General features: G+C 40.9%; 1 protein-coding gene across 1 annotated transcript; it reads right to left on the bottom strand.

The window, feature by feature from the left end:
- Positions 1 to 18,355: 18,355 nt before the first annotated feature.
- LOC126278830 (odorant receptor Or2-like) lies at positions 18,356 to 63,486 on the bottom strand. The gene is made up of 6 exons (XM_049979106.1): positions 63,160 to 63,486; positions 57,696 to 58,144; positions 36,327 to 36,426; positions 25,438 to 25,542; positions 24,533 to 24,694; positions 18,356 to 18,418 (listed from the first exon to the last, which is right to left on the bottom strand). The coding sequence occupies exons 1-6, from the start codon at positions 63,484 to 63,486 to the stop codon at positions 18,356 to 18,358; spliced, it is 1,206 nt and encodes a 401-aa protein (XP_049835063.1).
- Positions 63,487 to 72,089: the final 8,603 nt, after the last annotated feature.

The following is a 72,089-nucleotide window of genomic DNA, read 5'->3' as shown; positions in this document are numbered from 1 at the left end:
TTGCCACTTTTAGTCGGGTTCCACGACAGTACTAAACTGCTAGGAAAGTGACGGTAAAACACATCCAACATATGAATTATGTTCCAGTTCTCGTTAAGTTTGAGGACCACCTCTATCTTCCTACAGAATAATAAAACAATATTTTTATATAGGTTGTTATAGAAGAAATATGCGACATGGATGAATAAACCATTCGTCGGTTTCCTTGTAATAAATAGCAGTGACGATAGGAATTTGTAACGGAATACGTGAGCTGCACCTTGAGTGTCGCTCGCGAACTAATGGTGAGTCGTGTCGCTCAACAGTATCTATACGGCAGGACGGCTCTTATTTTTCCCTTTTCGAAGAGTTCAGTTCCATCACACTAATCTTGGTCGCGTTTACAAACAAGGTATCTGCATAAAATTTAAATTTAATCAAACAACTGTAAAGCAGTCCTCAATAGCATAGACGTTCTGAAATTTTTAGATGGCAAATATTTTATTTTTATTTTTTTCAAGGTTTCTCGTTGTTGCGGTCTTCGGTCCATGCTACTCGATCCTGTGCAAGCTACTTCATCTCCCAGTACCTACTGCAACCTACATCCTTCTGAATCTGTTTAGTGTATTCATGTCTTGGTAACCTATGCGATATTTACCATACACACTGCCCGACAATACTAAATTGGCGATCCCTTGATGCCGCAGAATATGCCCTACCAACCGAACCTTTCTTCTAGTTAAGTTGTGCCACAAATTTCTCTTCTCACCTATTGAATACCCCTTCATTTTCTATGTGACCTACCCATCTAACCATCAGAATTCTTCTATAGCACCGCATTTCGAAAGCTTCAATTCTCTTCTTGTCTAAACTATTTATCGTCCACGTTTCACTTCCATACATGGCTACACACTATACAAATACTTTCAGGGACGACTTCTTGACATTTAAATCTATACTCGATGTTAACAAATTTCTATTCTTCAGAAACGCGTTCCTTGCCATTGCCAGTCTACATTTTATATCCTCTCTGATTCGACCATCATCAGTTATTTTGCTCCTCAACTAGCAAAACTCGACTACATTCCATTATCCTCGTTTTGATTTTGCTGATGTTCATCTTTTGTCCTCGTTTCAAGACACTGTCCATTCCGTTCAACTTCACTTCCAGGCCCTTTGCTGTCCCTGACGGAATTATAATGTCATCGGCGAACTTCAAAGTTTTTATTTCTTTCTCATGGTTTTTAATTCCAACACCGAATTTTTCTTTCGTTTCCTTTACTGCATGCTCAATATACAGATTGTCTAACATCGGGGAGAGGCTACAACCCTGTCTTACTCCCTTCCCAACCACTCTCGACTCTTATGACTGCCATCTAGTTTCTGTAAATAGCCTTTTGCTCCCTGTATTTTACCCCTGCTACCTTCAGAATTTGAAAGAGAGTATTCCAATCAACATTGTCAAAAGCTTTCTCTTAGTCTACAAATGCTAGAAACGTAGGTTTGCACTTCCTTAATCTAGCTTCTAAGATAAGTCGTAGGGACAGTATTGCCTCACGTGTTCCAACTTTTCTACGAAATCCAAACTGATCTTCCCCGAGGTCAGCTTCTACTAGTTTTTCCATTCGTCTGTAAAGAATTCGCGTTAGTATTTTGCATCTGTGACTGATTAAACTGATAGTTCGGTAATTTTCACATCTGAAACACCTGCTTTCTTTGGGATTGGAATTATTATATTCTTCTTGAAGTCTGAGGGTATTTCGCCTGTCTCATACATCTTGCTCAGCAGATGGTAGAGTTTTGTCAGGACTGGTCTCCCAAGGCCGTCAGTAGTTCCAATGGAATGTTGTCTACTCTGGGCGACTTGTTTCGACTCATGTCTTTCAGTGCTCTGTCAAACTCTTCACGCAGTATCGTATCTCCCATTTCAACTTTATCTACATCCTCTTCCATTTCCATAATATTGTCCTCAAGTACATCGCCCTTGTATAGACCCTCTATATACTCCTTCCTCCTTTCCGCTTTCCCTTCTTGGCTTAGAACTGTGAGTCAATCTGAGCACTTAATAGTCATGCAAGTGGTTCTCTTTTCTCCAAAGGTCTCATTAATTTTCCTGCTGGCAGGATCTATCTTACCCCTAGAGAGATAAGTCTCTACATACTTTCATTTTTCCTCTAGCCATCCCTGATTAGCCATTTTGCACTTCCTGTCGATCTAATTTTTGAGACGTTAGTATTCCTTCTTGCCTGCTTCACTCACTGAATTTTTGTATTTTCTACTTTCATCAATTGTATTTAATATCTCTCCTGTTGCCCAAGGATTTCTATTAGCCCTCGTCTTCTTACCTACTTGGTCCTCTGCTACCTTCATTATTTCATCTCTCAAAACCACCCTTTCTTCTTCAACTGTATTCCTTTCACCCATTCTTGTCAGTCGTTCCCTAATGCTCTCCCTGAAGCTTTCTATAATCTCTGATTCAGTTTATCCAGGTCCCATCTCCTCAAATTCACACCCTTTGGCCGTTTCTCCAGTTTTAATCTACAGTTCATAGCCAATAGAATCTGGTCAGGCTCCACATCTGAACCTGGAAATCTCTTACAATTTAAAACGTGGTTCCTTAATCTCTGTCTTACCATGATGTAATCTATATGAGACCTTAATTTGAGGACGAAATTTCTGAGGATGTACCTCTGGAGTACAGCATTGTATGGTAGTGAAACATGGACTGTGAGAAAACCGGAACAGAAGAGAATTGAAGCATTTGAGATGTGGTGCTATAGATGAATGTTGAAGATTAGGTGGACTGATAAGGTAAGGAATGAGGAGGTTCTACGCAGAATCGGAGAGGAAAGGAATATGTGGAAAACACTGATAAGGAGAAGGGACAGGATGATAGGACAACCGCTAAGACATGAGGGAATGACTTCCTTGGTACTAGAGGGAGCTGTAGAGGACTAAAACTGTAGAGGAAGACAGAGATTGGAATACGTCAAGCAAATAATTGAGGACGTAGGTTGCAAGTGCTACTCTGAGATGAAGAGGTTATCACAGGAAAGGAATTCGTGACGGGGCGCATCAAACCAGTCAGTAGACTAATGACCAAAAAAAAAAAAAGTCCTTCCAGTGTCTCCAGGCTTCCTCCATGTATACAGTCTTGTTGCATTATTCTTGAACAAAGTGTTAGCTATGATTAAGTTATGCTCTGTGCAAAATTCTACCAGGGGGCTTCCTCTTACTTTCCTTACTCCCATTCCTTATTCACCTAATTCTTTTTCGTCTCTTCCTTTTCCTACTATCTAATTCCAGTCACCGATGAATATTAAATTTTCGTCTTCCTTCGCTATCTGATTAATTTCTCTTACCTCATCATACATTTATTCAATCTCTTTGTCATCTGCGGAGCTACTTGGTATATATACTTGTACTACTGTGGTAGGCGTAGGCTTCGTATCTATCTTGGTCTCAATAATGCGTTCACTATGCTCTTTGTAGCAGCTTACCCCCATTCCTATTTTTTAATTCATTATTAAACGTACTCCTGCATTACCCCTATTTGATTTTTTACTTATAAATCTAAATTCAACTGACCAGGAGTCTTCTTCCTCCTTCCACCGAACTTCACTATTTTTCATTATATATACATTTAACCTATCCATTTCCCTTTTTAAATTTTCTAACCTACCTGACGGATTAAGGGATCTGACATTCCACGCTCCGATCCGTAGAACGCCAGTTTTCTTTCTCCTGATAACGACGTCCTCCTGAGTAGTCCCCGCCCGGAGATCCGAATGGGGGACTATTTTACCTCCGGAATATTTTACCCAAGAAGACTTCAACATCATTTAACCATACAGTAAATCTGCATGCCCTCGGGAAAAATCAAAGCTGTAGTTTCCCCTTGCTTTCTGCCGTTCGCAGTAGCAGCACAGCAAGGCCATTTTGGTTAGTGTTACAAGGTCAGATCAGTCAATCATCCAGACTGTTGCCCCTTCAACTACTGGACAGGTTGCTCATTCACAATCCTAGACATCAGTTACGGAAATTATTGTAAGTAACCATTAATTTAATTAAATGTGATGTGCATTTCCAGTAGTATGTGGACTGATATTCTATGTGCACCCTCTTCAGAAAAAAGTTTTGCATCACCTTGGTTCCGATAGTTCCAGAACATGTACAGAAAATTGGAGTAGAGATCACCATAAACATCATTTCCGCCCTTTTTATTGCTCATGAAAACCACACATTCAATGTTGTACCAACGTAAAGCGGGGGACCTTCAGAGGTGTTGGTCCAGACTGCTGTACACACTTGTACCTCTCATACCCAGTAGCACGTCCTCTTGCGTTGTGCATGCATGTATTCGTCGTGGAAAACTTTATTCAATTCAGCAAGGAACTGTTGGTCCAGATTTTTCCACTCCTAAACGGCGATTCGGCGTAGATCCTTCAGACTGGTTGGTGGGTCACGTTGTCCACAAACAACCCTTTTCAGTTCATCCCATTCATCTTCGATAGGTTTCTTGTCTGGAGAACATGCTGGCCACTCTAGTCGATTGATGTCGTTATGCCGGCCGCGGTGGTATAGCGGTTCTAGGCGCTCAGTCCGGAACCGCGAAACTGCTACAGTCGCAGTTTCGAATCCTGCCTCGGGCATGGATGTGTGTGTTGTCCTTAGTTTAGTTAGGTTTAAGTAGTTCTAAGTTCTAGGTGACTGGTGACCACAGATGTTAAGTCCCATAGTGCTCGAAACCATTTCAATTTTGATGTCGTTATCCTGCAGAAAGTCATTTATGTTCACGATTGAGGTGCGAAATGTCGTCTATGAAGACGAATGCTTCAGCAATATGCTGCCGGTATGGTTGCACTATCTCTCGGAGGATGACATTCACGTATCGTACAGCCTTTGCGACGCCTTCCATGACCACCAGCGCCACTCCAAAATAGCAGGGAACCTTTACCCTGCTGCATTCACTGGACAGTGTGTCTGAGGCGTTCAGCTTGACCGGGCTGCCTCCAAATACGTCTCCAACAAATTGTGTGGTTGAAAGCACATGCTAAACTCATCGGTGATGAGAACCTTATGTCAATCCTGAGTGGTCCATTCGGCATGTTGTTGGCCCATCTGTACCGCGCTGCATGGTTAGTGGTTGCAAATATGGACCTCGGCATGGACGTCAGCAGTGAAGTTACGCATCATTCAATATACAGGTCACAGTTTGATTCGTAACACGACTTCCGGTGGCTGAAAAAAAAAAAAATAAAAAAAAAACATTACTCAACATAGTGGCGTCCGAACCACAATCAGTAGGTGGTTGTAATTCACTGCTTGGCCGCTCTGAGGGAGGCATGTCATCTATAATTCCTAATAATTCCTCCATGTCCGAACAACATCGCTTTGGGTCACTGCGAGACGCCTTAACACTTCCTTTGTTGACAGCCCTTCCTGGCGCAAAGTAACATACGGACGTGAATGAATCGCAGTATTGACCGTCTAGACATGAAAGAACTACAGACAAGCCTTGTACCTCCTTCCTAGTGGAATGACTGGACCTGAGCGGTTGTCGGACCCCCTCCGTCTAATAGGCACAGATCATGTACGATTGTTTACATCTTTCGGCAGATTTAATGACATCTATGAACAATCAAAGTGACTGTCTCTGTGATACAATATCCAATGTCAACGTCTATCTCCAGGAGTTCAGGGAACGGGGTTGATGGAAAACTTCTTTTGGTGTGTATATATGAAGCAAAACAGAAAATTTCTGATGTGGTTTTCCTGAAACATAAGATGTAATATCCGATCTAAAGAAACATCATAATCAATAAGTTATTGAAGATACAAGCATGAGCAAAATACTGTTGAAAGGCCCTAATTCTGGAGTCTTACATGGTTCCCGCTAGGTAGCAATTGTGTGCGCCCACTTCAGTTCTTGTAAAAATGGCTTCGGGACGCAGCGCTAATCAGTAATAACTGTTGAGCGTGGTTTACGTACTAGGACTCTCCTACAGCCCAAAGCATTAGACAATGGTGTGTACAATTCCGAGGAACAGGTTGTTTGTGTCCCAGAATGTCTGACACAAACTTCGAACGCATGCGGCATATTTTCACAAGAAGTCCGCAGAAATCCCCCCCCCCCCCCCCCCCCCCCCCCGATGCCCGATGTCGGTTAGGCGTATGTTTCGTCGACGTTTATACATGAAACCAAACAAAATTCAGCAACTGCAAGTTCTTAATGAAGCTGACAAACAATAACGTGTAGATTTCCATAATTTCGTTCTTGGGAAGATGTAGGATGACAGTTTCCTTCCATGCTTAGTATTTCGTGAAGAGACATTATTCCATTTAAACGGTAAGGTGAACCGATATACTGTGAGACTATGGGCTACAGAACAACCACATGACGTAGCACAACATGAGAAGGACTATCCCAAATTTCTATGTTATTGTGCAGTTTCACGGAAAAGTTGTATGGTCCATTTTCCTTTCCCTATAACACTGTTATAGGAAGCATATATGTCCACATGCTTGACAACTTTCTTTTCCCTCAGTTGGAGATCGATTCGAACGGACCTTCATCAACATAATGAGTCACTGCTACACTGGTAACTGGAGGTGTGGGAAGTTTTAAAGCAAAGAAATACTGAAGGATGGATTCATCGCACTGGACCAAAGGGTTCAGCCTCATTGACCTCCACGGTCACCGAACCTGACTGTCTGTGATGTTTGCTTGTGAGGGTTTATTGAAGACACTGTCTATGTGTCTCCGTTACCAACAACAATGAATGAACTGAGGCATCGCACAGCAGCAGCAGCGGTAGCTGTAACTCAAGACATGCTCGCTGCAGTGTGGGAACAATTTGAATACCATATTGACATATAAATGATAATTAACTGAAAGCCTCAGCTGCCGACAGGTGTTGTTGATATACCTCGATGGGGACAGCTGGAATATGCCGTGCATCTCTAGCGGGGACATGTTGAACACCTATAAAAAGGTACGAAAAATACTTTTTGAGTTTACCTTTTTCAGTTTTCAATTCACAAAGAAAAATTCCTTGTATATGTTTATTAGTTTCAGAAATGTAGACGTGCCAAATAGGGTGATTCTTTATGACGCACCCTGTATTATTTGGTAAACTTGCAAAGTAGCCTGTTCATTTGACAATTTCAAAAAGTGGTCCAAATGGCTCTGAGCTCTATGCGACTTAACTTCTGAGGTCGTCAGTCACGTAGAACTTAGTACTAATTAAACCTAACTAACCTAAGGACATCACACACATCCATGCCCGAGGCAGGATTCGAACCTGCGACTGTAGCGGTCGCTCGGTTCCAGATTGTAGCGCCTAGAACTGCGAGGCGACTCCGGCCGGCTGACAGTTTCATTACTCCCACTATATTTCTGCTTTTTATAAATCGCGACGTCATTTTTGCTATATTTCTCAGTTTCTTCTACACTCATCTCGATTGAAGGAAATCACTTCACTGCATTACGTCGTTGTATGTCCACTGAGGCATTTCCACATCTTTCAGATATCAGTTTGCTGATAAGCCAATGGGATGCTTTCGAATGTTTGAATCTACGAACTTTTCCTTGTTTGAATGAGCATTCTGGTGGTAGTACGTTTCATCGAGTGCAGTTCCATTTTGATAATGGGGAAGTATGGGTGAGCTCGGTGCCAGCTGCACCGCGTTTTCCACTACAAAAAATCGGATGAGATCAATTCAATTGCGCTCAATGGCGAATTGTAAGCGAATGATTAAATGATTTCTAAATTTCTGCCCAGTTCAATTCGTGATTACTGGGAGCTTGTGCTAGCAGGGATATTCTTCTGCTGGAGAAAATGGAACGTCATAGGTTCCTCATCATTGATTACATGGAAGATGATTATGAAAACTCTTCCGTTTTGTACATTGAAAGTTAAAATCCTCATATGAAACTTGACACAGTCGTTGCCTCGTTTAGAGTTGCTAATTGCAAACATATTCCTCCGATAACTTTTTTTTTTTTTTTTGGAAACTAGATCTTATATTTACTCCTTTGAGGACAAGCGTGGACTTGTAAATCAGCTGCGTTCGTTTTGTAACAATATATCCACTTCTTAATAAGTTACCTGTCTGCATTGTGTCCGTGTACACCAAGTCATTTCCAGGTGTTTTTTTGCATGACACAGAGGAACGCTTCCGGGCCGCTATAATGCTATAATCTATTTATCTGAACCTTGGAATTTAAACATTCTGATGTGCCAGAGACAACTCACTGGATTAAGAGTGAAATTGCAAAGTATTAGGATTAGCTATTCTTCCTTTGGGTGAAATTAGGTTTCAGTCGCAAAAACGTAAGTCAAGGGCTGTTGCTACGGATGACATCTGCTGTTTCAATATACTGCAGAATGATCTGGCAGTTCAGTGTAACATTAGGTGAAAGCAGCAGTGGTAACTTCTGTTCTGGTGTTAGTGGATCGAGTATAACTTCATACCTGGAATCAATGGTTAAATGTCTGAGGGTATATCCTTGTCAGTTCTACGGGAAGAAGCTATGAGATGAAAGTCAGGACATTACTTTTGGTCAATTTCTCAATGAATCAAATATCTATTAATGTTTGAACAGAAACTACGCAAAATGCCTAATCGTTGCGCTTAGATTCAGTATTTATGTGTGTGTGTGTGTGTGTGTGTGTGTGTGTGTGTGTGTGTGTGTGTGTGTGTGTGTGTGTCGTTATTTTTCCTGACAAATATAACAAGTCGGATTGAGTTTGGAAATTATTTTCTGCGTTATAGATTCATACTACTGCGTAGTTTAACATTTTCGGGGTTTACTGTCACTGCTCATGGGAATGTTCAGTTTCCAAACACAGCCTACAAATTATACTGCCATATTTATAATAATATGTATTATTATTACTATTAATTATATTATAGCACAAAAGGAGAATGCAAAAGTTAGTCCAGTTTGATACAATTGTCACCTGATCATGTCAGGACCCAGCAGGGTTACCGCTGTCTTTTTTTATAAAGGGAAAGCCAGTAAATTTAATAAATACACTCCTGGAAATTGAAATAAGAACACCGTGAATTCACTGTCCCAGGAAGGAGAAACTTTATTGACACATTCCTGGGGTCAGACACATCACATGTTCACACTGACAGAACCACAGGCACATAGACACAGGCAACAGAGCATGCACAATGTCGGCACTAGTACAGTGTATATCCACCTTTCGCAGCTATGCAGGCTGCTATTCTCCCATGGAGACGATCGTAGAGATGCTGGATGTAGTCCTGTGGAACGGCTTGCCATGCCATTTCCACCTGGCGCCTCAGTTGGACCAGCATTCGTGCTGGACGTGCAGACCGCGTGAGACGACGCTTCATCCAGTCCCAAACATGCTCAATGGGGGACGGATCCGGAGATCTTGCTGGCCAGGGTAGTTGACTTACACCTTCTAGAGCACGTTGGGTGGCACGGGACACATGCGGACGTGCATTGTCCTGTTGGAATAGCAAGTTCCCTTGCCGGTCTAGGAATGGTAGAACGATGGGTTCGATGACGGTTTGGATGTACCGTGCACTATTCAGTGTCCCCTCGACGATCACCAGAGGTGTACGGCCAGTGTAGGAGATCGCTCCCCACACCATGATGCCGGGTGTTGGCCCTGTGTGCCTCGGTCGTATGCAGTCATGATTGTGGCGCTCACCTGCACGGCGCCAAACACGCATACGACCATCATTGGCACCAAGGCAGAAGCGACTCTCATCGCTGAAGACGACACGTCTCCATTCGTCCCTCCATTCACGCCTGTCGCGACACCACTGGAGGCGGGCTGCACGATGTTGGGGCGTGAGCGGAAGACGGCCTAACGGTGTGAGGGACCGTAGCCCAGCTTCATGGAGACGGTTGCGAATGGTCCTGGTCGATACCCCAGGAGCAACAGTGTCCCTAATTTGCTGGGAAGTGGCGGTGCGGTCCCCTACGGCACTGCGTAGGATCCTACGACCTTGGCGTGCATCCGTGCGTCGCTGCGGTCCGGTCCCAGGTCGACGGGCACGTCCACCTTCCGCCGACCACTGGCGACAACATCGATGTACTGTGGAGACCTCACGCCCCACGTGTTGAGCAATTCGGCGGTACGTCCACCCGGCCTCCCGCATGCCCACTATACGCCCTCGCTCAAAGTCCGTCAACTGCACATACGGTTCACGTCCACGCTGTCGCGGCATGCTACCAGTGTTAAAGACTGCGATGGAGCTCCGTATGCCACGGCAAACTGGCTGACACTGACGGCGGCGGTGCACAAATGCTACGCAGCTAGCGCCATTCGACGGCCAACACCGCGGTTCCTGGTGTGTCCGCTGTGCCGTGCGTGTGATCATTGCTTGTACAGCCCTCTTGCAGTGTCCGGAGCAAGTATGGTGAGTCTGACACAACGGTGTCAATGTGTTCTTTTTTTCCATTTCCAGGAGTGTATATCAATTTCCCTCAGAGAACTGCACATACTTAAAAAGAATGACTTATAATAGCATCAGCAATACTGAGAAGAAAATCTGAAGAGAGAAGATATGCATGTGACAGACCTGTGAAGCAAATTACATACAAAACAGGTGACTGGGTTTTATTACAATGCCTACTATGTCCTTCAGCATCAACGAAGAAATACGTTCAGTCACTAATATAATGATTCATTATAATTTAAAAGATTGTGCACTCAAGTTTTGTTGAAATTAAGACAGTGATTCTGGAAAATATTATGGTCTACATCACATTGATAATATTAAATTATTTTAGTAGTGTCAGATCACTAAATTATACAATAGTCAAGAAAAGTTATAAGAACGTATGAATTAGTAAATAACAGTTTTCTTTCAGAGAGTGTGAGATTTACTATGAATTTAAAGATAATGGTTAGTAGCTACTGTGAACATAAACTAGTACACTTTAGTAGATAGCTGTTGTGAATTTTTAAGAGATGGCAGAAGGTACCTGTTATTACCTTAGGACAATATAGTTCAAGGGAATCTCCACCTGGAAATATAGAACTGTGTGCAGTCAATGTTTTGTTAGTCAGTCTCATACAGGCAGCCGAAGACAGAGGATGATGCACCCGCAGTGAGAATGTGTATCGCTCACAACACTGCTTCACTTTCTTTGTTGTATTTTCATGTTGGTGAGACGCTAGGCAGTATGCGGATCAAAGAAGACTGAGTCATCGCCTGCGTCTCGGCCTGCACTTAACACCAAACTAGTGGCACACAGGGATCAGCTCTTAAGACACTACCGTTGTACCAGACATCTCTAGCTCCAATACCCACAACAACGTATTTTTTAGTCCCTGTCAGCGTCAATGCTGCAGCCCACGAATCAGGAAATTTTATGATGCAATGTGTAGGCAGTGTATACAGTGGATTAAAAACATAGGTGTAAAACTACCTTAAGCTTCTGTAAACGACCATAACGACGGGTAGGCTACCGTAGCTCTCCTTGTTGCTTTGGACAGTTTAGATCATCCCACATTACCCATAAATTGAATGTGTTATATGTCATTGGGCATCACCTCATAACAATCACTTTCGTTATATATGTGATCAGTATGTTAGTGGATTCCAAGAATGGAAGCAGTGAACCGTCTACAGACAGAGTATAGGATACCTAAAGTGTTAGGTAACCTCCTGAACGTTTTAGTTCTACATAGCTATTCTCCTGCCTGTCACTTAAAAATAAACAGTATTTAAACCACAACTGAAATGTTTAATCCAGGTTTGACTCGAAAATTTGGATATAAAATTGTTGGTTGCGTTAATGAAGTTGTACAGTAAATAACAATATTTTTGCTACATGATTTGATATTTTACTTCAATAGGCTTGCAGATCATTCAAATATATATACCTTAATAGTATGTAAGCGATCATGACAATTTTCCAATTTTTTTAATTAATCACACACAAATTTAAGATATTTTCCACATGAATAGATACGTATATATTACTGACTCACAGTAGTTACTTGCTGAATGCTGAATAGTTCACTGTCAATGACTTATTATTATAATTTTAATGTGTCACTTCTTTAATGGCAGTTGATATATTATTAAGTATGACGTTGATAGCAATGGGTTTAAAGGGACTAATCATCTTGGCAATCACTGGAAACTCACATAAGACAATGTGTAATGGGAAAAGGAGAGTTTACATCTGCTGTGTTTATGACGTTGTCGTCTTGGTTGAACATTCCCTTGACAGTGGCTTCGGTCAGATGGTCAAAAGTGTCATAAACGCCAGACTCCTAACAACTATAGCTGGTCAATGAAGATACCCCAAGAAGGGACGTCCTCGTAAGTAGTACAAATATGGGTTGACAAAATGGAGGTTGTACAGACTAGAGTGTCAGCGTAAACTTTTGGACAAAAGAAACATATAAGGAAACATTAAAAAAATGCGTCACAGTACACAGGTAGACACTTGGAACATGCGCTACGTCACAATGAACATTTAAGTGCATTACATTGTATTACAAAATTCACCTTACTTGAGGAAATGTGTGACTTTATTAGTTGCTATCACATCGTCCCGTAAGTTTCCGAGGTAGGGACGTAGACATGTGCATGACTAGCGTGAGATCAGCCGGCAGGGCACACCCTGCTTGAATATGGGCTACCGTGAGATTCCTACCCTGGCTGCATTGAGGAAAGTAGTCTCGGCGCAAAAGGAACTCGAGGGTGGGTAGAGTGAGTAAGACGCAGTTGACATCTTTCCGAAACGCCTGGAGATAATTTGCATGCCTTGGTGTTCTCCTTGATTTTCCTTCGCTTCTTGAAGGCCTTGGGAGCCTGCCATTGCATATCCCAGTTTTCGGATGTTGTGTCACAGTTGCAGTCCGAGGTCTGTACCTGGTACTCCTAGTTCAAGTTGTATTACTTAGTTGCTTCTTTAGCTAATTTGTTACAGCCCGCATCTCGTGGTCGTGCGGTAGTGTTCTCGCTTCCTGCGCCCGGGTTCCCAGGTTCGATTCCCGGCGGGGTCAGGGGTTTTCTCTGCCTCGTGATGGCTGGGTGTTGTGTGTTGCCCTTAGGTTAGTTAGGTTTAAGTAGTTCTTAGTTCTAGGGGACTGATGACCATAGATGTTAAATCCCATAGTGCTCAGAGCCATTTGAACCATAATTTGTCACAAATTTTCCGATGTACCCACATGGCTTGGTGTCTAAATGAATGTCACTGTTGCTTCTGCAGGTCAACTAGTAGTTCTTAGATGTTTGCGACCAAAGCGTTTCTGGTGTAGCACTAAGATACCCCTAGGAACCAGCTCTGGTTTTTGCTACAAAGCAGGAAGTCCTTTGCAGCGAGAGGTTTCATGTAGTGCAGAGCCTGTGATACGGCGACCATCTGCGTTGTGTATACGCCGCATGCTCTTGACAGAGAATGGGTTTCATACCCCCTTCCGTGTGTAAAGGGCTTTTCAACATTATATGCGTCTAAGAATGGAGGGATCAGCTTTCCCTCGGAGACCACAAAAGAGATCAATCTGTATCATAGAGCAGGGCACACGCGACAAAGGGGCGCCACAGAGCGGAGTGGTACCAAGAGGATACTCTATGTACACAGACAAGATGGTAGAGTGGCAGGTCCTTGTACACAGCCTTTTATCGTCCTGCAGCTGGTTTTCCGGTTTTTTCCCGACTCGTAATCAATCTGAACTGTTGAATGTGGAACATAGTTAAGTGCTTCATTGGTTCACGGGCATCGCGTCGGATAATGTTGTGGAAGCTACACAATATTTCGACGAGGCAGCTGCTCATCATCTTCAGGTGTTTATTGACGAGTCGCTGCAGTGGCTAGTCAGTATAGACGCTGACTCGCTAGAAAAGCGCAGGCGCTAATGAGTGTTCCTGTAACGTCATCGTAGACGAATCATCGAGCACGGCGACATCGACTGTACCCTGTCGGAGAAACGGACAACGGCGTTCGCATTCGTGACGCGAGAAACGCGCGACCTCAAATAACGGCATAACGGCCCGGGGCGGCCGTGAGCAGAATGTTGCGGCCCAGTTTACGTCTGTGGACTCTGATTCTCCGCGTGTGTTGACTCTAATTCATTCGTCTGCTGCCCATGATACCGTATTACCGCCAATACTGGTTCCCATGCCTTGCTCTGTTGAAATTCCATGTCCCTATCAATCATGTCGTTACCTATAAGTATTTCGACGGCTTCTTTAATGATGGAGCCCCAGTACGTGGAAGGGGACGAGAGGATCTCTGTCTCTCCGTAATCCATGCTGCGTCCCGTGTCAAGACATTCAGCCACAGTAAAGTTTTCTGGCCGACCCAGTGTGACCTGACGTCTATGTTCAAAGCATCTATCTATAACAGTGTCAATGTATGCTTCCCTACACTGACATGGGATTTTATATATATCTCCTTTTTCTATAACCTAGATGGTCCTTAACTAAACGCAGCATACTTTGCAACTACGCTGGATAGTGTAAGACACATTTTATTTAGCGTTTCTCAGAACGTGCCTATCTTACAGGACACGCCACCAAAATATGGGGGAAAAATCATCCAGATCATTTCTTTACATGTAAGATAACTCTAGCTCTATGAAGGAGAGTGCACAATACGCCATAGAGCTTAGATCGGTGACGGCATCTCGTAGCTCGTAGATGTAGGTCAAGTGTGAGTTGGTTTACGAAACACACTTTGAACCAAAGGACCGTCTTTTTTTTCTGCAGACCAAGTCGTCAAAGAACGGGATGTCTCCGGTTTTCTCCACTTCCATGGTCAAGCAAATGCTCGGATGGAGCGAGTTAATGCGTTTCACAAATGCAGGAAGCGTAGATTCTCTATGTAGCCAAACTGTAAAAGTGTCGACTACGTATCTCCAGAAACATTTAGGGCTTTTTCGTCAAAGTCTTCCTAAAAAGCTCAACTTCTATGGAAGACAAAGTACTGCCCATTGAAACGCCGTCACTTTGCGAAAGATATTGCTCATTAAATAAAATATAATTCGAGGTAAGCACATGTCTAAATAGACGTAATATGTCCTCCTCCAGCCTAATTCCTATAACTCATTAATGTGTCAGCTGGTTCGAGACGTAAAGTCTTCTGTGGTTGTATCAAATCTTCAGAGTTTCGAATGTGCGTTCATATTTTCCAGGCAAAGAATTCACAAGGAAAACCAAATGTTTTGCTAGGCTCCTATATTGTTCGATATGGGCCGAAGTCGAATACCTTCCATATGGAGCTTAGGCTCCCCATAAAGTTGTGGCGGTTGTACTACTAAGCTCTTTTTAAGATGTTCGGAAAACTGGCTGAATGTGAGCATTGCGAATGTCTTCTGTTGTACTGCATCAGTTGGATCCTTCTAGAGACGACCATACGCTTAGTCCTGCAGAAAATGCATCATCGTTCTCAAGTATGATGTAGGCAAAAGATAAGTTGCGCTTCCCTTGTCAGCAGGCAAAATCAGCACACCTGAGTCTTCTCTTAAAGAACAGAGAGCTTTCCTTTCTTTATTGCTGATGTTCTGCTTAGGTTCGGGCATTCTGCATTTGGTTCTGCAAGCCTCTCGTTTTATTTCTGTAACAGTCTCACTCGAAAGTTTCAAGACACCTTCTTCAACGGCACTGCAAAATCCTTGATAGGCAAGGTCGTTACAGTGTGTGCAAAATTTAGTCCCTCTACCATCAGTCATATCACAGCATCACTCAGTTGTTTACCTAGAATATTAAACGCAATACGTCTGCATGGTTGATCTTTCGATGACTGGCATCTAAGGCAATGGACCTTGGGACATGACTCGCCATCGCCTGCAGACCACCTTTAGCATATAACTGAGTAACACGGATGACAAGGTATCTGACAGATTGTGAGCCCATATTTCATCAAGAGTTGCTGGCGTCTGACCCTCAGTGATTGGATAGCAGCTTCCAACAGGAGGCCTTCTACAGGCCTCGTACAGAAAGCTCCAGTAGTCAACTGCAGACCAATGTTGTGGACAGGGTCTGACAAGCTCAGTACTGATGGTTCTCCCGACCCATAAGTATCACATCTGTAGTCCAGGCATGATAAATCCAGAAGAACCATTCGATGAGAAATCTGAAGTTTTTAAATTTCCTTATTCGAATTTTCTTGAACTGGTGTACATCTGGGAACATTATTAAATCACTGTCAAAGAAAACTTCTAAAGATTTGAATCTTCAACGAGTTTAAGTCAATGTTTGCCGAGCTGGGTGCAGATGCACGACACTGATCCTGAAAAAGTACTTTTTCAGTGTTTTCTTGGGAGAAAACTGATACGCACGATTCAGGGCCCAGTTATGTAGTTTCTGCATAGCCGCCTGAAGTTCGCGCTATGTGGTGTGCAGCGGTGTTGAGCTGTAATGAAGGCTAAGGCCGTTCACATACAGTGACAGTGACACTGTGGGTCCCACTGCATTCACAAAACAATTGGTTCTTGAGAGACCCCAGTTTCCTGAAAATACTGGTTGCTGAGGGCTGAACCTATCAGAATGCAAAATAATCGGAGAGATAGGAAATTCTGGAAAAATATAGGTTAGCAGCCCACGGTGCCTACCCCTGCAGAGCAGAATGGTGTGAAGGCACCAGTTGGTATTATATGACTTCTACAGATCGAATAACACAGAAATCATGCGATAATGATTTTAAACTCCTAACTTTCTATAAAATCTTCCTATCACTCTTAAATTTTGAATCGAAAGTTTTGATTCTCGTGGGAATGTAAAGAGGTACAGTATCGCTGATGTCAACAGTCCCTAGTACAAAGTTCACCAACCAAAAAATAATAGTACACAAGTCACTCGGGTGGATCATCGGCATTGTGAATGCTGGACTGTTTGGCTTTCTACAGCATTAATTTGTAGCACACATTATTAAGAACAAATGTATATTTTGAAATGTTGTTTGTGGGAGGGTGGATATATGTTCGAGTTCCAAGTAACTGACTTCGTAATTCGGTAGTGGACCGTAACTCATCCACAATAATAATAATACATAGACGTTTGGGAATCAATATAATTCATCAACACGAGAAAGGCTGTCAGTATAGTCCTCACAGAAGAAACCATTCTACGTCAATTGCCTGAATACCTAAGAAAATCTCGCGAAAACCCTGATCAGACTGGGAGATAGGAATTATTTTATTTATGGCTGCGATAATGATCTCAATTATTAGACAAAAAATTTAATTTTGTGTTTATGTACGTGTGTATGTGTATATGTTATTGGCTCATAGTTAGAGAATTAAAGCCTGGACTCATTTATCTGATATGTCACAGATTCTCAGTCCTTTGCCAGTGCATTCATTGACGACATAAACAAAACTTCCTCAGTCCGACACAGACACGAGAGTGAAGTCGATTGCGCCCTGAGTAGCGCAGCGTAATATTTCCAGACGAGTACCTCTTGGTGAAGCAAGTCTGGGACGGCTCCACAAGCGTTGGACACTGTTGTCATGATTGCGTTCAGAGTCACGTCAGTTTTGAGTAGCATAGAAGACCTACAGCAAGTGTGACGGTTTGCAGCACCAACGCATACATCTTTCGTTCTTAACTTCCCAGTATGCAAGGGCATTTTTAGAAAAATAGAGATAATCTCCCTTTCAGGCAACTTCTCATGCGTGATTGAGCCGGACAATACTCGGTCGCTATATAATGTGTGACTGATAAACAAGCTGCTTGTCCCTTTTCTACAGCAAGCACTACTAACATCTAGCCAACGAGCAGAAGGAAATTACGCCAGCACACACATTCACAAATAGTTACATGATTACAGTGCACGTTTTCCCCCTGGGATGACTGTAGGAAATAGTCAAATCCTCAATAAGGTACCTTTCAGCAAAACAAATCATTCGTGTATTTCATAACAAATCTCTGCTAACATGCTACGTTTGGTCAAAAGTATTCTTTTTAATTGTGATGTTTCCACAAACTTTAGTGTAAAATGGTATTGCCTGTGATGCAGCATCACCTCAAGGTACGCGGACCATATACTGAAAACCTTCTTGTGAACAGCTACTAATTGGATTGACATGAGTGTTACCAGCAATGATATTTCAAACGTCTTCCTAATACATGTGGAAATAAACTACAGGGTAGAATAAAGAAACTTTCGGTACTGAGTGGACGTATTAATGGCTGCTCCAGGTCCAGTTAAGCCCTCACTTCCCATGTTAATTAAATGAGTTATTTTCGAACTCTATACTATTTTATATAATTGTTTTACGCAACTGGTGATTCCAGAAATAAGGTATACCATTTTTCACTATCGGGAATGTAGCACCGTTGTTAATCACTAATCGTAATCATTAATCCCATATTCTTCTGAAACACAACAGAACTATTTAACCGTGGTACAAACGGAAGAGTGCTACTTTTCTTCATTCTTGAAATTTCGTAGGATGGCGTAGAATGAGTAAGACACGTTTAGGACCTGCAAAAAAAAGAGAAATATCATAAGCAATGAAATTTAAATTCATTATGTTACTACCAGAATCACTGGTAACTCGGCTTCACAGGGACAGCACTAACAAGGGGAGGCCGCCAATTGTGGAATTCAGATTCGATTCATAGTCAGCATAATAAAAGCTCATGGCCAGAGGTGTAATGAGACAAAGCACCAAGATGCACTTCTCAGCCGTTGTCGAGGAAATCGAGTTAAAAGAAACCGTAGCCGTGAAATACTCTCTACGATTAATTAGTTACTACAGCGTCGTGGCGCAACGGTAAGCGCTGTAGTTCGTAATCCTAAAGTCGCGGGTTCGAATCCCGCCCCATGCAATTTTTTTAATCATTAGTTTTTTGTAATACATATCTTATCATGTTGGTGAAGGCGGATCGCTCTCCAATTGTACTGCCTCCATTTTTCCGTTTGTTTAACAGGGTGTACCAAAGCTCTCACGTCCGCACAGATTTTCGACGATGTTACAAGTTGCGCTAGGGACAGCATCTACCTTCTTTCGAAGGTAGCAGACAACTACGCTGTTATGCGGCGGCTCGTTTCGGCCCATTCAACATCTGTCCTTCAAGTGTAACGTGTGAGTAACGGATTTTATATTTCATACCTGCCACAGCAAATATGTGTTCGTTGGGTCTCTATTCTAATTCGAACGTTGGACTTACGCTATACGTATTCGTTTCGGAATATCGTTTCTACGTCTTCCGTTAACCATACGTGGTTAACATTATGAAGACAATTTATAAAATTTGTGAAATACTGCTTTCTTTGCGGAAAACATAATCATGTTCGAAGTCTTCAGTTTTTCCACGACAAACGACTTTCAACAACTTATTTGTGTGTGTGTGTGTGTATACACATTTGAATTACAAAAAACAAATATTAAACAAAATAAAGGTTGCATGTCGCGCGCTTCGATCCTTTGGATTACGAACACGAGCGCTTACCGCTGCACCACGACGCTGTTGAAAACTATTAATCGTAGAGAATATTTCACCGCAACGGTTTCTTTTAACAGGCGATTTTCTCGACAACGGCTGAGAAGTGCATCTTGGTGCTTCGCCACATTACACCTCTGGCCATGAGCTTTTATCATGCGCACTATGAATCGAATCTGAATTTCACAATTGGCGGCCTCCCCTTGTAAGTGACTATGATCGGACGAATTGTCTGGAATGGCTGTAAGTTTGTTTACGGGTCGCTGCATGGAGTAATACATAAATTTAAGAGAACATTGTTAGAAAATCGAATATCATCCGTTTCGTACAGCTGAAACTACTTAAGCACTGCGCGACAGAAAACTACTCAGGAGGCATGAACGTTATTTGTTCTATAGGTAGTTATCATTTGGACTGCCAGCTTGCGGCAGTGATGAAAGTATATGATGATTTAATTGTAATTTTATATGCTCATAACCAATGTCAATAGTTTAAGCAAATCATGGCTGTATGTGTGCATGTGACTGGAACTGTCTCCGAAAATGTAGCATATCATATATCGGGGTCTGGCTAACTGCATAGTGTCCGAAGACCACTAATAAAGGAAACTGAAACAGACAAACATAGGTGACGTAGATATGTGGTCCGTGACCTCGCTCCTCTTGTAAACTTTAGCACTTGATTTATTGTTCACACTCATTGCCGCAGTTTTTCGGAGACTCTCTGTGGGAGACTTATTCGCCTTGCCAGGCAAGGAGTCGTATCCACACCTTATTTTGATTCATGGAGGGTTGAAAGTTGTCATCTGCTTCGGAGCTGAAGAAAACTTTCATTATGTAAACAAATCATAGGTGCATACCTCACTGAAGCAATTTGTCTTAAAACATTTGCTTTCGCATTACAAAATTAAAAACAGCAGATTTTGGAATTACATGTTTTTCCAATACGCATTTGTCCTCAAACGATTACTTGCGATGCATAGAAGTTAAATAAATCATTGAACTTATTTCCCATTGTTCGAAGAACGTATAGTGAACTGTTTGAATTTTGGCTGCGAATGTGAGACAAGCAGAAATTGACAGTCTGTAATTATCGTCTTTTTCAAAATGCATCGTCTTAACATATGTATAAGAGTTTCAAAGCTTTCTGTGATCATCCTCTAGAGCTTACCGGCATTCATCCTAGGTTCTGTTCACAACCTGTCTAGAAAAAATGGCCCATATATTTTCCTTCTTAAAAACCTCACGAATCAACCAAGGTTTAGGAGCACTCTTGCTACTTATCAGATTATGCAGTTTCGGTTATAAAATTACACACACGAAATTTAGCTTAAGTTCAAAGTATCCAGACAAATAATATCTGAATACATTTTTTGCTTCCACACTGACGGTGCTGCACCCTACACTTTCCTTACGTTGTCAGTACGACAAATGAAACAGAGCGTCTGTGCACCCAGTTTGGCCGTGGCTGTGGATGCAAGAATTTCTAAAGTTCGCCATTAGGCGGCAACGGCATCATATCACAGTGGCGTGTGATAAAATCATCATAGTTTAGCTAATCTGATCGAAATAATTGTATGAGACTGTATACACAAACCTTCTTAATTGACCAGTCTGCATATTAGAAAAAAACCGGACGAAAATTACTATGGTAGTTACTGAGATAGCCCGACTATACGTAAAGATGCAAGCAAGGGTCACTCTTTACGGTAATATTTTGGTATCAGGCATCAGTACCCCCCATGCCAAAAACTACACACCTCTTAGTCCCAAGCAGCGTTAACGCCACAGTAGAGTGCTTTAGGAAATCGTGTGAATATGTGTGAGATTCATTTTCAACATTTAGGCTGTGTATTAAAAGCAGAGCAATTATCGTCTAGAACTTGGGACACTAACAATCTCTTTTGGACAGTGAGATATTTATCCCGCTGGCAGTGAAATCTTTCTTTGATAGTCATACAACACAAAAATTACATTTTAATGATGTTATAAGCTCACTATTTCACGTAGCTGCATTTCTTTCAAACATATGGTATCAATTCTCCTATTCCTGTAATGGAACAACTCATGTATTGACCATGTATGATAACAGGGTACTAACAGCTCTAGTACACTGTTGTCCATTCTATCCTGTGTAAACCTTATATTGCTTTTATTTCTCTTTTTTAAGTGTAGGCATGAATGGATCTGAGCTACTTCACTGGTTTCTAGTCTCATTTGTGTAAGTATTTCTATTTTTTAAAAGCAGTAATTCACTACATACTTAACATTACACTACAGAAGGCTGTAAAACTATTTAATCTCCTCTCTATTGCTTCACTCGAAAATATAGGTTTAATGCATAGTTTCAAGTATTCTAACGCAACATATTTAAAAAAAAAAAATACACACTGCCGTACGTCCTTGCACCCTGAGTCGTGCTACGGTGAAACAGTACTGTAATTATGAGCTGTACAGTCACCTTTCGTAGATATAAAATTGATTGTTGTGTTAATGTTATTTGTACAGTGTTAAAATTATCCTTGTCAGGAGATTTGGTATGTTGCTTCACTAAGGTAGTACAAGGTTCTTTTATAGGTTATAGGAGTATCTAAGACAATGATTAATGTTTATAAGTGGCATATTTTGGCAATTAGTGTATAATTACTCAATCAGAAACATACATTTATGACATTCGACTTACGGATATATACTAGTATCTCAATCTTTTATAGTAATTGCTTTACTGACTACTGAAATATATCATTTAAAAATGGAAACCTAAGGTATTGGAATGTAGTGTTTTTTTAGCAATGTAAATGATTGATGATTTTATTTCTGTAAGAGGTGCCCCACGTCTATGTGTAATACGCTACTTGCCAACAGCCGATGCAACGCTCGGTCAGTATCTATATATTAATCTAACATTAACTCGAACGATGTAAATTGTCAAAATTATCTACTTATACATCCACTAAGCTAAATTTAGCTGAAACAGAAGTTCTTCATTTATTTCAGTTACATTTTTGGTAAAGAAAATACTTATTTCTTGCCACAGTTTAGATGACATTATTTTGACATTTGATGATTTTGAGGGAACTCATATCTCTGCATTACTGCCTTTGTTCGACTTGAGATAAGTTAGCAATTTTCTTGGTATATACCTTGCTTTAATTTTGTTACCAAAAGTATGTGCAAGAACTTTGCATTTCTTACGATTAGTCGAAAATTGAGAGTACGCTACAGTGCTTATATGACCGATAAATGTGAGGGTAATAATGAAGCAAAATTAGCAGTACAACTATTCGGAATAAATTTTCACTCTGCAGCGAGTGTGCGCTGAAGTGAAACTTCTGGCAGATTAAAACTGTGTCGGAACGGGACAAAGACGTCGCGTAGTGGCTAAACCATCTCCCCGCATTTTTTTCTTTTCTTTTGGGAGTGCCGGTTCCGCAAGATGTGCAGCACAAATTCCGTGAAGTAAACTAGGAAGTGAGTACTGCGGAACGTAGAGCTGTGAAGGCTGGCCTGGGTCGTTCTTGGACGTCTCCATCGGTACCACACATCTCTGCGAAGGCAAAGCTTCCAGGTTGGTGTCTCGGTCATTTGCATATTCTTAACTTGTCAGTTAGTTTCAATACGAATATTGTATCACTACCTATGTGTAGATATTTCTTTCTAATGGATGAGAGGTACATCAAGAAATAGAATGAGATCTCTTTTGAAAAAAATCTTCATCGAAGACCATGTGACACTGAACCTTTCAGCCAATACTTTGCAAACATTTATTTTTCTCATCATTTACTTTGTTCAGAATTTTCTGACGTTTATGGTTTTGCACCAAAGGTAACAGAAACACATTTTGCTCAGCAGAGGTGTGTATTACATTCAGTCAATGAGAACGTTACATACTTTAACTTGAGAGACTTTCATCGACTACAATGAGTCAGTGATCTCATGTGAAAGACAAGTATGTAGTAAATACAGAAGACGCCCTATTTTAAAGATAATTTCCCAACGTAATCTGGAAATTACATACTTGCATTTTGAGCGAGCCTTGACAAATATATTCATCCTCTTGGTATCGCTAGAGACTCGTACATTACTGTGATAACCACTGATGATTCTGGGTACACTTGACTTGTATGAAGAAGAAGCTTTGGAGAGATAAATCAGTATTTCCATAAGAATGTTCGAGTGCTGCATTGTGAAATATAAATGCAGTATCATTACCATTCTGCCCGTTAGGCTGGGCAAATGCTTTGTGAACTTTGAAAGGAGAGGACCAACTGCACCACCAAACAGATCAAACCACAGAAATTTAAAGTTACAGGTTGCAGGAAATTAAGGAAGCCTGCGGCCAACTGACTGTATTTTAGACTGGGCATTGCTTCGACACAGGATGCTGACAGCATTTCTCCACAGAGAACTGGGGGCTCAAAAACCGTCCGCAGTAAGATGCAGTAGAGTAATAAAGGCGAAGGAATCCTTTACTATTAGTGCACTTTGGTTTAGCACACGAACAGGCTAAAATATATTAGTTAGCATATTATTTACACACTATCAAAAATTAATGTGCCAGTGTGCTGTTTGCAACTAACATAAAATTAAATGATTATGGGACTGTTATTGGAACACACATTTCCGTATTGAGACACCATTACATAAAATGCAGCCTGTCGCGGATATGTACATCTGATAGTAGGATGGCACCAAATAAGGAAAAGTAAATCTCATGGTATATTTTTAAGGATACGGAGCATGAATATATTTAGCCAATACTACAATATTCTCATGTTAAGCCGAATCAGTGGGTCACATAGGGACACAATTCACCAAGAATTTTTCCAGCCAAACTGCAAGATTTTGTGAAAAAATTACGTATGGACCTTCAAACAATATTAATTTTGAGCCATTGCTGCAGTTAATAATAATAACATCAATTAAGCATGTTGTGTTTGCGAATAAGGGAAGAAATTTTATATTTTTGCGTGTACTGAATAGTACCAAAGGTGACCTAGACCAATTTGTGGGAGGTTACTGATGACGAGCATTGTGTACAGGTGTTTTCTGTGAAGGTAAGAATTATCTGTCTCACACATCGGCCTCATCCATTGCAGGTTATCAGGGTCGAGCATGAATAACAAAAGACTAAAGGCAGATGGATTACTCACCGCAACAAAGGACTCCCTGGAGAGGGGGAAGAACCCGCCAGCGGTGATGCACAGTGGCCTCTGGGCGCGGTGCATGAGCAACAGCAGTGACCGTTTGATGGAGAGGGGGCATCCCTGCAGTGAAGTCACCGCATCGTACGCCGCCAGGGCCAGGTTCTCGCTCTGCAATGGTCCACCACCAGTTACTGATAGCTATAGGTCACTGACTGACCACAATAATTGCATTTCGAACAGTTTAAAACATGTCATGGGACATACGTTGACAGATACTTATTTGTTGAAAAACTTTGGCAAATGTAAGACAGTGCAATTTTTGTTTAATAATCCAAAATATATCGGAAATTTTATTTTCTGTATTTTGTGATAAAACGATCCATATAAGCCTAATGGGCTGTCTAACACTAGTAATCGATTGGTGTTATGCCACAGAAAATGGTTTTAAAGGTTCTGTTCCTCCATTTTAGGAAGTCTACCTCACTCATATTAATGTAATACAAAATTTCTTAGTGCCTCATTCAATTATGTCATTGTTCCGATATTATATGATACACAACAATGTCAAACGTTCTATAACCATTCTAAGAAGTAGTTAACTAGAACATCCTTATGTTTATGTTGTATAATGATGTAGGGGTTAACATTTGTAGCAATGTATATATATATATATATATATATATATATATATATATATATATAATTTCGAAACATTTCTAGTATAATTTATTAAGACAAGTACCTGCACCGGATTTATTTTTCTCAGAATTAAAAGTAAATCGGGATTCATCGCTGGATTCATAAGCTGTACTGCTTTATGCATTGTGTGCTGTGTCTGTTACTATGAACTGAAATGAGCTGATTGAAAACAATGTGCTATCGCTTACCGATATTTTTCGTTTAAAACTCACTTCTGTAATGAGATCATCACCAAACCAGCAGTTGACAAAGAGCTCCGAAAGCATGGTAGATAGGTAGCAGCCGAACTTCCCGATCTGTTGCAGACCGTCTGCACTCTGTTAGTAGGAAAGGAAAAACTAAACGAAACATACGATGCAAATAATTTTTCATAAATTTTGTATGCTACAGTCAAATTACACTTTAACACCTCCAGCAAAAAATAACGATAATTTAAGTTAGGATTACTATTAAGTCAAAAATGTATGTCTGTTTTTATTGCAATGTGGTTTTACTCGGACGTGTCCTTTCCACTTGCACTTATAGAATTAAGTCCTGTCACAGTTTAATTAACGCCAGCATTACTATCTATAGCGTGGGGAGGAAATGGGTTGCGTAGGCCCATAAACTTAGTATTTACGTGTTGTATCTGTGTCCTTAGATATGTTAACTTCAAATCAAAGGTTACTGTTCATTGCTCTGTTTACAAATGATTTATTAAAGAATGTGTTAAGTAAAAATTCATGTATTTGATTTTATTGTCCATAGCCTTTATAACGCTCGTCCCCCCTCCCTCTCCCTCCCCACCCCCCACCACCCCATCGGTAATATCGAGGGAATATTTCAGGTGTCTGAGTCGTTGTTTTAAAATATTTAAGACGAGACAAACTTCTATATTGTTGTCTTCAAACAAATTTGATGTAGTTAACAGTTTTTATTTTCACTGTTTCTGCTACTTTCGAGCACGTAACAGTAGTAGACAACGTTTATGTGATAGTTCTACTGAAAGAGTGTTTGAAGAAGTCATGAAAGAACCAGATATAAGTGAAAGGGAAGTGGGTGATTATGTGGAACTGATTCGCCGTCCGAGAATGAAGATGACGTTCAGCCAATTTCAGAAGATGCTAATAATACCAAATGTGACAAATTCATGGCCAAAAATGGACACGAGCATAATACGGAGCCATTCAGAGAATATGGGCGTTCTGTACTAGGTAAAGAAGGGATAAGAATGGCGTTAAGACAACAAGGAGACACTGAGTCTCCAAAAGTGTATAGAGAGCTCTATTTTACATCTTATTAATGAATCTAGAAAACAATCGTGTTGGAGGAACATCCGCAACTGAGCGTTATACCAGATGTTGAAAATACCGCTACAGTGGTAAAGTTCTTTTACTATCACAGGACCCGTTTCGGAACTCCCTGTTCTGCGCTCGTAGGTAGCACACCGCGTCTTGTACACGACCACCGCGGCGCTCGTGGTCATAGCAACAAGTTATGACACCTGAAGATGGACTTACAAGAGCCCAAAACCGATCGTGTGATAATAAAAGTACTTTACAACCGTAGCGATATTTTCAGCCTCTGGAATTAAGAAAAACTACATTCTAATGAAGAGGCTTCTCGGATGGGTATTGAACACACCAATGGAGATAAGTTATTTTGTTATATTGGGTTCCTACTAATCATCGGTTTAAATGATAACAATAAGATACCTATCTGAGGTTTATAGTCTATAGTTCAGGGCCGTCAAGCGTACTATGGATCAATCAGTCGGAACAGATGTTTCGAACTGACTAGAATATTGATATCTGACGATATGAATGCAAGAGAAATTTGTTACTAGACTAAGAAGTGTGCTTCAGTGAGGGCAATTTTTGAAACATTGAATTTTTCATTTCGGATGTGTGTCATTCCTGGTGAACACAACACTGTGGATGAGATCGTGTCTATGTTCTGTGGTCGCTGCACAGTAAAGGTATTTTTAAAACAAAAGCGTAAAAAGTTTTACATGTTAATTAGAATGGTGTCTGATTCTGTGACTAGATATGTGTTCAGCATGGACGTCCATGCAGGGAACTCTGGAGATGCACAGCATCTAAATGGACCAATGGATATTGCAAAGACACTATCAAAACCCATTCAGAACTCAGACCGCCGTGTTACCAAGGTTGTACTTCAGTGTAGCTTGGTGACACTCCATGGAACGATTTTCACTCCACGCTTGTTGACACCCTGCTTTCGAACAGACGACCTATACCCGGAGAGTTGAAGACTACAACTGGTCGCAGTGTACGCTCATCCGTCTTTGCACATACTGCCTGTTAGATACAGAGGCCACCAGTTGGTATCGCATCAACTCTAGTCCGTGAGAGTCCAAAGGAACTGCAAAGAAGCTTTCGACTTACCTCCCAGAAGGTGTGACTAGTGAAGACTCAAAGAGACAAAATCTTTTTCATAGTCTTTCGATGGCAGACACGGACACCAGAGACCACATAGCAAGACATTATTACAGCACCAATAGAGGAACAACAAGAAGATGGCCTATGTCCATCTGCTACATAAGAATTTATATAGGAGCAATAAATGCGTATTCAGTCTTCCTCCTCAATTCCCCAAATCAGAAAATGAATTTGCTAAATCGCAAAAGAGTTTTTCTCACTAACTTAGGTCTAGAAATAATAAGGCCTCATGTAGATTAATGGAACCTAAATTTGAATGGTGGGAACCTTAACCGTCGACACCAGACAGGAACACGTGGACGGTGCCGCCTATCCTGCAAAGGAGTGGCAGCTAATGAGATTATGAACAAGAAGTTGGAAAAAATCAACTGTTACCTTTTCTCAGTGGCTTAAACACGCCTGTGGAAAACACAGCAAGAAGACAGTGTTGTGTAAAAAATTTTTTTCAGAATGAGACAGTAAATTTGATTTGCTTCACGTACTGGACTGAAATTAAATACTCTTTTATAAGGGAATGTAATTATGAACATTACTGGAAAAAATTCTGTAAGGCGAATTTTATGATTTGTTGATTTTGCTCCTATTTTTTTTATTATCCAGTATACAAAAACAATGTCTAACAATTATAAGTGTTCTCATTGGTATCAAAAGTAAATAAAGAAGGATTTTGAAAAATGAAAAATGTAATTGTCACTTAGTTTCTGGGCCTCTCTGACCAATCCCCCCCCCCTCTCCCACAGGTAATGCAGTAGCAAAATTACTTTGATAATTATAGGTTTAAATAAATAAGTCAAGCCGAAATAATAATAACAGTATCTATAAGTGCTATTCTGTTAACTTCATTAGTGCTGTTGTTGGTAAAACGTAGCATTTAATCAATTAACATTAAAGGGAATTAGTAACTATCGTGACATCAGTGTGACAGAAAATATCACTGGAATAAGAACAAATGGCACAGATATTCAGAAAAATAGCGAAAAAAAGAACCGAAAATGAGCAGAATATAAGAAAGAGAATTGGGATGTAGCAAAAGCAATAAAACTGAAGGTTTTATAAATTTTAAAAGGGATGACAAGCATTGGAGATGCTTTGAGATACAAATAGGAGTCTCATCATTTATTTTATTTCGCAACAAACAGCAAAATATACTGATTAAGAAACGTATAAAAATATGTCAAGGTTAATAAAGAAGAGACTCATCTTTCACCAGGGCAAAGTATCTCCTGACAAAATTGCATTGGCGAGTAAAAACCACGACAATTTGAAGTTCAGTTGGTCGAAAGATTCATTTCATTCATCATATATGACGCAGCTGTCGTCTATGTATTAACACATGCAAATAAATTGGATTTATTAAAATGTTATTTGTTAACGAAGAGATTATAGTAGCTGTAGCTAGATGTCTTTGCGAACTTCTACAATTACTCTAGAGAGGTGGATGATATTTACTGGAATAGTGCTAGGCAAATAATGTTGATCTAAAAGAGCGCTGCATGAAAGGTACAAATATTTTTAACTTAAGGGGTGCGATTTTACACCGATAGGGCAACGCCAATCTTTCGTATTTATTAAATGATTCAATTACACCTTAATGGTGTGCATAGGTACGGCTGCTATATGCAGAAAAACACATAACATATTAATTTTCTTTAAGAATAACAGCATTGTACACCTGTGACATATTTCAGAATTCATACATATCACAGGAAGTTATTGGAAAGATAAAACACAATAACTGCTTATAAAAATTTATCTTTTCAACGACAGACTATTAGGGCATTCATCGTCACAGTCATGTACTTGCTCATACAAGCCTGGTGAGGACGTGTGTCAATGTGAATGTCATTTATATACCAGTGACTGCGTTGTACTCATGTCTACAATGAAGTGATGTCTACATTACGTCAAATATCGACAAATAGTAAATGGGCTAGTGTGAACCCAAGAGCTTTGTAAATGGCTCATAAGGAAAGTTACAAAGGCGACTGATGAGATTAGAAGTAACAGCAACAGTTTCAACGGAGGCCAAGGTAAACACTCAGTAGGGCGTGGAGGCTGGCTTCGGATGTCGAAAGGAAGCAAAGACGGATGCTTGGCGCTTGTAGGTACGCGAGAGCGGCCGCCGCCCCTTGCACCACCTGCCTTCACTTGGTCCTGCATTGGGTCACAGCTGCTATGAGCTGCCCAACTCGCCTTCTGCGTACGAATCGTTTCATCCAACACTGATTGGTGCCGAAAGCTGAAGCCGTGCCGAAATCAGAGGCGAACCGTGCTAACCCCGGCCCCTCTACCACCTATCCCATTATACACAACAACAGACCACTTCCAGACAAACTCACCAAAGCCATTTGCTTCCCATCCTACCTGGAAGACATCCACGGCACCTCATGATCTCAACTTTCATTACGCGATGAATTCTTATATGTATGAACGTACCAACACAACTATCGCACCTCTCAGCCATGTTTCCATTTCTTACACAGCATGCCATGAAAATGACTCAAAATGTCAATAACAGCTGTCGACATTACACAAATGCTCGCTAAAATTCTAATGGCCCAGAGCCTATCTAGAAACTCGGACTATCGTTTACAATATCTTCCTGTAGACAGGTAATAACCTGGAAACATCCAAAATCCTCCTCTTCCTGAAACCTGAGAAACCACCCTCGCAAACCTCATCATATGGACTTAGCAGCCTCAAATCATATCTCAGTCTAATCTTTGAAGCCATTCTTATCCAACGAATACATCAGCACCGTGAACCCATGTACCTATTTCTAAAACCCATTGTTTCTGTCCCAACTATTTCATGGACGACCAACTTCTTTGCTTTATTCACCTAATCTCCCATCAGATGAATAAACGCTAGTCCACCATATTTGTCTTCCTTGATATCCAAAATGCCTTCGACGGAGTACAGCATTTTGGACTACTTCTCAAACTACAAACATATGCATTCCCAGTTAATTATGACCACCTTAAATGACACTTCCTTAAACACTGTGCTGCATATGTTAATCAATCATGCCTGTTGCTGCATCTTTCACTTTGCTGCAGAGTGTGACTCCCGGCTCAGTCCTCTCATCCTTGCTTTACGTTTCATGTCCTGTGCACTGCAGACATTCTCAAACCACTCCCTCCCCTCCTCCCCCTTCGAGGTATTATGCTGGCAACACCGCCTACTTTGCCACTCATCACTCCCTTCAGCTCTCCCATGCTTATCTCCACCGCCATCTTAATCTTCTAGTCAAATGGTGTAATACGTGCAAACCTCAAGTAAATCCACAGAAAAAACAAGATGCCATATTCGGTCGCAAATCTCGATGTTTCCGGCGTTCCAGATTTCCATCTCTCCACCTATTACCAACCCATCCCTCTACTTAACACAGTAAAGCATCTACGACTAACTCACAACACTATGCTAACAAGGAATTCACATCTCCTTACCAGCCAACATCAAGTCCAAAACCGACTAAAACTACTAAAACTGCATCTTTTTACCATTATCTTCACCTATAAATCCTTCATGGCTCATAGCTAACTAATGCCAACGTGGCCTGGACCTCTCCCCCACCTTTAAGTCCCTTCAAATTGTAGAAGGGCATATTGCCTGTCTCGCCTTTCACATCTACTTACCTTCCCCCAACTCGCATCCTGTATCAGCTCATCCACTTCTGACAATGCTTTCCTTCTTAGAGTACCTTCGGATTCAACACATTAACCGAAAAATTCAGTTCTAGCACCCAGTTTCTCATTCACTGCTAACAAATGAAGGTGCAGTGCGGTGCCATTACATCTATATGCCACCCTCCATGCACTGCTCATTCTCTCCCACCGGAATTATATCCAACTTTCATTCCCTATGCCAAAATCGGTCCCCGATGTACTCCTCTTTCCAGCCCGAATCACAATGCTCCACCTCACACCACACTCCCATTTTCTCTTCCCCTTCATCCACCTTGTGACTTGCAGACGCTACACACTGTTCTACAGCTTCATCATGACAAAATATGATTCCCATTTCACCATGACGTCGTTCACATTCATCAGTGATATTTTAACTGTAATATAAGGTCACCAAACGAGTTTTCAAAGTCATCAGTATTTTCCATCTGTGTGTATTTTACAGAAACCTGGGTTATTGTCACCCACTTTTCTGTAAAAATCGTCGATATCGTCACCCTGTGTATATTTATCAAAATCATCTGTTATTCTCGTTCTTTATACATCTTAACAGTCTTTAAATAGGGTTTATGTAGCCCACATTATGGGGGAAGTGGAATAACAGTAAAGAAAACATATAGGCCCGGCAGTCGGCGGTGTTAACTCCCGACGAATACGGCGGAGATAGATGTCGGAAGCTCACGGATTGTTTGCTTTATTGTCATTTGATTCCCCTGCACGAAGGGGGCAGTTGTGGACTGTCAGTGGCACGATCAGCTGCTCTTCACCCACACGATTACGTAGAAAATCTAACGGAAACATTACATATATAGATATGAGCATAAAACGGTGAAATTTACACATGAGAATGGGAGATCAAATGGAGTCAAAAGATGCAAAAAAAGGACATAATTGGAAGAGGCACATTTACATAAAAGCCACATACACATAAAATGAGACTCCATGAAGACATAGCACAGAGACACTGGCAGCACGAATAGCACAATTAAAACCGGTGTTCACAGTACTGAAAGGCGACACTGAACACACAATACACTGATGTTACATACATGATGAGGACCAAAAGACGACAAAATAATTGCAGTATAACTTGATGGTCCTACCAACGAAGAATAGGTTGGAGAGGAGGAAGACAGGAAAAAAAGATGGGAAACTGACAGAGGAGGGAGGCAGGAATGGGGGCAAGTGACGGAGTTTGTAGCACACCAAAGGGCAGCAGATGGGAAGGGAGAGCAAGGACTGTGAGAAGAACAGCAGTGAGGGGGGAGGAAACAGCATGGGGGGAGGGGAAGATGAGGGAGCCTAAAGGAGGAGGGGAGGGTATCATGATACGAATTTATCTTATGCACATGGTGAAAATGATAAAGTTGTGGTTTGCTGTTCCTGGAAACTTACTCGATGTCTAGGATATGAAGTTCACGGATATGTTACACAGTAAGATAAGTTCAAATACAGTTCCGATGATACATAAACACAAAAACATACAGTGGAGAGATTCAGTGCTTTTGAATGAGATGAAGAGCTCATACCTGAAGTTGACTAGTCGAGCAGTTCAATACATTCTTCTCCAGATGGACTGGAACTTTAATGTGAAAGTGAGTACAAACCATCTTCATCTAAAATGTCGATTGACAGTATATTACTAAGTACTGATGACAACATCCCGGATAATTTCTATGAACACTGTTACAATCGCGATTTCAGCTCCTACAGCAAACTTATGAGGCACTGTAAGTGCATTCAAAGTAACTCAAACTGAAAATTAATTTTAAGATAAGTGACTAGCAAATGGCGAGTTTGAGCTTGTGAACTTTGGGCTTTTGCAGGATGAATACCCTACACATGCAGTGGCCTCAGTTACCGTCATCCACTCCATTATAAAGGAAAAGTTCTGAATTAACTGACACTTAATGTTTCCCATTAAGGATTTGTATGTATAGAAAAATTAAAAACCAAAAAACAGTAAGCCCAGTCCAAACTGCTGAGTAAAAGAATTTTAAATTTGGAGCGGGTGTTGGTCTTATACTACAAACATCATTGAAAAATCGATTTATCGAAATTCCAAAACTAAGGATGTGAAATATGGGATGGAATGTTTTTGAATATATGTCGCTATTAAGGTACTTTTGAAGCGAAACTATGAGTATGGGTGTTTGGTTTCTCGGTCAGAAATAAGGACATAACTTTTTCTGAATTTTTTAAAATTCAATCCTTAAGAGGACTAAATAGTGGAAGAAAAATTATTTTTGGAAAAAGTCATTACTACAGAACTAATAAAGCATATTAAAGATATATATATACATATATATGAAAGCTGATATTTGACTTCTTGCTTAGAAATAGAAGTATATGTATTTCAGTACTTTTGGAGATTCAACCCATAAGACGGTGAATCAGGGGATGAAATAATTTCCATAGAGTAAAAAAGTGTACTGTTAAATATACCGAAATTAATATTTAATTTCTCACTTCCAAATAAACTATATACTTTTGTTGATGTAAGTTTTTGAAGACATACCATCACATGTACTCAAAAGGCAACGCAAATGGCTTTATGGTCGAAAGTGCATTCAGAAAAGTGTATTCGTCTAGGGCCTTAATTAAGTTTACAAGGTGTTGCAATTTATGAATTAAATCAAAGAAAGCTATTGAACAATCTCTATGACGAAATGGTTTTTTCAGAATGGCGTAGATAAAAAACAGTTCTAGAATACATTAATTTTTCAGTTGTTCGAGCATATTTTCATAAATTTTTTTTGTCGCAATAACTACAGATTGTATTTATCAGCACTCATCTGCTCTGTTACTTTATTAGAAAGAGATATTTTGACAAGTATAATACTACTGATAAATTACTTATTCTTTCACCATCTGGTGTCTGTGTTACTCGGTCGTCTTTCAAATTCACTAAGTTTTTATGATGGATGCTATGAAATGTTTTTCCGTGCGCATGTTTTGGAAAAGCTGCTACATCTTGCTAAGCTCGTAGGTATTCAGCCTTTAGTTATATTTCCTTCGCAATCTCATTTTCAGAAGATTTTTACTTAACTAAAATCATGCGAAGGAATGAAATGAATGGGAGTGGACGGCTACAATCACTGTGAGTGGATCAGGGAATTAGTCCTGTAAGTAATGTGTTTCCAAAATGAAATGTAGATATTACCGTGTGCGAGATGGCTGAGTGACGGGTGAAGCATTCATATGAATGTGAAAGGTGCCCAGTTCTGCAATTTCCACCTTACCATATTCTCTGAATGCTACCACCCATACTGATTAAATAAGCGACATGATATTCTGTGTAATGAAGAAAGCAATCTGTGACGTGTGCCTCAGCACTACCAACTCTTATTACACGTTCCTCATCAAGAACCTTGTTGAAAGATCCCATATCACAAGCGACCTCACTGTACCTGGCACTTCTGTAAGAATACTGATAATAGAGTAGGAGTTGTGACAATGGCCTTCCGTGTGTGCTACCTGCGAATACGAATACAACAGCTTTCGTCATTTCAACAATTTCTTATCCAGTTCTAGTTGCATCTTATGCCCTGTTCTGTCAAAGAGCCTTTTTGGGAGTTGTTTTCCCCCTCAGCTGCCAGCATCATTAATTGTTTTACCTCTCCTTAATGCCTATCACGACGTTACTCACATTACAGTCATTCGGAATTCATCATGTATACAACAACATAAAATACCAGGATGGAAGCAATACCAACTAAAATATTTAACTTTTGTGTATAACTGGTACCTCATACATGAATGTTTGATGAACAACATGTAACGTCTCTGGTACAGAAGATTCAGATGTTCACATACGTAATCAGATTGAAAAAGTTACGTTGCGGACGAAAGAGTACGATTACTACTGAGAAAGGAAGATATCCGGGAGGGTCTAGATCCAGGACATCGTTTTGTCCTGTACATTTTAACGTAAGGAAAATGTTACACTGAGATTAAAGAAACCAGTTGCCGTGAATATTTTGGTTACTAAAATGATGTTGAAATGTAGTATTAGGATGTTACATTGACGGTCGCAATGTCTGTTTTTATATAGCTTCTGTATCTTGGTATTACGATGCATGCATTTATGGAGGGCATTGTATTGTGAAGGAACAGGCACTGCAATAAAACAGCCACTGTAACCATCAAAGATGTATCATCACTGCCTCAACGGGTTAAAATGACGATAAATGTTTGTATCTTCCTTTAAAGGAATCACGAAATCTCTGAGAGCAAGAGTTGCGGACTCCATGTCATATGGGTCAGTCCAGGAGGCGTGCACGGATAGCCGAAGTTGTTAAGGCGGCCTCTCGCGATAAGCGGGAAATCCAGTTTCGAGACCCATTCTGACACAGAGTTTCATGTGTTGCAAACATCTGAAGGCAATCAAGAATGGCAAAATTCGAATCTATTTCGCAGTATTAGGAACCTAGAAATGGCCAAAATATAAAGCTGCGTACACTAATCAATGATATTGTGAAGAAGAAAGGTTGTAGGGACGGCTTATAACCGAATAGAGAAGATGTATATGCGGAATTATAGGATTCAGGGAGAAGTTGTAATATTCTATAGTTATGTTATAGACGATTCTTCTGATATAAAGGCCCTCTCTGTAAAACTTGTACTTTGGAGACCACACACAAGTAAAGGATGCTGAATCTGCGAATCTTAAAATTTTAATGTTTCAACTTTATGCACAAACCTTACGCGCAATCAACTTTTTCAATCACTCAAATGCCCATTTCATTGAAGTGTGATAATAAATGGTAGTGCCTTCATAATATATAAGCGATCTAAAAATTGAGTCGTGGCCGTATCATTAGAGATAAATTTTAAGCTAAGGACGAAGAATATAATGACTTATATAATAACCACGCGTAGAAAAACAAATAAATTCGTTCTCTATACCTTTAAAGGGAAACCTATGCTTATATCAGATCTCTTATTGTATACAAACCGGTCATGCTCACTCACTGTGGCTATTTGGAACATCTGGAAGCAGGCGGCAGCTCCGATAGATATGCTCTGTCCCAATAACATCGTACCTAGGCACTTCTCCAGGAGGTCTGCGTTCCTGTTGAAACAAATTTCAGAAGACAATCAGTATGTGAGGCTACTCGAGAAATATAAAAAAGTAACACAGTACCAAACAACGCCTAGAATAGGAGGAGCTGAAGCCACCTGTACTTGCTCTGTTATATTCACAGATTTTTAACTGCATACTTAGCCGAAAACGATTATCGAATCCTTTCACAAACAAGTGCTTGTTTGAAAATCTGGAACATCAAAAGAGATATATCTGCATAAAATTAATAAACAACGAACTAGATATATAGCAAATGTAGATTATTTGGTAAGTTGAGAGTGGTATGAAGACCCCACGTGCTCCATTATGAGTTTCTAAACGTCGTGGGGAGGAATCTGGAATGTCTTGGCCAAACGCTGGAATGTCTCCTTGAACGCGATTTGTAATCGCAACAGTGCTTGCAGATGGAGCTTGGCGCACAAGTTCCATTCTTGTAAAATAGCAGACATTCATGTTATTTTAGATCAATGTGCGAGACACAGAAGCAGTGCTCCACGGGTCTCTTCGTAAAAGTTCAGTAACGGAGCAGACTGCACATCCTGAAAACTATCAATCTTCTGAACCGTAAACGTAGCAAAGGTCTGGTACCTAGCAGATCAGTTGCAAGGGTTGTATCACAATTTAGATCGTGGTGACTGGCAGGACGTTTGACGCAAGCCGTAAGGAACACATCAGGTCACAGAAGCTCAACACAAATTTATATGAACGTAAAGATTATACACATATGAGGGTTGATAAAAAATTTATTATCATAATTTTAACTTCTGATGACGAGCTTTGGGTTATCCCATCACCATATCGTTAACATCGACACAAACCATCTTGTCACTTAATTTAATTCCACTGCATCACGATTTATTGAGGAAAGTCCGCCTTCTTAGTTGGGTGACAATGTGCTCGTTTACCATGCAACCAGGCCCAGGTTCGATACCTAGCCGAGTTCGAGATTTTCTCCGCTCGGGGACTTGGTGTTGTGGTGCCCTCATCGTCATTTCATCTTCATCACCGGCGCGCAAGTCGCCCAATGTGGCGTCGACTGAAGTAAGTCTTGCACCTGGCGGTCGAACTTCCCCGAATGGGGCTTCCCGGCCAATGGTGCCATACGCTCATTACATTTCATTTCATATTGAGGAAAACCTGAATTCCGACATAGGAACTCAGAAATTGCATACTAAATTGGAGACTTTCTATCAACAACAGAAGTAAAGGCATAAAACATACATGCTTTAAGATAATCAGAGTTTCATGAACGACCACAGATTCGAGGTCATAGCAAATGTTATGAAAATCTGTACTATTCAAGAAAAGTGACAGATATTCTGTAGTCAAAGTTTTAGTACATTGTCGAGTGTCATACATGGAATCGACCACCAATTTGTGAGAATCAGAGCTACTCAGTGATCAGATACAAATGTAAAGAAGCAGAAGCTCACCACTGCATTACGTCAGTTAATGAATAAACGTGATGCTGCACATAGGGCCTTCAAGCGTAACCCAACTCCCGAGGCGTACGAAGCTTATAGGAAACTCCGAAACAGAACCAAGCAAAGCGTGAGGAATGCCAAAATCAGACATGCCCGCTCTGTCGTATGCGGCGTATCAAAACCTGCTGCACTGTGGAAAAAGCTGCGCAGTTTCGGTATAGGGAAGCGAAGATCTGACGCTGTTTATCAAGCGTCTGCAGAAGAATTAAACGATTTCTTCTCAACAGCTGCAAACTGCCACGCAGCGACAAATTACCAGCCCCAAGATATCAATCTCTCGAGAGACAAGTTTTTCCTAAAACATGTCACTACCGGCACAGTACACAAGGCAATTATGAGAATCTCTTCCGAGGCAGTAGGAAGTGATGGAGTGAGCATTGGCATGATTAAGAACGTCGTAGACACTATTATTCCAGTTATCACAGACATCTTCAACCTGTCTCTTGTCAGTAGTACATATCCTACTGAGTGGAAGCAAAGTTTAATTAAGCCTATACCCAAGACTGACAACCCTAAGTCGCCAGGTGACTACAGGCCGATCAGCATACTACCTGCAATTTCTAAAGCCCTAGAGCACATCGTCCATGAACAACTGACGGATTACCTCAACACTCATATCATCCATGACGAATATCAGTCAGGCTTTCGAAAGCACCATAGTACAGCAACCGCATTAATCAAAGTAACTGATGACATTAAACATGCTATGGACAGACGTGAAGCTACTATCCTAACACTGCTTGACTTTAGCAAGGCTTTTGACACAGTTGACTTCGATATATTACTAATTAAAATGAAACAGCTGAATTTCTCAAACAGCGCAATACAATGGTTCGACAGCTACCTCAAAAACAGAAGTCAACAAGTCATTTGTGGGTCGGAAAAGTCATCATGGAAAAGCGTGCGCTCTGGAGTTCCCCAAGGCTCCGTCCTTGGTCCACTACTCTTCTCACTGTACATTAATGATATTTCTTCAGTGATTCACTCCTGCAACTACCATCTTTATGCCGACGACATCCAACTGTACATAAGTGCAAGCCCCAAAAACATTGCTGGCGCAGTAGCGAGTATGAACGCAGATCTTTGTTCTGTTTCTCGATGGGCACAGAACCTAGGTCTGAAACTAAACCCCAAGAAATCCCAGGTCATACTTATATCTCATCCAAAGTTAATCAGCCGGTACTTTCGCGAAACAGTCCCTAAAATACTCCTCAATGGTACCCAACTACCATACCAAAAAACAGTAAAAGACCTTGGAATAATCTTGGATGAACACCTAAACTGGGAAGAACAAACAGTCACAGCTTGCCGGAAATCGCTCTCCTCCCTACATGCAATTCAAAAGTTTAGAAAAATATTTCCAACCCATGTTAAACAAAAATTAATCGAAACACTAGTCTTGTCTAATCTTTACTACTGCGATGTAGTTCAACACGGCACAAATAGTGAAAATTCTAGATGCCTCGAGCTAGTGATGAATGCTTGCGTTAGATACGTGTGCAATATTCGGTTGTATGATCATATCAGTCCTTCATACTCCCAGCTAGGTTGGATACGCCCACATACGGCACGCGATCTCCACACGATGTGCTTACTTCATCGATTTCTTAGCCACTGGTGCCCCCAATACTTATCTTCTCACATTAAACACCTATCGTCATTCCACAATCGCAACACCAGATCAGATACGTCTATCATCTTGGCTGTACCTTTACATAACACAAAATCTTTCTCCGTGTCATTCTCCATCTCAGCCATACGACTATGGAACGTGCTCCCCTGTGATCTGCGTCTTATCCAGAACTACTCAACATTCAAGAGGGAACTCAAAGCTTACATATTAGGGACGGTATAACCACCATTCTTGTGCCCCTCCTATCTCTTCCTTTCTCCATCACAGCTTCGAATTTTACCGTTCTATTTCTCTTCCTCTAACCTATCTACCTCTTATATATCTCTTTCACCCCATTCTATCGTCTTATGTCTCTGCTAGATGAGAATAACTCACAAGCTGCAAGAACATAACGAGAAAATTCCCAACTAACAATGGGACTGACATTCAGAAAAGAAAAGTATGTTTACTTTCATATACATAGTCATTATTATTATTATTATTACTATTATTATTATTATTATTACTATTATTATTATTATTATTATTATTGATTGTTATAATTATTTTTATTGTTATAATTATCATTATACTACTGTTATAATATCTATTTTTTTCTTTAACATCAATACAGCATAATAGGCTATATGTCCTTAATGTTAAGTAGAAACTGTAACTCGTTCAACCTGAGTATGCCTGGTTAGGTGTAAGAGAGGGCCTGAAGGCCCTAATCTTGCCAGGTAAAATAAATGCATAAATAAATAAATAATAAATAAAAATAAATATAAAATTGAACAAATTAGTAAGTCATAATTGACGAATTAGTCCCTGTACCCGTGATCTAGGGGTATCGTCTTTGATTCATAATCAAAACGTCTTCGGTCCCGGTTTCGACCCGCGCCACTGCCATAATTTTGATAAATAATCAGCATTGGCGGCCGAAGACTTCCGGCATAACAGGTCAGTCTCATTCTGTCAACGGCCTTGTCAAAGAGGGCGGAGGACGGATAGAGGTTCAGGGCACTCTCTTGTCCTAGGGGTGGGAAATTGCCCCTAAAGGCGGAAGAATCAGCAATGATCAACGACATGCGAATGCAGAAGGCAATGGAAACCACTGCATTAAAGACACGTAACGTGTATCCACAGGACATGTGGCCTGTAGTTGAAGAAGTGTCATGATGATCTCTCCATTGGCAAAAGATTCCGGAATAGTCCCCCATTCGGATCTCCGGGAGGGGACTGCCAAGGGGGAGGTTACCATGAGAAAAAGATTGAATAATAGACGAAAGGATAATGTTCTACGAGTCAGGGCGTGGATTGTAAAAAGCTTGAACGTGGTAGGGAAACCAGAAAATCTGAAAAGGGAAATTCAAAAGCTCAATCTAGATATAGTAGGCGTCAGTGAAGTGAAGTGGAAGGAAGACAAGGATTTCTGGTCAGATGAGTATCGGATAATATCAACAGCAGCACACCGACAACGATCGTTCAGGTATACATGCCGAAGTCGCAAGCTGAGGATGAGCAGATAGAGAAGGTGTATGAGGATATTGAAAGGGTAATGCAGTATGTAAAGGGGGGCGAAAATCTAATAGTCATGGGCGACTGGAATGCAGTTTGTAGGGGAACGAGTAGAAGAAAAGGTTGCAGAATAATATGGGCTTGGGACAAGGAATGAAAGAGGAGAAAGACTAATTGAGATCTGTAACAAGTTTCAGCTAGTAATAGCGAATACCCTGTTCAAGAATCACAAGAGGAGGAGGTATACTTGGAAAAGGCCGGGAGATACGGGAAGATTACATCATGGTCAGACAGAGATTCCGAAATCAGATACTGGATTGTAAGGCGTACCCAGGAGCAGATATAGACTCAGATCACAATATAGAAGTGATGAAGAGTAGGCTGAAGTTCAAGACATTAGTCAGGAAGAATCAATACGCAAAGAAGTGGGATACGGAAGTTCTAAGAAATGACGAGATTCGTTTGAAGTTCTCTAACGCTATAGATACAGCAATAAGGAGTAGCGCAGTAGGCAGCACAGTTGAAGAGGAATGGACATCTCTAAAAAGGGCCATCACAGAAGTTGGGAAGGAAAACATAGGTACAAAGAAGGTAGCTGCGAAGAAACCATGAGTAAAAGAAGAAATACTTCAGTTGATTGATGAAAGGGGGAAGTACAAACATGTTCCAGCAAAATCAGGAATACAGAAATACAGGTCGCTGAGGAATGAAATAAATAGGAAGTGCCAGGAAGCTAAGACGAAATGGCTGCAGGAAAAATGCGAAGACATCGAAAAAGATATGATTGTCGGAAAGACAGACTCAGCATACAGGAAAGTCAAAACAACCTTTGGTGACATTAAAAGCAACGGTTGTAACATTAAGAGTGCGACGGGAATTCGACTGTTAAATGCGGAGGAGAGAGCAGATAGGTGGAAAGAATACATTGAAAGCCTCTATGAAGGTGACGATTTGTCTGATGTGACAGAAGAAGAGACAGGAGACGATTTAGAAGAGATAGGGGATCCAGTATTAGAATCGGAATTTAAAAGAGCTTTGGAGGACTTACGGTCAAATAAGGCAGAAGGGATAGATAACATTCCATCAGAATTTCTAAAATCATTATGGGAAGTGGCAACAAAACGACTATTCACGTTGGTGTGTAAAATATATGAGTCTGGCGACATACCATGTGACTATCGGAAAAGCATCATCCACACAATTCCGAAGAAGGCAAGAGCTGACAAGTGCGAGAATTATCACACAATCAGCTTAACAGCTCATGCATCGAAGCTGCTTGCAAGAATAATATAGAGAGGAATGGAAAAGAAAATTGAGAATGCGATAGGTGACGATCAGTTTGGCTTTAGGAAAAGTAAAGGCACGAGAGAGGCTATTCTGACGATACGGCTCATAATGGAAACAAGGGTGAAGAAAAATCAAGACATGTTCATAGGATTTGTCGACCTGGAAAAAGCGTTCGACAATATAAAATGGTGCACGCTGTTCGAGATTCTGAAAAAAGTAGAGGTAAGCTATAGGGAGATATGCGTCACATACAATATGTACAACAACCAAGAGGGAATAATAAGAGTGGAAGATCAAGAACGAAGTGCTTGTATTGAGAAGGGAGTAAGACAAGGCTGTAGCCTTTCGCCTCTACTCTTCAATCTGTACATCGAGGAAGCAATGATGGAAGTAAAAGAAAGGTTCAGGCGTGGAACTAAAATACAAGGTGAAAGAATATCAATGATACGATTCGTTGATGACATTGTTATCCTGAGTGAAAGTGAAGAAGAATTAAATGATCTGCTGAACGGAATTAACAGTATAATGAGTACACAGTATGGTTTGAGAGTAAATCGGAGAAAGACGAAGGTAATGAGAAGTAGTAGAAATGAGAACAGCGAGAAACTTAACATCAGGATTGATAGTCACGAAGTCAATGAAGTTAAGGAATTCTGCTACCTAGGCAGTAAAATAACCAATCACGGACGGAGCAAGGAGGACATCAAAAGCAGACTCGCAATGGCAAAAAAGGCATTTCTGGCCAAGAGAATACTAATATCAAATATCGGCCTTAATTTGAGGAAGAAATTTCTGAGGATGTACGTCTGGAGTACAGCATTGTATGGTAGTGAAACATGGACTGTGGGAAAACCGGAACAGAAGAGAATCGAAGGATGTGAGATGTGGTGCTATAGACGAATGTTGAAAATTAGGTGGACTGATAAGGTAAGGAATGAGGAGGTTCTACGCAGAATCGGAGAGGAAAGGAATATGTGGAAAACACTGATAAGGAGAAGGGACAGGATGATAGGACATCTGCTAAGACATGAGGGAATGACTTCCATGGTACTAGAGGGAGCTGTAGAGGGCAAAAACTGTAGAGGAAGACAGAGATTGGAATACGTGAAGCAAATAATTGTAGGTTGCAAGTGCTACTCTGAGATGAAGAGGTTAGCACAGGGGAGGAATTCGTGGCGGGCCGCATCAAACCAGTCAGTAGACTGTTGACCAAAAAAAAAAAAAAAAAAAAAAAAAAAAAATACATGTAAATCTGTTTGAAAAATTTATGTAAATCCATCATCTATTCAATTCTAGTGATTTTACGATTTCGACCTTTTAACTACTATGGAAAGCAGAAAGCGAATGTTATAGCTGAAACCCTCGTTCAATAGTGTTTGCAGTCCCACATGGAAACATTAGCTTGAGACAAAACAGTTCCAAGTATTTGAGCTTGTAGAAGTTCGTGGGTGAGTTTTGAGTGAAAAGTCTGAGATACAAGTCTCGCATTTACCGTGCAGGTGTCAGTTATGCGAATTAGAAACACAATTACGAGAGTAACAACACGGAAAACGATGAAAACACTCGGTGTGCAATAAATGGCAAACTTAAAATCAGAATTCCGCACTGAGCAGCCAAGAAACACATCGATTAAGTAAATTTCCCCCGAAGTCACAAGTTTCCCAGGAATTAGCTGATCAATAGCCTACACTGCAATACATTACACTTTTATAATTAACGGTGCTCTATCTGGTCGTAGTACCAGTTAGCATTATACCTTCTTGTGTGCCCGCATCTCGTAGTCGTGCGGTAGCGTTCTCGCTTCCCACGCCCAGGTTCCCGGGTTCGCTTCCCGGCGGCGTCAGGGATTTTCTCTGCCTCGTGATGGCTGGGTGTTGTGTGATGTCCTTAGGTTAGTTAGGTTTAAGTAGTTATAAGTTCTAGGGGAATTATGACCATAGATGTTAAGTCCCATAGTGCTCAGAGCCTTCTTGTGCTCCATTACCCATTGAGGATTATCAAAGGTCTTGCTTGATAAACAGAAATTCAGTGACCATTTTAAATTATCACAAAAAGAAGATTAACACATTTCTTCTCTCTGTGCTGACAGGAGCATGATTATGTGCCCCTTCTGCAGCCAGATGGCCGGACTTGAGTTTTAGTACTCTTTCAGACCTTAACTAACATTAATTTCTCAATGGTGATATATTTAGGGGGAATTCACTAAAAATAAAGTATATTTTATGATAGCTGTGTATTACTGAGTCACGTTTACCATCTTCGATCCTAATTTGTCTTCTGAATAAATAAAGAAGAGAAACATTGAAGTCATTCAATAGTGAGGTAAAACCCTCAAACGAAAATATTAAAAGTTTTTAAAGTTGGAATAGATCAAATCTCATAAATATGAACAATGGCATTGAAAAGTTCTTTTTTAATTAAATAGAAGTTCTTTTCTATCAAATTTGACTTGAACGATGAGTTCTTTAAGAAAGTGGCATGGCAGTGAAGATTTTTTCAACGCTCCATCCCCATTTATTTAACAGAAGGTGCAAGTAGTAAACGATCCTGCAGCAAGAAGGATCAAATATATGAAGCACTACAATGAATAATTAACACTAATCATGAAGCAAGATCATTACATATTTCGGATTATTTATATGTATAACCGTAAGTTTCCAGTGAATACAAATAGTCTTCACTAAATAGTAAGAAATTTGAAAGAATATATTTTCTCGTCACGATGTCTCAAAAACATTGTACTGAACTGTTTCAAGATTCCGTTTCTTGAGTTAATATGAAAGCATCGATAATTTAGGGAAAAGTAATAACCTTAATGTTTGATCAGCTGCCTCTGAACAATATCCTTTTGCGATTATGATAGTAGGAAGATTTTATGTATTCCTTTTCATTCTCTACTTCACGTACAAGGAAGCAGCTATCCCCCTTTTCCTATTGAGCACAAATACACCTTTGTTTCTACTTGGCAACACATGCAAACCAGCTACAATAAAGTTATTAACAGTTTTCAATAGTTCATGAAATTATAATGCCGATATTTGGGAAAAATATAGAAAAAAGCACATAGAAGATAACCAATACAACAATTTTATCATTAGATTACATTTGCCATATAGTTGCATCAATTAAAGCTCAGGAATCGAGAGGTGACACCAACTGTAGTTATGAGACAGCTCCGCAAAGAAAACTCAACATCGATTGGAGAACACACATAGAGTGTTGCTAATGTAATTTCTCATAATACAATAAAAATATATATTAAACGGTGAAGTAACACTGGATGATGTAAAATTCGTGATTACAATAATAATCTAATTTTATATGTTATAGGAAAGACAAAACTAATGAGAATAAGCGAAACGGAATCTCTGGTTAATATCCGCTTCGACGACAAAAAGATAAAATAAGAGTGGCCAAGGTTTTGATTTGTGAACCGTGAGCAGACACAAGTGCCAAAGTGGTCAGCCTTACTGTATACGTTCCCCACCAGCATACCACACTATCAGACCACAAAGAGGGCGAACACGCCTCATTTAAATGGCAGAGCAGCTACACTGCATACGACTTGGTTTCTTATTTCACATTTCCCAACAACATATATCACAAGTAAAACTAATTTTCAGTATTACTTAATTATTTTTGGCTCGCTGAAGACATAAATTTTATCTTGTATAAACTGTCAGCATACTGGCAGGCACAGACAATTTCAGCGTGTTTCATATTCAAATTGCCAGTTAATCGTGACTTATTTGGTTTCATAATCGAAAAGCGGTCTTTCACACAATTATGTCGCTCAAAATGCCGCAACATTTTACAACATGATTTTGGAGTCTCCGAAACTTCACATGAGGAAAGCAATGTCGACATTCTGGACACATTTAACGCAAAAAAACGTGTCAGGAAAACTGGAGGTACCTTGTAAGTCAATCAGTTACATTTGCACATTCGCAGGGGCGCTTTCAACTGAAATGTCAAAGAGTCTCGATAAAAGCTTGAAAACAGGTGTAAGAATGATAGTGCCCTCAAAAGCTTTATAGGACTATCCTCCTAATTACTTGAAGGCCACAATGAATTCATCAACCCACACGTTCTCTTTGCCGCCTGTGAACTTACGGAACGGGCTACCTTTGTCACGATGCGTGCTTCCCACAACGTGATTTTCTTTTTAATAGCATTCCCATCCCATAAGAAAGAAGTTACCTTGTAATGTCTTACTGTGAGCTGTGTGAAGTCAAGTCCACTTAAAATGCGAAACCTGCAGTCCATGCTATATGTTATGATTTTCATTCCTGCACTCCTTTGCCCTTCATAAACTTTACAATAGTGATTTTTTAAATAGTATTATCCTTCCAGGCATGCCCCACGACTTAAAAATCTTACTTTTCAGTAAGACACGAGGTCTCCACACTTTGCTCAGTTCAATTGAAAGCTGTTACAACTGACAATGGAATAATGCCTACAATTTCAGGAATTTTACTATTCATACCACCAGTTTCCTCACGTGCCCCATGCCTGAAAATTTAGCACGAAGTCCTTCCTGATGTAGAGTACAATGAATTCAGTTTCTCGATCGTTGTAACACTTGGATGGGTGATCATCCGGTGTGCCGAGCGCTGTTGGTAAGCAGGGTGCACTCAGCCCTTGTGAGGCAAACTGAGGAGCTATTTGATTGAGAAGTAGCGGCTCTGGTCTCGTAAACTGACATACGGCCGTCAGAGCGATGTGCTCAGCACATGCCCCTCCATATTCTGGTCCAGTGATTCCTTTGGTCTGAGGATGACATTGTGGCCGGTCGGTACCGTTGGTCCTTCCAAGGCCTGCTCGCACGACGTTTACTGGAAGTGGACGAACACACAGATAGGAAGAGGTAGGACAATCGCATCCCACCCACACACTATTAATTATTTCTTACACCCACTGAAAAGATCTTCAGATCTAAAGCTAAAAGTAATTAAAATTAGACGATGATTTATTATTTATTTTTACATCTAGAAATGGCTGTAACAGACAGCTGAATATGGTCGTACAATCCGACTATTGTCTAAGAAACAATTTAAAAAAGCTATATACTCAGATTAGTGTATCATACTGCCGTTTAAGTAACAACAAAAAATTTATAAACAACATCAGTGTACCACATCACATCAAAAACGCGCATTCTTTAATATTTTGAAGAAACATTAAGGTCAAATAGAAAAGAATACCAACTCCATTCATCAAAATGAATAGAATTCATCATGGTACTTGGAGAAAGAGAATGTTAATATACTCTGATCAGCCGGAACATCATAACCACCGCCCTACTATTGATACAGACCCTCCCAGGTGACAGCAACGTTGCCTGGCGAGGAATGACTGCTAGTCAGACCCACGCACGATGCATGTCGTATCACTGAGCGTCCTCTCCATGTGCACAGTTGGAAAGCCGGACGATCTATTTCTGACCGAGAGTCGATTGTCACGGCCTAGAGGATCGGCAGGAGCATTTCAAAAACTGCACAATTTGCAAGGTGTTCGAAGAGTACTGTGTTGAAACCATGTACAGAGGGCGGAAGTGTTCTACAGTGCACCTTAGACCGGTGTGATCCGAACAAAGTTTGAGGGATGACAATGGCCTGCCGTAGTCCTAAAGCCACGATAGTGAGCTTCACTGCCGATTTAAATGGAGCCAAAAGCTCACAACAAACACCAGCTGAATGAAGCCTCTTGTAAGGATAGTTATATGTGAAATGTTCAACTAATCAGAAAGTAAACTTCTGTCTAACAATAAGACAGGATATCGTAAAGGTCTGTCTATACAATCTGTGACCAAAATGGCACTGACACGCTGGCTGACAGTGAGGAAGCTGGAACACTAGATTAGATTAGCTTAGATTAGATTAGATTAGTACTTGTTCCATAGATCATGAATACGACACTTCGTAATGATGTGGAACGTTTTAGGTCAATAAAGGGCGTCTATACAAGATTTCTTTTAATGAAATTGTTTCACTGAGTCCTCCTCAAAACAGACCACGAATGGCAAAATGCAGGAAGAACTGCACGAGATCGATGGTTGGTTCAGGTAACCCTCAACATAAGCAAATGTGTGATAAGAGTGTAAGCTATTCTATGATTTAATATTTGTATCAAGATTGAGGTTTCGAAATCGGGTTCCTGCTAACTAGGCAGATGCTCTAGCCGTAACGCCTCACTGCCACTGCAACTATCAGAGTTGCGCAAACTACCTTAGTATATTTCCTTGCAGTATAGATATTCCAACTCACGTCTCAGCCAATTACTAATCCTCTTCTAAACTCGTATCAGTTTTGACGAGGTTCTACAATATTGGAACAGCACCTAATCAATGAGCGAAATGGGACTGATCATGCCCGTACATCACGCGTAGATGACACATTAATCGCTAGCCGCAGTACCCGGCGTTGCCTAGGATGTTTAATATCTGCCCCACGAGGCGACTGATCCTGTGCTTTCTTTACACACACAGTGAACACAAGCAGCGTAAAAAACTACAGTCGGTTTAAATCAAAGGGCATATCTGAAGCGGTGAGTACCAACATTTTGCGACAAATGATTACATATTCACACGTATGAGAACATGATTAGTGGGCCGTCTGTTCTTACATTATGCAATGAGTATCTCGTTATGTTTTTGGAGAATTAGTATTCTGTTGTTTCACCTCAGTTTTCGCTGTTTCAAGTAGGGCTGTGTTTGAGCGCGACTCGAACTATTCGAGCAGTTTAGGTCACTGTTCGGCAGATCTCAGGTTCCGTTTGATCTTTTCATCAGCCAACTGTCTATCGACTTTTATTGGTGATACATACGCGACAGAACCAACTACGACAGGTTATTTACAGGTTGGGAAAGCTTTTGTTTGAAGTTTGGGATTATAGTTGCACTCACATTACTAATCATAGATAATTTCCTGTTCCGTAAATCACGAAAACGAGCACACACACGATCATAAACATCAAACTTACGTGGGTGTAACTTCGATGTGATAGCCATATGTACCTCTTTTAGGGGGTTGCACACGTTGTCAAAAACACGGTATCATTTCTTCATTTCCTTCTTTATCCACGTGTAACGAACGACGTCAATGGCTTTATTTGAGGGGCAGATGATCTGCCTGACTTTACGGCGACCTAGATTGGCGCAATTTTGCGCTGTGAACACGAATTGTTAATCGAAAGATTTTGTGTTGACTTTGCGTTTTTTCTCAGTATTCTAGTGGCACATTTCATCATGCCAACTGAATCTTCCGTCAATTATTGGTAGAACAGCATTATAATAAATGAAAAGCGCTAGTTTTCTTTCGTTCTGTGGTATTAATTTATTGTTTTCTGCTTACAGGGCCATCTTTAGATATTTACAGTCGATTGTCGCCAAAGAAGCTACAGTTTTTGTAAACTAAATTGGAAAAGGAATCACACATACCGATTGAATTACAAGTGCACAGTAAATGACACTTTCTGTGATGCTGATGCAACGTAAAAAGCAAAAAGATGAGCAACTCAGTACCTTCTCAACAAATGCGGCGTCAGAATTCTGCTGCCCCCAGCTGTGTTAATGCTCAGCCATATGGACTATACGCATTTATTCACAGGCGTCATTACACAAACAGCAGATGTGCTTACTCATATGATAGTTCGCTGTATCCACTACGGTAGATTTAATCACGATCATAAAGAAATTCGATTTTAAATAAATGACATTATCCTTTCTGTAGCGAGAGCACATTGGAAAAAGAGCCGAATTTGAAAACTGTAGTTACTGGAGTGGAGTGACGTCCATCATTAACGGTATAAACACCTTATTAAACACTTGATGTTCTCACTTCAGTAGCAACGAAGTGTAGATGCTATTTTCGTGGGAAGGAAACAGCAAACGTACAGTAGTCCACAGCAATCGACGGACGACTATATACGTGAGTTAGAGACCGAGTGTCCGGCAGATGGAAGTGTTTGTTGAGTCTTAGGACAATCAGTCTGAGTAATCAAGCTTTGCATGAATTGTAGGAATATTAATGCTCTTTCAAAGAAAAAGGGCGAATTTAAGACGCCAGGTTCTTTATTTAAAGTGTAAGATGAATAATTACATGAAAAAATATATAACTCTGAGGGATAATACATAAAGATAAAACTGCCAGTGTACTACAGAGACATTTTGTTGACCTGTAATGAGCCGGGAGCGGGGACAACGGTTTAGCCACCTAGTCCACATCACATAGAGAGATAGAAATATTAAGTTAAATTCGAGGTCACTACAAATTTCATAATTAATTGGTATAATCTTACACCGGTCGGATATTAATAAAAAGTTCATCAAAGTAAGTCAATAATTTTATGGTTAGATTAATTTTTCCCAGCTAATTAGTCTCACCGAGGGATAGCTATATGGACGACTATCAACTGGAGGGGGGTAATTTTCTCATTCTCAATTTGATTGATATAGAAAATGTTCAGAATGGTGGATTTCGTTTACAGTTCCTGGCCGTTACATATTAATGTTCGATGAAGCTACACGGTGGCGTAGAACTATCACTTCCCTCTATTTCGGAGAATTCGCTCCCAAAGAGGTGCCCCAGTCTGAGAGTCCTAGAGACACGGGCGCTCTCCTGGGCGAGCCTTCACGCAGTGCGTCCCCACCTTCCGTCACGCTGGTTGTGGATCCTACTTGTTCCCTGTGGACGCACACTACGGTTCGGTGCACGAATTTAAGAGAGGACTGGTAGCCGTGCTCAGGGGCCTTTCGGTTGCTAATCTCACAGGCCTTCATATCGTGGAGAGCTGTACTGCAGAAGTTGACGCCATTTTGTGACCCAACTCATGTCTCTTGTTACCTTGTGAGCTGCTTTGTATTATGGAAATAGCGGAAAGGTCGCGGAAGAAGGCCATTGTTCACTCTGTCTGCTTGCCGGGGGGTCTCATCCGATATGTGGAGGAGGCCCCACCGGCGGCGATAGAGAGCACTGGGTGCCCCCGCCTGCAAATTGTTGCTCATGTCGGCACCAATGACTCCTGCCGTCTGGGTTCAGAGGTCATGTTCAGTTCGTACAGGCGGTTGGCGGAGTTTGTGAAGGCTGAAAGCCTCGCTCGCGGGGTGGAATCAGAGCTAACTATTTGTAGTATCGTTCCCAGAACCGATCGCGGTCCTCTGGTTTGGAGCCCAGTGGAAGGCTTAAACCAGAGGCTCAGACGATTCTACGGAGAGCTGAGGTGCAAATTTCTCGACCTCCGCTATAGGATGGAGAAATATAGGGTCCCCCTGAACAGGTCAGCCGTGCACTACACGCCGGAAGCGGCTACAAGGGTAGCGGAGTACGCGTGGAGTGCACATGGGGGTTTTTTAGGTTAGAGAATTCCCTCCCTAGGCCCGACAAGACGCCTCCCGAGACGCGGCAAGGTAGGAGTAGGCAAAATGCAACAGGGAATAACAATATTAATGTGCTAATAGTAAACTGCAGGAGCGTCTATAGAAAGGTTCCAGAACTGCTCTATTTAATAAACGGTCACAACTCCCATATAGTACTAGGGACAGAAAGTTGTCTGAAACCAGACGTAAACCGTAATGAAATCCTAAACTCAGATTGGAATTTATACCGCAGAGACAGGCTGGACAGTGAAGGGGGAGGCGTGTTTATAGCGATAAGAAGTGCAATAGTATCGAAGGAAATTGACAGAGATTCGAAATGTGAAATAATTTGGGTGAAGGTCAAGGTTAAAGCAGGCTCATACATGGTAATTGGATGTCTCTCTAGGCCCCCTGGCTCAGCAGCTGTTGTGGCTGAGCACCTGAAGAATAATCTGGAAAATATTTCGAGTAGAGTTCCCCACCATGTTATAGTTCTGGGTGGAGATTTTAATTTGCCGGATATAGACTGGGAGACTCAAACGTTCATAACGGGTGGCAGGGACAAAGAATCCAGTGAAATTTTTTTAAGTTATTTATCTGAAAACTACCTTGAACAGTTAAACAGAGAACCGACTTGTGGCGATAACATATTAGACCTTCTGGTGACAAACAGACCCGAACTATTTGAAACAGTTAACAGAGAACAGGGAATCAGCGATCATAAAGCGGTTACTGCATCGATGATTTCAGCCATAGATAGAAATATTTAAAAAGATAGGGAGATTTTTCTGTTCAGCAAAAGTGACAAAAAGCAGATTTCAGACTACCTGACAGCTCAACACAAAAGTTTTGTCTCAAGTACAGATAGTGTTGAGGATCAGTGGACAAAGTTCAAAACCATCGTACAATATGCATTAGATGAGTATGTGCCAAGCAAGATCGTAAGAGATGGAAAAGTGCCACCGTGGTACAACAACCGAGTTAGACAACTGCTGCGGAACCAAAGGGAACTTCACAGCAAACATAAGCATAGCCAAAGCCATGCAGACAAAGAAAAATTACGGCGATGTGAAATGTAGTGTGAGGAGGGCTATGCGAGAGGCGTTCAACAAATTCGAATGTAAAGTTCTATGTACTGACTTGGCAGAAAAACCTAAGAAATTTTGGTCTTATGTCAAAGTGGTAGGTGGATCAAAACAAAATGTCCAGACACTCTGTGACCAAAATGGTACTGAAACAGAGGATGACAGACTAAAGGCCGAGATACTAAATGTCTTTTTCGAAAGCTGTTTCACAGAGGAAGACTGCACTGCTGTTCCCTCTCTAGATTTTCGCACAGATGACAAAATGGTAGATATCGAAATAAACGACAGAGGGACAGAGAAACAATTAAAATCTCTCAAAAGAGGAAAGGCCGCTGGAACTGATGTGATACCAGTTTGATTTTACACAGAGCACGCGGAGGAACTTGCCCCCATTCTTGCAGCCGTGTACCGTTGGTCTCTAGAAGAGCGTAGCGTTCCAAAGGATTTGAAAAGGGCACCGGTCATCCCCGTTTTCAAGAAGGGACGTCAAACAGATGTGCATAACTATAGACCTATATCTCTAACGTCGATCAGTTGTAGAATTTTGGAACACGTATTATGTTCGAGTATAATGACTTTTCTGGAGAGTAGAAATCTACTCTGTAGGAAACAGCATGGGTTTCAAAAAAGACGGTCGTGTGAAACCCAGCTGGCGCTATTTGTCCACGAGACTCAGAGGGCCATGGACACGGGTTCCCAGGTAGATGCTGTGTTTGTTGACTCCCTCAAGGCCTTCGATACAGTTCCCCACAGTCGTTTAATGAACAAAGTAAGAGCATATGGACTATCAGATCAATTGTGTGATTGGATTGAGGAGTTCTTAGATAACAGAACGCAGCATGTCATTCTCAATGGAGAGAAGTCTTCCGAAGTAAGAGTGATGTCAGGTGTGCTGCAGGGGAGTGTCATAGGACCGTTGCTATTCACAATATACATAAATGACCTGGTGGATGACATCGGAAGGTCACTGAGGCTTTTTGCAGATGATGCTGTGGTGTATCGAGAGGTTGTCACAATGGAAAATTGTACTGAAATGGAGGAGGATCTGCAGCGAATTGACGCATGGTGCACGGAATGGCAATTGAATCTCAATGTAGGCAAGTGTAATGTGATGCGAATACATAGAAAGATAGGTCCCTTATCATTTAGCTACAAAATAGCAGGTCAGCAACTGGAAGCAGTTAATTCCATAAATTATCTGGGAGTACGCATTAGGAGTGATTTAAAATGGAATGATCATATAAAGTTGATCGTCGGTAAAGCAGATGACAGACTGTGGTTCATTGGAAGAATCTTAAGGAAATGCAATCCGAAAACAAAGGAAGTAGGTTACGGTACGCTTGTTCGCCCACTGCTTGAATACTGCTCAGCAGTGTGGGATCCGTACCAGATAGGGTTGATAAAAGAGATAGAGAAGCTCCAACGGAGAGCAGCGCGCTTCGTTACAGGATCATTTAGTAATCGCGAAAGCGTTACGGAGAAGATAGATAAACTCCAGTGGAAGACTCTGCAGGAGAGACGTTCAGTAGCTCGGAACGGGCTTTTGTTAAAGTTTCGAGAACATACCTTCACCGAAGACTCAAGCAGTATATTGCTCCCTCCTACGTATATTTCGTGAAGAGACCATGAGGATAAAATCAGAGAGATTCGTGCCCACGCAGAAGCATACCGACAATCCTTCATTCCACGAACAATAAAAGACTGGAATAGAAGGGAGAACCGATAGAGGTACTCAGGTTACCCTCCGCCACACACCGTCAGGTGGCTTGCGGAGTATGGGTGTAGATGTAGATGTAGATGGGGGTCCGTGTGGGTTAGGATGGTTTGCGTCCGGAAACTTGTAGCAGTCACGTAGGTTGCTACCGCGTCATTATAACATTTGTACTGCAATGGACGCGGAATCGCGACCTCACAAAATGTAGTGAGGTAACCGTTTCCGTAATTCGGAGCTCATGGCTAGCATCATGTCATTCTCTCGTTCAACCACTTGTCACTGTTTCTAGAGAGTGGACGTACTATCAATTACCAGAAGGTGCTTTTTTAATTTGATTTCATGTATTATTCCTTGTCCTACAGCAAGGTAGTTTCGTGACAGATCTCTCAAATTATGGTATATGACATGTAACAGGGCTACCTCCCACTCTTGTGTCTTACCGAAAAAAATATGCCAGATTTATCTCATTACGGCAAATGTTGTTCTTCTGCAACTTTTCCACTGTTCCAGTGATACTAAACAAAGTTTTCAATGTCCGCAGCTCTTGCTTGTGCGGTAGCGTTCTCGCTTCTCGTGCCCGGGTTCCCGGGTTCGATTCCCAGCCTGGTAAGGGATTTTCTCTGCCTCGTGATGACTGGGTGTTGTGTAATGTCCTTAGGTTACTTAGGTTTAAGTAGTTCTAAGTTCTAGGGGACTGATGACCATAGATGTTAAGTCCCATAGTGCTCTGAATCATTTGAACCAAAGTTTTCAATTGGGCTACGAAACACCTGCCGGGAAAAGGAGTGCGATACTTGTATCGTCCTCGGACAGCAGATTAGCAGGTTACTGTAACTTTGTGCCTGATAGGGAAAGGGTATAGGCAGCAGAATATCATAGTTTCGCAATCTCACCGGCTTACCTAAAGACCAGACAAGTTACAACAAAACGGTAAAATTACACGTGTGACGTTCATCTGGCCTATAACAGCAAGGTAACGGTGATATAAAGAACTTACACATCGATCCAGCGCATAGTGGACAAAAATGTGTGTAATATTCAGGTTTCGTGGACACATTGACGTTGAATAAGTTGTTACAGGTCGCCTACTTCACAGGAGCACCGGATTATCGTACAGCTGCTAACTAGGAATATCATCAAGTATTGCAACTATCAGTTTGCAACTGGTAAGCGATTACAATACAGAAGCTTGATACAGAATGTTTATTATTAACAAACGAGACCGTTTTGAATCACGTATGTTGTGCCTTTTTCAGGTACTGGATCTACGTTGCCATCTACGTGGTGACAACGTTAGGGGACCGCCTATTCTAGATAAGTGAGGAAACTCAGGTGCACGCTCTTGCATTTGTTAATACGGTGTTCACTCCAACCCTCTCTTGTGATGTTTCTGCAGTAAAGATTTGGCGGTACGCAATATAAAATTGTCAGTGTAATATTTGTTTTACTGTTAAGTTACTTATCACATTCCGGCAATTTCCTACAGCGAAAAGTTTGTTAAATTTTAGTCTTCACACTTCTTATTCATCCTACAGAATTGTGGAAAATATTATAGATTGAGCGTGTAATATCACCCAGCTTGTGTAGAGGGCAATGGGAATACGTGGCCACAGTGCAACAGTTCCAATATTTTTGCTAGGGAATGCAATATGTATGAACAGAGCGTATTATTTGCTGTGTTAACTTTAATTATAGAGATTAAATTTTACTTAAGGTAATTATTAAAATGCAAAGGAGTTATTATATACTAAAGGTATTCCCAACATTAATCTGTTGAGAAAATGTCGCGTTTGTCCTTTTGAAATTACATTTAAAATACGTATTTCAGATTTTGGTTAATTCAGTATGGTTTATGACACTTAATATATGCAGAGGATAGTATGAAAATCATATTAACGATGCAGTTCCTATTGAAGGCTGAAGTCATTTGGAATGTCAGAATTAAATTATTACATGGCCATTTTCCTATTAAAATATAAAGTGTGAAATCCGTAGTTTCTCTTTTTAAACGATTCAACTGAGAGTTTTCCGTGAATCGCTGTATACAGTATTAACAAAACGAAACAACTTTTCAGTATTGATTCAATAACGGTATTGTTACTGTACGATCTAGGTTTCAGTTATAAGCCCATTTCGTATTACCAAACTTATTCAGATTATTGTATCACTGAATGGACATATTGTGGACTCCATTAAGATCATTTCTATATTAGCTAATGATTTATTTAAGGAACTGACTGGATGTAGTTAAACAGGGCATTATTTTTTCAAGGCTGGTTTCAGATCAGGTATAAGAAAGACAGAATACGACTACAGTCAAAGGGGAATATTATTTTAGCTGTTTTAACAAGGAATACTCATTAAAATACACTTCTAATATTTAAAAAATACAGTGACTTTAGATATATCATTACTTGTTGGTTTTATATTTTTAACATTTAATGTATTGAGCTTGGAGAGAAACACACACTCCTGACTAGAAAGTTGGCAGAGATTGCGTAGTCGTTAGCCAGAATAGCTCTCTATAATAAGGAGTGACATAAAATGTACATCAAGTTTACAATTTTATGACGTACCATTGAAGTTCAGATTTGTGGATGAGTTTGACATGCACAGTAAAGTAATGGAAAATATGTGGTTCAATAATTTCGTAAGAGTGTGATATTCACAGAAATACATCCTCTAATCTCAAATAAAAAGTAAAATCAACTATGCATATAACTTTCCCCAAAAAGAAAGAAAAGTAAGAATTACCAACGAGGAAGTGATATAATTGAGACAAAATTTAAAAAAGAAGAAGAGTGCATCAAAAACTTAGGAAGACCTAACATTTTCTTCTACTTTAGACGTGCTAATTTGCAGTTCCGATTCACCATATTGTGTACAAGTGTAAAATGTGTTGTCTTTCAATGACTTTGCAGTGTCAGAGGCTAGTTCTGCGCATTATGATACTCTGAGACACGTCATCTATTAATAAGTGCCGATTATTATCTTAATATTATGTTTGTATATTCACTGCTTCAGTTATTTCATTCCAGAATAATCGCTGGAAACATGTAAATCATAGTCGTCTATTGCCTCCCAACCGTAACTTACAGGCAATTTTCCTACACAACTGAACACCTTCACGCACTAGACTGCAAACAAACGTCTTAAACCAATAGGAAGTACAGCTATTCTATTTAGTTTCTAGTGGTCTTACTTGATGATTGCTTGGTGGTGAAGAATGCACTGTTCCAGACGGCTGCGGAGGTCACTGTAGGCAGACGTTTCTGAGCAGTATTCGAGTTTCTCAGACATGTCTCTGGCGAGACTGGCAATTTTCCGGCTCAGTAGCATGATCTGCATACGTAGCTGAGCGATGATGCTCACGTTGAAGGAGTCGAGCACCATTGTCATCACCACGGCGTGCATCGTTACTATCAAGCAGTAGAGCCACGCGATGATATAGCCTATGGGTTGCGACGCATCAAAGGGCAGGGCCAGAATAAAGGGCAGGCCCTCAGCGCTGACTGGTGAGAACAGATAGTAGGTGCAGGCGGTTATGCCGAACCAGATGTACGTCAGCAAGAAACGACGCACCAAGCGCCCTTGTGCGCGTAGCACAGGAACGTCATCCCAGGTCACGAACTCAGCGAAGTCATCTCCCACCTGTTGGCAGAAAAGCGGTACATGGACAACAGTCGAAATACCTTGATATGCGTTGAATGAAATTACAAGGCTATTTAGCTACGAGTACTAATTGTTACTTCACCATGAAAATGGCCCTGAAAACACTGATGGAAGGAAAGACGAGGAGGCAACGTCTAGACTCAACAGTGAAGTGACAAAATCGTGGGATAGAAAAACGCACATATACATGTGGCTGTAGTATCGCGGACACAAGGTAAAAAAGGGCAAGGTGGAGCTGTCTTTCGAACTCGGGTTAACTACATGATTATGGCAACACGACGGCAATTAATAGATTTTGAATGCGGAATGGTAGTTGCAGTTAGATGCATGGGACATTCCCTTTCGAAAATCGTTAAGGAATTTTATATTCCGAGGTCCACAGTGTCAACAGTGTTTCGAGAATACCAAATTTTGGTATTATCTGTCATCACTGACAACACAATGGCCGACGGGTTTCACTTCACTACCGAGAGCAGAGGAGTTTGCGTAGAGTTTTCAGTGCTAACAGACAAGTAACACAGCAAGAAATAGTCTCAGAAATCAATGTGGGACGTACGACGAACGTTTCTGTTAAGATAGTGTGGTGAGATTGGGTTTACCTCAGCTATGGCAGCAGTCAACGCAACTGAATGCCTTTGTTAACAGCAGGACATCGCCTGTAACGCCGCTTCTGGGCTCGTAACAATATAGATTGTACCCTAGACGACTGGAAAACCGTGGCCTGGTGAGACGAGTCCCTATTTCAAATAGTAGGAGCCGGTGTTAGGGTTCGAGTGTAACGCAAAACCTACGAAGCTGGTGATGGCTCCACAATGGTGTGAACTGTGTTTACATAGAATGGACTGGGTCTCAAGTGCAACTGAACAGTTTATTTACTAGAAGTGCTTATGTTCGTCTGCTAGGAGACTATTTACATCCTTTAATGGACTTCACGTACCCAAACAATGATAGCATTTCTGTGGATTACAACGCGACTGGTTAGAAGAACATTCTGGACAATTCGAAGAACTAATCTGGACACACAGATCGCCAGACATGAATCCCATGGAGAAATATGTAACATAATCGGGAGGTCAGTTCCTCCGAAAAAACCCGCACCAGCAACACTTTCGCGTTTATGGACGACTGTAGAGACAGCATGGCTCAGAATTAGTTGTACCAGCGTTTGGAAAGTTATCCAAATTAAGAGTCAAACGACAGTGGTGTGTTGCAATAATTATACTGATTACAGTGTAGCTGAGCTGTGGCTGCTCTCCCCAGAAAGTTGACTGTATATCAGTAGAAGGCAAACTCTCAAAGTAGTAGTAGACATGAACCTGTTATTTGCTTAATCCATAGACGTTAAGAACACAGAAGACTAGAAAACGAAGGTATTTTACATCTCAATGTGTTGCAAATGTGTTTACCTTCATCTGTGGAGGATTGAAAATTTAGCTTGTTGAATGTGAAACAGTTTTCCTCCATTTCTAAGTGATCAGTGTATCTGCTCTGCTGAGCACCCAGGTTCCATTCATGGTAATGTTGGAGGTCTTTAGTTGGTGCTCCGAGAGAAGCAGGTTGTACTGAGTCTCGTATTGCCTATCGAGGAGCTATCTCAGTGAGAAGCACTGGTTCCAAGATCTGGAGTGTACATAAAACTTACTTCAGCTTATGAGTTTAGGACTTATTGTGAAGAAACTTTTAATCAAGTCATAGATATTCAATACTCATTTCAACATAAAATATAGATATTATACAGGGTGTTCCATTGATCGTGACTGAGCCAAATATCTCTCGAAATAAGCGTCAAACGAAAAAACTACAAAGAACGAAACTTGTGTAGCTTGAAGGTGGAAACCAGATGGCGCTATGGTTGACCCGTTAGATGGCGCTGCCATAGGTCAAACGGATATCAACTGCGTTGTTTTTAAATAGGAACCCCCATTTTTATTACATATTCGTATAGTACGTAATGAAATATGAATGTTTTAGATGGACCACTCCTTTCCCTTTGTGATAGATGGCGCTGTAATAGTCACAAACGTATAAGTGCGTGGTATCACGTAACATTCGGCCAGTGCGGTCGGTATTTACTTCCTGATACATTACCCGTGTTAAAATGGACCGTTTACCAATTGCGGAAAAGGTCGACATCGTGTTGATGTATGGCTATTGTGATGAAAATGCCCAACGGGCGTGTGGTATGTATGCTGCTCGGCATCATACACGACATCATCCAAGTGCCCGGACCGTTCGCCGAATACTTACGTAATTTAAGTTAACAGGAAGTGTTATGAAACGTCAACGACGACCTACAACAAATGATGATGCCCAAGTAGGTGATTAAGCTGCTGTCGCGGCTAATCCGCACATCAGTAGCATACAAATTGCGCGAGAATCGGGAATCTCAAAATCGTCGATGTTGAGAATGCTACATCAACATCGATTGCACCCGTACAATATTTCTATTCACCAGGAATTGCATGGCGACGACTTTGAACGTCGGGTGAAGTTCTGCCACTGGGCTCAAGAGAAATTAAGGGACGACGACAAATTTTCTGCACGCGTCCTATTTAGGGACGAAGCGTCATTCGCCAACAGCGGTAACGTAAACTATTGGGCAACGGAAAATCCTCGATGGCTGCAACAAGTGGAACATCGGCGACCTTGACGGTTAATGTATGGTGCGGCATTATGGGAGGAAGGATAATTGGCCCCCATTTTATCGATGAAAATCTAAATGGTGCAATGTACGCTGATTTCCTACGTATTGTTCTACCGATGTTACTACAAGATGGTTCACTGTATGTTCTTCGAACATGAAGGATGTCCGGCCCATAGCTTGCGTGTGGTTGAAGCGGTATTGAATAGCATATTTCATGACAGGTTGATTGGTCGTCGAAGCACCATACCATGGACCGCTCCTTCATCGGATCTGACGTCCTCTGTGGGGAAAGTTGAAGGATATTTGCTATGGTGATCCACCGCCTGACAATATGCGTCAGCGCATTGTCAATGCATGTGCGAACATTAGTGAAGGCGACGACCTACTCGCTGTTGAGAGGAATGTCGTTACACGTATTGCCAAGTGCACTGAGGTTGACGGACAACATTTTGAGCATTTATTGCATTAATGTGGTATTTACAGGTAATCACGCTGTAACAGCATGCGTTCTCAGAAATGATAAGTTCGCAAAGGTACTTGTGTCACATTGGAACCACCGAAGTAAAATGTTCAAACGTACCTACGTTCTGTATTTTATTTAAAACACCTACCTGTTACTAACTGTTCGACTGAAATTGTGAACCATACGTTTGTGACTATTACAGCGCCATCTATCAATAACCGAAAAAAGAGGTCCAACTAAAACATTCATATTTCTTTACTTACTACTCGAATATCTATTAAATATGGGGTTCCCCATACAAAAAAAAATCGATGTTGATATCCGTTTGACCTATGACAGCGCCAACTGGCGGGCCAACCATATTGCCATTTGGTTCCCCCTTCCTAGCGAAATGAGTTTCGTTCTTTGTAGTTTTTTCGTTTGACGCTTATTTCGTAAGATATTTGGCCCGTTCACGATCAATGGACCACCCTGTATATAATGTTATAAACAAAGTCATATAAAACGTGCACATTATAAGTATACACTTATAAGTTGTGATCAAAAATAAAGGAAAATATTCAAAAATAATCAAATAAAAACTTCATAATATAAAGTGAAATTAATGTAAGTTCTAAATGAATTAAATCCAGCCTGTATTACTTCAAATGTTACAGGCAGCTTTGAAAGAACTAGAGGTTTTCCGAATTACGAGACGACCACTCCTTAGTCATATGAATGACGCCATTGGCGGAGGATGACATTACAGCCAGGAACTGACAATACACAGAACTAGTACAGGGGGATTCCTCGATAATGTGACAACCTTTCATGGAAAATGGAGAATGATAAACTTAAGAGTTTGAGGTAAGGGATCATGGTCTGGAAACGAACTAGCCGAGAGCGTAAAATATAACTATCAGGTCAATCTCGTACCTCTGTGACCGTATATGTTCAACTGCAAGATCTTAGCTTGCCATATTTTGGGAGGAGGTAGCGTTGATCACAAAAAGAAAAAATGTACAGCAAACAGGGACTCTAACATTCATACCTTACGACCTTCGACCACTGGACCGTCAGAACAGATGTGTTTCAAAGTAACCAAGATAAAAAAATTGTTATACCCCTTAAGATATGCCCTATAGGGCCCATGTTTACTTTACATTTTTAATTGTTTTGGTCTGCACCCAAATACTGAAAACAAGGAGCTTGCAGTAGACGAGATCCTCTGTCAGAGGTATCATAACGAATTTCGCTTACAACTATCGATTCGGTCATATTCTGGCCTGTGTCCCTTATACCTAACTTATACATTAACCCTTCTTCACTGTGTATGAAAACTTGTAACATTAGCTCAGTATCACCCTGTATACATGGTGGTCAGAAACAGTCTGAAAAGCTTGTAAGAGTGCCACGGGTAAATCTGACGAGAAACCATTATTAAGAAATTAATCATCATCTAAGTCAGCCACTCAGGCCGTTGCGTGCGCAAATTCATGCGATCCGCCAGATATCGTGTCGCCAAATGTGTTCTTCGTATGGTTTCGTAAAACCGGAGAAGCGAGAGATACAAGAACTGGATATGGGAACGATAGTAAGCAGTGAACCCGACAAAAGTCTGAGCAGTCCCGTGCGCTATCACCCACACCACAAAAACAACTGACACTGTATGTGTCAGGTCACTTGAATTTGCACGCACAATGATCTGGTTAGCTAATTTCGATTCTAATTAACTGGGAAACGGTTCAACGTATCGATGTTTTTTCTTAACAATTATTTCTCAGCGTAACCTGTCCTGCAACCCTCTTACAAGCTTTTCAGACTGTTTCTAACCACTATGTGTATGTGGAACGACGTTCCGTGACTTGCAGTAATATGTACCACTTTAAATATCGTTCCACCACTAACCTGTAGAGCCAGTTTATGGAAGTGGCGCTCACATACAGCAGTGTGTGCTATACGGAAGAGCCAGATGAAGCCTGTGTCTGCGATACTAATCATCAGAATGAAGACGTCCAGGTCTGCAATGCCTTCTCGCCACAGTACGGCAATCTCTGAGCTGATGAAAGATAATATGACGGACACGATGGTGACAGTGCCCAGCCGGAAGAGAAGTGGCGATCTGGCGGCGCTGTGTGGGTGACGCAAGATGGCCGCCCAGTGCAGTGGCCTCAGCAGGTAGTTGAGGTCGCTGGCAGACTCTGCTGCCGCTGCAGCCGAGTGGGGCGGTGCCATGCCCACTTCCTGCACACAGCGACGGAGACATGCGTTTTCGTAGAATGTTCAAAAGGAACGATCTGCCAAGGTGAATGGTCAACAATTAGACGTCTTGCGTGCTGAACGTAATACTCTCTCCACATTTACCTGGGGCTGGCGACAAAGAAAATATCTGGAAAAATCAGAGACAGTGAAAGGTACGTGAAATAGATTTTGTGTGACGTGTTCTAATGAAAATTTCCTAATAGAAACTGAACATCACATTTCACTCCTTGTAATGCTTTTGCAGGCCACGTGTACGTAAACGTTTTTGTAAATGTGGTAATAAATAGCAGGTACCCATGTAGAACCTAGTCATTGAACCCAGATCAGAGATAATATCATTTGCTATCTCTCTGTTTAACGACAAAGGATTTGATTTACTGTAAGAAATTAGATTAAATGGAGAAAGAATAAATCTCGTGCATTTTGTAAAGAAGGAATGATGATTAATGTTTAACGTCATTATGGACTGAGCCTAAGTTCTGAATGTTTGAAGGGTGGGGAACGTAACCACCCATGTCCTTTCCAAGGAGCGATTTAAATGGGGTAGGATGACTTGGAGCAGGAGAGGCAACAAACGACATTTTTTTTCCTACTGTCTATACTTTTACAAATAAATTCATAAACCTTTGTCAGCATGACCAGGAAGGATTAGGGACTCACACTCATTGCAGTGGAAGTTCAAAAACAAAAGAAAATAAATTTTTTTACATGTGAAATTTCATCATTTTTTTCGCTTACTGTTGGCTGCATTTGTTGCTATAGGTACATTTTTCTCCACAAGTAAGAGAGATCCTTTAATGAATTTTGCACAGCATACAAACCATATTTACAGATGTACGAAACTCTAGAATTTTCCACATCTATTAAAAACTGTGGTAAAAATTGATAATTAACTACAAAATTAAATTTTTTCTAAACATAAAGTATAAAAAGTAACAGCTCACTCATTTTTTCATAAATTAAATGGATTCCAGACACCTGCAAGTATGGTTTTTATGCTGTGCAAAATTCATCCAACAGTCTCTCTTGCTCATGAAGAAAAGTGCATCTATAGCAACAAATGCAGCCAATAGTAAGTGAAAAAGTGATGAAATTTCACGTGTAAAAAACTAATTTTGTTATGGTTTCGATCTTCCGCTGCTACGAGTGTGAATTCTGAATCCTTCTTGGTCATGGTGACAAAGTTTTATGAATTTACTTGCAAAAATATAGACAGTGGAAATTAAAATGTCCTGAGGTGCCTCTCCTGCTCCAAGTTGGCCCGTTTGATGTCCTACCCCCCTTATAGACATGATGGAAAACTTTAACCAGAATGTCTCGACGCTGATATGAACCTTCATCGTATCTAATGGACGTCCAGAGTGCTATCCTTTGCTCCATCTCTCTCGGCCAAAAGTTGTTGCATTATAACAAAGTGCATAAACTTTTGAGCCTTCATGATCATGAACTTCGGGTTTTATTTATAAAATTGCTGCCTCTTTGACTAAAAGAGCTACTTACCCTTCAAAGTACTATTTCTTACACTATGCACCCTAACACAGAGGAGAACCAGGAGATTACACACCTCGCTAATTTGAACACAAATAACATGGCCTTGAACCCTTAATTTCATTGTTTCAAGCTTTCAAAGTAGTATGAAACAAATTAAGTTCAGTTACACAGCTGGAAAAAGTGCAACATGGCCAAGGTCTGAATTCAGTGGCCCAAGAGTATCGTACGGTGTTGTTAAGGTCATTGGTAATCAGACGGTGTTCAGGAAGCATGTCTAAGTGACCTGTCTTTTGACTCTGTGGGCAGCAACTGTGCTGAGATTAGAGATGAACAGTGTTTTCAACGATCGTTCTAGGGTACAACCATGCACTGCCGACGATTACGTACGCCTGTTGGACAACTTATGCCATTTGCATGGTGTCTAGCACTGGGCCTGCGGAAAGCTGTACCAGCGAATCGACGGATATCTGCACTTGTCGAACGCAATGCATCGGCTGTGTGTCGCTGCTTTTAGCAGTGGGCTCTGGAACGCTCTCACAGCCGCATGGCGGACAGACATTCGTCCAGCGAAGCAGTCTTGATACATGTTGCACCTGATGTGTTACTAAGCATAATTGGAAACCGTCTGCTTGTAGTAGGACTAAGATCACATGAGCCTCTGGCTAGGAAAACACTAACACAACGACACCTCCAAACACGGCTACTTCAGTGTTGTAAAGTGTCGACTAGATAGCAGAATGGCGTTAAGATATCATCAGTGATGAGAAAACGTTCTGCATGTACACGAGTGACGGTCAGATACCAGTAAGGAACAGAACTGATGAGCAGTCTATTCTGTAATGCTTTCGCCCACAGCACACATGTCCCATTGGAGGCATAAAAGTGTTTGAGGCCCTCAGTTACAAAATGCAGTCAGATTTGATGTTTCTGCAGCCTAAGCATGAAAGTAACCACTGCTCGCTACTTTGTACAGATGCTACGGCCATTTCTGCGACGGAAACGGGCTGTACTTTTTCAGTAGGACACATCCACATAGAGTTGCTGAGACGCAATGCTCTTCGTTCTCTACAAAAATGTCCCTGGCCAGCAGTGTCATCAGGTCTCTCTCCCAATGAACACGTACCGGACGTGATGAAGCAGGAAGTGAGTCGTTCCCAGAGCCTGCAAGAACTATTGCTGATTTGCAATAAAAGCTAAAAGATGGTTCGGACACTATCGCAGGATACCATTTTGTGGCACCTTTATGATCGTTAGCATGCAAGAGTCCACATCCGCGTTGCACCTGATATTACTGTAAGCACTTCCTTTACTATGACATGTATATTTCGTTTGCTCTGAAAATGTTATCATATACTTCTGCAATATGAACTACTATCGTATCACTTGTCAAAAAATAATTTTATCTTGTAACTGTCCATCGCTGTATACAGAGCAGTACAGTGCAACAGTTTGGAAAGCGAGTATAGGATGTGTAAGTTCTTATTAATAGCAGTACTGAACTACATAATGGAAAAAGGAAAAAAAGTCTGTTGTGCAAATTTTTTTAACATGGCAACCTTAATATCGTGACTTTAAGTCTGAACTAGCTTGGTAATCAGAAGATTAATAACATATGAGCCGTATTGACACCCTCGAATCTGTAGAACTGAACTCGTTGTAAACATTGACAGTTCAGCGCATTTTATCCGTGTTAATATGATTTAATACATGATGAAGTTTAAAGCTTCCTAATAAACTGTTGCTCGAACGTGAAATACCGCTGACTACAAACTGACTTATGCTACTTCCTCAAACTTTATTTCTCTTGACACAAATTACTTAAAAGGAAATCGTAACACGTTGATGACAATGTACCTGCATTCTGTCGCTCTCCCGTGAACACACTAAAAACCTTCTACCGTTTAGAAGTTTTACAGGTTACAATCAAATGAATACTGAAATGGTTTCCCATTAATTTTAGTTAATAAAATACCTGTTAAGAGTCATATAAAGCTAATACACATTCATTACAGTCATGCTGAATCTTTTTGATACAGAGATGCCAGAATATTTAACTGGACGTACAGGTAGAATTTCCGTCAGCGTCTTAACTTTCAATCACCATACCACAGATTGTCATGAACAAACCAATTCAATATTAACTTAAGTGTAGCGCACTGGGTAACTATTTAAACTATAACAGAATGATGACAGATCGAGATTATCACTCTGCAGAGGAGTGTGCGCTGATATCAAACTTCCTGGCAGATTCGAAGTGTGTGCCGCACCGAGACTCCATCTCGGGACGTTTGCCTTTCGCAGGCACGTGCTCTACCAACTGAGCTACCCAAGCACAACTCAGAGGCCGTCCTCAAAGCTTTACTGCTGCAAGTATCTCGTCTCCTACCTTCCAAACTCTACAGAAGCACTCCTGTGTCGTGCTTAGGTAGCTCAGTTGGTAGAGCACGTGCCTGCGAAAGGCAGAGGTCCCGAGTTCGAGTCACGGTCCGGCACACAGTTTAATCTGCCAGGAAGTTTCAAAATGTTGACAGTTTGTGAAAAACTAAATATATTTCGAGCTCAAAGACAGTGTAATCCTCCTTCAGCAAAAGACTTGGCGCCACCTCTGTATGGAATGGTCATGTGAATGTTCCCTCATAATTCTTGGTTACTTTTTTAGAGGACCGTCATTTGACGCTGACTCTCCAATGATTCAACTGCTGCCAACATACATCGCGCCAACATACACCAAGATGAGATACAAGAAATTAAGGCTCATACAGAGGCGCACAGACTGTCGTTTTTCCCCCGTAGAGGGTACCCTCCGCCACACACCATACGGTGGCTTACGGAGATTCCATGTAGATGTAGATATTTGTTGTGCTTTTCCTAAGCAATTTCGCGTATACATAGCTTTTCTACTGAAGCTGTACACGGATCATCCAAAGCTTTATATTCAATGCCCACTGAATTCCGCCAGGTGGTGGTGCAGTCATACGACGCACTATCGAATGTGTGTAAGCATAGCAGACACGCATAGTAAGCCATGCAGTTCGAAAACAAATGGGGATTCATTGACATAAACGACTTCAACAAAGGGTACATTGTTATGACCCAGTATCTGGGATGAACTTCACGGAAACGGTGGAGCTTGTCAGCAGTTGATGTACTGCGGTCGTGAGTGTCTGTGGTATGTGGTTGAAAAGTGGTAAAATAATGAATGTACGACAAGCTGTGACGTCCACGCCCCTCACAGAGCCTGGAACTCCGTCGTTTGCCAACAGCAAGAGACACACTGCAGCACATTTGGCTACAGAGTGGAATAAAGGTGAAAACACAAGTCTTTTCAAGCAGACTTGTCAGTGCACATTTTTCTGACTTCGTAGCAAACAACCAAACGCCCCTTTCCTGGTCCCATGTTGAATCAACAACATAGACAAATAAGACTGCAGTATATATGGGACATATATGATTGAACAGAGTGCGTGGTATATCCATGTATATATGTGGTGTCTGTTGTTTCGAATTTGTGCAAAAGAGCACACACCACGTATACAGAGTGATCCACTGATCGTGACCGGGCCAAATATCTCACGAAATGAGCGTCAAATGAAAAAACTACAAAGAACTAAACTTGTCTAGCTTGAAGGGGAATACCAGATGGCGTTATGGTTGGCTCTCTAGATGGCGCTGCCATTGGTCAAACGGATATTAACTGCGATTTTTAAAATAGGAACGCCCATTTTTATTACGTATTCGTGTAGTATGTAAAGAAATATGAATGTTTTAGTTGGACCACTTTCTTCGCTTTGTGATAGATGGCGCTGTAATAGTACGTCTAAGTACTTGGTATCACATAACATTCCGCCAGTATTTGCTTCGTGATACATTACTCGTGTTAAAATGGACCGTTTACCAATTGAGTTAAAGGTCGATATGTATGGCAGTTGGTTTTCCAGTGCAACACAAATTCTCAACTTTTGTCATCGATTCCAATCAACGACAGCTTACAGCTAGTGTCTGTAATTCCTTTGTCTGTTAGTAAACCTAAAGTGACCATGAACATTTTGACCTTCATTTGAACTTAAAGGTCATCACATGATCATTAAGGTCATTACAATCTCATCATTTACATGCATGAAGTCATAAGTCACATAGATTACATGATGTCATCAAGATGACAGATGGTGTGAAATTTTTAAAAAGTCGTAAACGGATGATAATCGTAAATATTTGGAATACAAGATTCCATGGACAGAAAGTTTAAAATATTTCAAGATTGTGTGTTATTGAAAAATTCAATATGTTGGAAATAGCACACTTGTGCCAGAAGCCAAGGATGGTTAGCCACATGTTGTACTGCTTAATTAGCGATCAACTACGGATTGGTTACGTTAATTTGGCGCTAAGTAAAATTTCATCAATAGTAACTTCTCAAGGTGCAACAAATGATACCAACATACGTTGCTGTATACAAAGACCTTTCTTGCAGCAGAGTGCCGAAAGTGCAGCAGGTCAGGTTCATATGTAGGAAGATTAGAGTGGAGAAACTTCAAGATAAGGATATCAGGCACAAGTACATAAAAGTGAGCTCATAAAGGTACCAGTTAGTTGAATGTAGTCAGTTACAGTCATTGGAAATGAATGGAAAAGACCCAGGGACACAGTACTAGAAGTGGCTAGAGAATGTCTTGGAACAGTAGTGTATAAAGGTAGGATGAAGCAAACAGTTTGGTGGAATGACACAGTCAAGACAGCCTGTAAAAGGAAAAAGATGGCGTATCAAAAATGGCTACATACTAGAACTCAGGTAGACAGAGAAAGTTGTATTGAAGAAAGAGACAAAGCCAAACAGATAATTGCAGCATCCAAGAAGAAATCTTGGGAAGACTTTGGAAACAGTTTGGAGAATTTTCGTGAAGCTGCTGGAAAACCATTCTGTACTGTAATTAGCAGTCTTCGAAAGGGAGGTAAGAAGGAAATGACAAGTATTATGGACAGGTCAGGAAAACTGCTGGTGAATCCGGTTGATGTCTTGGGCAGATGGAGGGAATATTTTGAAGAGTAGCTCAATGTAGGTGAAAATACGGTCAGTAATGTTTCAGATTTGGATGTACAATGGGATAGGAATGATGATGGAAATAGGATCACATTTGAGGAAATAGAGAAAATGGTCAATATATTGCAGTGCAATAACGCTGCTGGGCTGGATGAAATTAAGTCAGAACTCATCAAATACATTGGAATGTCGAGTCTTAAATGGCTACACAGGATAATTGAAATGGCGTGGGAGTCGGGACAGGTTCCATCAGACTGGACAAAAGCAGTAATCACAACAATCTCTAAACATGGAAACAGAAAAGATTGTAACAACTACAGAGGTATCTCTTTAATCAGCGTAGTGGGTAAAATCTTCTCAGGTATTGTTGAAAGGAAAGTGCGAGTATTAGTTGAGGACCAATTGGATGAAAATCAGTGTGGGTTTAGGCCTCTTAGAGGTTGTCAAGACCTGATCTCTAACTTACGGCAAATGATGGTGAAGTGTTACGAGTGGTAGAGGGAATTGTATGTATGCTTTATAGATTTAGAAAAGGCATATGACCGGGTTCCTAGAAGGAAGTTATTGTTCGTTATACGAGATTATGGGACAGGAGGAAAACTTTTGCAAGCAATTAACGGTATTTAGAAAGATAGTCAGGCAGCAGAGTTGACGGTAAATTGAGTTCATGGTTCTGAGTAGTTTCAGGGGTAAGACAAGGCTGCAACCTGTCTCCACTGTTGTTCACATTATATATGGATCATACGTTAAAAACAATAAACTGGTTGGGTGAGATTAAGATATGTGAACACAAAATAAGGAGTATCACATATGGGGATGACTTAGTTGTGATGGCAGATTCGATTGAAAGTTTGCAAAAGTAATATTTCAGAGCTAGATCAGAAATGTAAGAACTATGATATGAAGATTAACATCTCCAAAATGAAAGCAATGGCAGTGGGAAGGAGATATAAACGGATTGAGTGCCAAATAGGAGGAACAAAGTTAGAACAGGTGGACGGTTTCAAGTACTTAGGATGCATATTCTCACAGGATGGCAACATAGTGAAACAACTGGAAGCAGGGTGTAGCAAAGCTAATGCAGTGAGCGCTCAGCTACGATCTTGTCTCTTCTGCAAGAAGGAAGTTATCTGTGCACTGTCCAATCTTCTGACCAACTTTGTTGTGTGGGAGCGAAAGCTGGGTGGTTTCAGGTTACCTTATCAATAATGTTGAGGTTACGGATATGAAAGTAGCTAGGATGATTGCAGGTACTAGTAGATGGGAACAATGGCAGGAGGGTGTCCACAATGAGGAAATCAAAGAATAACTGGGAAAGAACTCTATAGATGTAGCAGTCAGGGCGAACAGGCTTAGATTGTTGGGTCATGTTACACGCATGGGAGAAGCAAGGTTACCCAAGAGACCCAGCAGTAGAGTGTAGGAGGTGTCGGGGTAGACCAAGGAGAAGGTACCTAGATTCAAGAATGAACGCTGAAAGCCATAATCAGTCTTAAATGATGATGATGATGATGATGGTGATGATAGATGGCGCTGCCATAGTAACAAACGCATGAGTACGTGGTATCACGTAACATTCCGCAGTGTGGACGGTATTTTCTTCGTGATACATTACCGGCGTTAAAATGGACCATGGCCCGCACAAGCACCAGATCTGACATCCCCGGATTTCTTTCTGTGGGGAAAGTTGTAGGATAGTTGCTATAATGACACACCGACAACGCCTGACAACATGCGTCAGCGCTTTGTCAATGCATGTGCGAATGTTATGGAAGGTGTACTACTCGCTGTTGAGAGGAATGTCTTTACACGTATTGCCAAATGCATTGAGGTGGACGGACATCATTTTGAGCATTTATTGCATTAATGAGGTATTTACAGGTAGTCACGCTGTAACAGCATGTGTTCTCAGAAATGATTATTTCACAAAGGTATACGTATCACTTTGGAACAACAGTAATAAAATGTTCAAACGTATATACGTTCTGTATTTTTAATTTAAAAAACCTACCTGTTACCAACTGTTCGTCTAAAATTGTGAGCCATA

The sequence above is a fragment of the Schistocerca gregaria genome, chromosome 6 (assembly GCF_023897955.1).
Source record: "Schistocerca gregaria isolate iqSchGreg1 chromosome 6, iqSchGreg1.2, whole genome shotgun sequence".
NCBI lineage: Eukaryota > Metazoa > Arthropoda > Insecta > Orthoptera > Acrididae > Schistocerca > Schistocerca gregaria.
The sequence above is the reverse complement of the archived record's forward strand: the minus strand, read 5'-3'. Positions and strand labels throughout refer to the sequence as shown.

Coding starts and splice junctions, on each gene's coding strand:
- LOC126278830 (XM_049979106.1), bottom strand. CDS start 63,486: ATGGCACCGCCCCACTCGGCTGCAGCGGCAGCAGAGTCTGCCAGCGAC. Junction 58,145..63,159: donor TCCATAAACTGGCTCTACAG/GTTAGTGGTGGA, acceptor TTCTGCCAACAG/GTGGGAGATGACTTCGCTGA. Junction 25,543..36,326: donor AGATGTTCCAAATAGCCACA/GTGAGTGAGCAT, acceptor TCCTACTAACAG/AGTGCAGACGGTCTGCAACA.